Source organism: Nicotiana tabacum, chromosome 20 (assembly GCF_000715075.1).
Source record: "Nicotiana tabacum cultivar K326 chromosome 20, ASM71507v2, whole genome shotgun sequence".
In the NCBI taxonomy this organism is placed as follows: domain Eukaryota; kingdom Viridiplantae; phylum Streptophyta; class Magnoliopsida; order Solanales; family Solanaceae; genus Nicotiana; species Nicotiana tabacum.
Genome location: NC_134099.1, coordinates 63,616,944 through 63,689,032, shown reverse-complemented (window position 1 = coordinate 63,689,032; position 72,089 = coordinate 63,616,944). Strand labels below are relative to the sequence as shown.

Genomic DNA, 72,089 nt, shown 5'->3' with positions numbered 1-72,089 from the left:
AATCTCCCCACGGTGGTGGCCTTGCTCCAATCAACCCCAAACTTTCACCATATACTCCTCACACTCTTCTCATCTCTAATACATCATTATCTTCTCCGAGAAATCCACCAAACTCGTCATTTTATAGATCTAGGTTTTGCTAAAAAGGGTCAAACCTGTATACAGCGAAATCGGAGGAGCCAATTTCTCGTTGTTAAGGCATTTCGGAAGGTCACCTCAGAGGCTCGAGGCTACGGACCGAGTACTCTCCCTCGAGGGTCGTCGACACTCGAACTCAGGATAACGACGACCTCGATAATGGTAGAAATGGGAAGCTCCCTAGGCGCACGGCTAGGACTGACAGAGCCTAGTGGACTACTCTAAGACCTGAATCAGGATGTCATCTAGCTGTCACATCTCCGTATCTTTGTAATTAATGCTTGTTGTACTATGATGGGATTTCCATCATATATAAAAGGGATCCTTCCCACTTTGTAAGGGGTTGTTGCTTCAATTTCTTCACACGAAATATACAAGAAACATTCCATTTTCCTCTCTAACATATTCTATGGATATTACTGCTTTCATTTATCATATTCATATTTGTTCATCATTTATTGCTTATCATTGGCCATAAAGAGCCTCCTTTAATTTTATTATAACTATTAGTCACATTTCAACTACCTTCGACAGCTCGTAGTCGAGCTCCAGGATCGACCTCGAGGCCCCGAATCGACGAGCTTGAGGCCCCGATAATTGGCCTAACTGCTTAACAACTAGCATAAAAATAGATCACGTATTTTTAGAGTCCCATAAACAAATTTAATTGTTATTACCATTTTCACGTTAAACAAAACCTTTTGTCGACGAGCCGGAAAACAATTCTTAACATCTCTCCACCTTATTTCGATGGCTCGACAAGTATGGTTATATGTAGTACTGGTTGTATTGAGAATTTTTAGCCAGTACTCATATAATAATACTCTTCGGCCACCGAATTCCATGGCGCCAGGTTAAATTGCTAGAACTTGTTGCCTTCGAGTCATCAAATTAAATTCCAGGTTATAGGTTCATCAATTTGGTGAGCTTTTATGTTAATTTCCATTTTTTTCTTTTCCTTGCATCACTAGTTTAATTAGTCGTTTGGCTTTTGTCTATTTAGTTAATTGATCATGCCCAACTATGCCTCCTAAAAGGTCTAGCGCTCGTAACAAATATAATCCAGTTTACAAGTCTAGAGTCGAATCCCACAGAAAACTAAGGCTTAGCTACAATTGCTCAATACTGCAAAGAAATACAAGTTCAAACAATTTCCTAGTTATTAAGATTTGATTTTTATTTCTACTAATTAACTAACAAATATTATAAAGTAGTAAAATTATCAACTAACAATGATAAAATTTAAGACAAGACTAAGGAGGTCTAGAGTTATGATTCCCCAATTGTTGGAATCTTTCTCCCTACGTTTTCTTTGCCAGAGTTCGTTGTTCCTTATGGGTCTCATTTGAGTTGTTGCTTGTTGGTGCATTGGTGGCATCATATGAGATTGTTGACGGTGTTTGAGTGGCTTATTGCCCGGGCAGCTTGTACTAGGTGAGACGAGGTTGCTGGACTTGGAATTGGTGCAATCAGACTTGTATAATGTACGTTAGAGGGAAAATGTCACTAATTAGAGTAGAATAAGACAGTGATTCTTTCAAGCAGAGATACTCTCAGAGTGGTTGATGTCGTAGGTGATTATGAGTTTCTACACATCTCTTTCGTCGTGGCAGTATTGTGAGAGTTTGAATAGGGCTTATATGCGTTATGAGGTGTAATATCGAATTCGTGAAATTGCAGCTATTATGGTTGGAGCATATAATTATACGACTTATGTGGTGCATGGTGTGATTTCAGCATGAGGGCATGATCATGTTTTGGTAAAGCGTGTAGAGATTGATGCGGCATTTGTAAGTTAGAATCAGACCTGGTAGAGAATTCCATATGTTGGAATTTGGTTCTAAGGCTTGAGGGCTAAGGTGGCTGGAAGGATCTTCAGTTTGGCTCGGGATAATGTGCTCATATGGGTTGTGGTGTCACGGTAGGTACATGAGGTATTAAACAACGATTTTGGGAAACTCCGGAGCAGTTCTTGGCACGTTCAATGACGAACGTATGATTAGGTAGGGGAGAATATAAGGACTCGATCGATCGTTTTGAGCTCTAGCATATCGATTGGTAGTTTGAGGCCTTGAGTAGCTTCACTTCATGTTTTACGAATTGTACGTGTGGTTGGAATTAAATTTCGAGAAGTTCAGAGTTGATTCGGATGGAAAATTCTCTATTCCGAAGCTTTAAGTTGGAAGATTTGACCAAGGTTTGACTTTTGAGTAAATGACCTTGGAATCAATATTTTAAGGTTCCAATAGGTTCGTACTATGATTTCGGACATGGGCGTATGTTCGGGTTGAGTATCGGATGGTCCGGGAGCATTTTGCCGCTTATTATGGAAAGTTGACATTTTAAAGGTTTTAGAATTTTCTAATTTTAGTTTGAAGTGGATTTTGATGTTATTGATGTCTGTTTGAAGTTCCAAGCCTTGGAATAGGATCGTATCATAATGTGTGACTTGCATATAAAGTTTGGTGTCATTCCGGAATGTTTAAGTGTAGTTCGGACGTGTTCGACAAAGTTTGAAAGTTGAAAAAAGGATCTTGATCGTCGATTCGTATTTTGGATGTTGTTTGGGATAATTTGAGGCCTCGAGCAAGTTTTTGTCATATTTTGGGACTAGATGGTATGATTGGACGGGTCCCGAGGGCCTCGAATGAGTTTCAGGTGGGCTACGGGCCATTTCGTCATGTTTGGACTGTTGTTTCTGGTGTATGGTGCTTCCTTCTTCGCGATCAGGAAGAAGGATCGTTCGCGAAGATCTTTTGGGCATTAGGCAGTTTGTACTTCGCATTCGCGAAGCTTTGGGCGGCAATGTATCGCGATCGCAAGGGAAATGTCGTGCTCGCGTAGAAGCTTAGGCGGCAAGGGCAAGATGTGATTTATTATACGTGTTCCCGAGGATTTGGTCGTGTTCGCGTAGGACTGGTGATTTGACCACCGTGTTCACAACTGGTGTGTCACGTTTGCGAATATCGTTTTGGTAGCTGGTCGAGGTTGGTCTGCGCGATTGGGAGGGCTTGTACGCGATCGCGAAGAAGGGAGTTGCTGGGTGGACTTGCTTTATTTTGGGTTTTAGTTCATTTCTTCCACTTCTCACATGGTTTGGGCGATTTCAAGAGGGGATTTCATCACCTATGACAAGGTAAGTAATTCTCACATATTGTAAGTTAATTACATGGATTCTATAAGGATTTAAACATGGAAATTGTTAGAAATCGTGACATTTTTGAAGAAACCTAAAATTTGGTATTTTTGAATTTTGGCCATGAATTGGACATGGAATTTGGAATAAATCATATATTTGAGTTCGTGGCGTTATGGGTAAAGTTTATCTTCGAAATTTTTTGAAATTCGGACACGTGTGCCCGAGAGTTGACTTATTGACTTTTCGAGCGGAGTTGAGAATTGTTATAAATTGATTAATTATGGGTGTTGGAGTATATTTTTATTGGGTTGCATGTTGTTTGACTAGTTTCGGATTGATGGGCATCGGTTTGAGGTGTTAAAGAGGCGTTGGAGCTGTTATGGAACTTCGGAGCAAGGTAAGTCTCATGTCTAACTTTCTGAGGGAGAAATTACCCCATAGGTATATTAAATTGTATTATGCTACTAGTTGTGATTGTTATGTATGCACGAGGTGACGAGAGTCCGTACGTAGCTAAAAGCATGTTTATGTCCGGGTACGGGTAGACTTAGGACTTATCATGTAATCTTTGACTTACTTGAACTCAATTGCTAGCTTAATTACTTGAAATATAATTGGAATTAATTGGGAATATCTTAGGCTGAGCTTTATCACTTGAGTTGTTTGACGAGATATTTGATAGACGGTAAAAATCATGTTTACTTTATGCTAGTCATGTTTACTTTATGCTCCTGCACTTGTGTTGCAAACACATAGCTCATAGTTTGATAAGTTTCTTCCTTTCATGTGGATCGGGACGAACGTCTCGGCAATATATTGAGATGCATCTCTAGTTCATGCCAGTCGACCTTTGGCAGTGTACACACCACTCTAGATCGGACCATACGACCTCGGCATAATCGTGCGTGATACCGCTAACAATCCGGATATTCACGAGATTCCCCTTTATTTGAGGCATGGCATTTATATGGTATCCCTTATTCGTTTGTGATTGCATTTGATAATTCTGATTTGTTGAGATAGCTTAAGATATTTGAGAGATTTATATCGTCAAAGAAATGTTGGAGGATTACGCTAGTTACCGTTTTATGTCATTATTACTGTTGTGATTCATATCTGTTTATGATTTTATCATACAGATTTATTGGACCACTAGTAAGTGTCGACGTCGACATCTCGTCAGTACTTCTCCGGAGATAGACTAGATACTTACTGGGTACGCATTGATTTACGTACTCATGCTACACTTCTGCACTAAATATGCAGGATCTGACAGATTCATTTGATGGTCATCTTGGCGTGTAGATGCAGCTACTGAGGAGTCTTTATGTTGAGCTGCATTTTAGGTTACGTATCGCAACCCACAGAGTCTTCATCGTATTATTTACTTTATCCTATTTAATTTACATTCCAGACAGATATTGTACTATTATTGTACTCCTTAATAATTGCTCGTGCACTTGTGACACTGAATTTTGGGATGTTCTAGAATTTGTTTATAGTTTGCTTAACATCAACACACTTTTACTTTATATTTTATTTAAATTTTATGTATTTACGATTTTTAATGCATTGTATGTCTATATCTAATAAGATTCATGATTTCAAAAATAATAAAATGAATATTTAAGTTGATAGTTTATTGTTGGCTTGCCTAACGACAATGTTGGGCGCCAATTATAACCTCTAGTGGGGTTTGGGTCGTGACAGAAGAGACCTGCTTTTGTAATAAATATGTAGCAGCGTAAAGCAAACCTTGTTCCATCATGATATTTGTTGATTCATGCTAAATCTTCTGAGGAGTACCAACTTTGTTACTCATCATGTACAAAGTACTTATGTAATAATTAAATGATCAAGTGATTATGAAAAACATTGCATACTGTCTTTTTAAGCCTTTGTTTTTTTGTGTTCTTGATAAACGAAGGAGTTCAATGATATGAAGGAAGATGCATAAGGTCTATTAGTCTTTTTCTAGGCATGAAAGTGAAGAGGCTCCATTTTCTATTTAACAAATAGTGTACCCTTGTATTTTTTGTGCTAAGAGAGATATAACATAATTGACCTTTTAATTTGCTTTAACTAACCATTTTTACTTCTTAACAGAAGAACCCAAATTAAGCAGATATAACAACATCACCAGCATTGAACCCAACACATATATGTGTGTGCTATTGGTGTTGTTAATATGTAATCTGAAGAGAAGAAGAAGTGTAGATTAGTGTTGTGTTGCTAGTTAAGGATCAAGCTTGTCGCTCGATGTATCGTAAGCTAGCTATTTCTAAGCTTAACATTGGCCCTATTGTTGTTGTTATATTGTATTGTTGGGAAGTTCTCGTATTGTTAAGGTACTAGATATATGGATTAAGGGTGGGCTGTTATTGTTGATGTTGTGACATTGAGGGAGATGAAAGAAACAGGGGAGATGCTGTCCGATTTGCCGTAGAACAAGCTTGTCGCATGGTAGCTAGTTGATGTGCTACTATTGTTGATAGTAGTGTTATTTTCATTGGTGTAGATTATATTGAAGAGGAGACTTTCCCGCCATCTTCATCGAAGGGTCGACTTAAAGGTATGTAAGACTTTCTCTTTCTTCTTCTAGCATGATTCCATAGTGACGTCACCCTTATAAGAGGTTCAAGTGGATGAGTCCTAGCAAATGTTCTATGTTGACGGGTTATGAGCCTCTAATAGTTCAAAAGTGAATATAGATAAGAAATAAGTTACTCGTAGTTGTAATCCATGGATAATTCCTAGATATAAGTAGACACCTCCGGGAACTTATGTTGAGTCTACAGCGAGAAGTATAGCCTTCGTTTAATGGTAAACTATAAGTGGCTCACGAGTAGAAATCACGTATAGAACCTATGGTCTTAATAAATGGCCGAAGTAGTTTTTATTGTTTAGTGAAGGTAGCTACGGAAGATCCCTAATGCTAGTAAGAGAGAGATGTAAATTAAGAGATGTGACAAGTTGTTTAACAAGAACCTCCCCGTAAATTTAAAGGCTATGAATGAGCAATATCATGATGATGTTACGTCCTGCAGTATTATATTACGATGATATTACGCCTTGCAGTATTACATTACGATGATGTTATGTTTCCCAGTATTATGTTACGACAATGTTGAACCCTGCAGTATTATATTACAGTGATATTACGCTTCGCAGTATTAAGTTACGACGATGTTGCACCCTGTAGTATTGTAAGTTGAATTGGTCGTAAGGTAATTGACATCAGTCCAAGTAAAGATTATATAGAGATTATAAGAATTATGCTATTTCACAAGTGATGAGTAAATTCGTGAAGGTGAAAGGGGAAGCAAGTCAAAGAAAATGAATTTTCGTCAATGTTGGGCATTTTTGGGGTAAAATACGGCTCGAGCTAAAATACCCGGTATTTATGGATTAGTGCCATAGAAGGTCCTACATAACCGTAAGGTGTATAAGGTATGTTAAAAGAGATTAGTATTTAAGTAAGTTAGGATAATGTTTAATTATACGGGTAATTGGTTAACTATCGGGTAACGGGGCATTACCTAATTACCAAATAAGAGGATAATGACTAATAATTCCCACCCCACCCCTCCAAAGACGTGGCAACTAGCCACAATCTAAGACAAGTGACTCTTTAGTCTTCTTGGATAGGTGGCAACTAGGTTAGTAAATCAAGAGACACATCATTTCTTATGTTCCTTATACAAATCCTTACAATCCAAAGAAAGTTAACCATTTTCAAAAGCTTTCAACAATCTGATACTTTGGAACTTTACAAGTCAAAATTATTAGCATTTTGCCATCCAAACAAAACGTTATCATTTCCTGGAAAACGTTGATTATCTTTCAAAGCTTAATTTTCAATTCTTGCAAAGAAAGACACCAACAGGATGTTAGAAACAAGACATTAGCAATGAGATTTCTTGCAATCAATTCTCCTACAAGAATATTATATAGATTTTTCTTACTCCAGGCATGTTAAGGTTATTCCTTCTTTCTTTTGCCATGATCTATATGACACAAACGAAACGTGCAAATGCACAAATTCCATAAATGACTCTATTCATAGAAGTATTAGAGATATCTATATTCTTGAATTTCGATGTGTCATAATATTTTATCATTTGTTCATGGGTCTCAGAAAAATATGAAAGTTGAAAAGAGTTTACTTTAGGATATTACTCAAAGGCAAAATGGTCTTATGACATTCCGAAAGATTTTATTAACGTACTTTTCATGCATTGCATTCATGTATATTGACCCATGACCAGATGGCGTTATATACGCGTATATATATATATATATATATATATATATATATATATATATATATATATGTATGTATGTATATATATATATATATATGTATGTATATGGGATATGGGAAAGGTTATGGCGTTATATACGCACCACCACCTGATCAGATGGTATATGTTGATGATTTTGTCCACAGTGGCCGATATGATATGATGGAATGCCCTCAGAGGTTGATGATGTTATGAGACATGTACCTATGCACGACATGACATTCATACGCATATGCATGATACTATAATTATTTCATGATTTACAAAGTTTTTAGATTTACAGGTGGAGTAATTTATTCTATATTTCCTCCATGTCTGTTATGTGCTTATTTATGTACCTTACATACCCAGTACATCATTCGTATTGACGTCTCTTTTGCCTGGGGACGCTGTGTTTCATGCCCGTAGGTCCAGATAGACAGGTCGAGAGCCCTCCAAGAAGGCTATCAGCTCAGCGGAAGATGTTGGTGCGCTCCATTTGCTTCAGAGTTGCGTGTTTGGATAGTATGATTTAGACGTGTATTGTTTGATATGGAGGGACTCTGTCCCAACCTTTATGACAATTATGTACTCTTAGAGGCTTGTAGACATATATCGTGTACGTGAAATATTTTACGGCCTTGTCGGCCTATGTTTTGAGTTTATAAAGGATCATGTTGGCCTATTAGGCCTATATGTCACATGTATATTATGATGTAATAAGAAAGATACATTATGTCGGTACTCAGTTGAGTAAGGTACCGGGTGTCCGTCGCGACCCATCGGTTTGGGTCGTGACAAATGTGGTATCAAAGCAGTTCTATCCTATGGAGTCTACAAGCCGTGTCTAGTAGAGTCTTGTTTATGGGTGTGTCGTGCACCACACTTATAAGCAGGAGGCTACAAGGCATTTATGATTGTCGCTCTTTCTTCTTACTCTAGATCGTATGGTAGAGTTCACTTATAAGAATTCAAATTTCAAAATTCTATTTTATTCGTAATAAGGCGATACCTACATCCGGAAAGAAGGTTGGAAAGAGAGATTGTTGTGGAAAAGTTGAGTCAGAGGAATTGGATTTTTTTATGATGCCTACGATAAGTAAATGTGAGGTCTTTAGCAAATCATGGGTGTACTGAAAGGTGTAAGCTTCCTGATAAGAAGCCTTAATGCAAGAATGCCTATCCATCTTTATGGTGAAAGACAATGAGAGATTAAGAAGATAAATACAAGTTTCAATAAGCAAAAGAAGCAAGATAAAGAAGGATACGAGGTTCCCAGTTAATGAAGGTTAACAATGTTTATAATTTAGGCAGAGGAACATAAGCTTTTTGAGTTATATTCAACAATAACAAAGGTATGTACAATTGGTCACATCCATTTCAGTTATGCCCTATGGGGCTAACAGGTATAGTTAAGATAAAGACGGGATATCAAGATCCGGTTGGGGTTAGAGTAACCAAATGGTGAATGGATTATTTGTGTTAGTTGACATTTTCAAAGGATATTACAAATGTGCCAATAGATCTTCTTGTGAGACACCCAGATGGTGCACTCTAGAATATTACGATTAGATGTGAATACTAGCATTCAGAAGATAGGCACTAAAAGCCTGAATGGGATAAATATTACCTTAGTGTGACTCTCGTCCCTAGTAGAGCGAGGATGTTAAGAAACCCAAAGAGTCGATGAATGAAGCAAGGAGAGCTAAAAGCGAAAGAATGTCGTGTTGAAGTTTTCACAAGAAAATGGATATGCAGAAATATTATCAGAGTAATGAGAAGAGAGATAAGGAAGCATTATGAATAAGGTATGATACATGGATAATGACGGTAGGGAAAAAAAGAAGAAGAAATGACAGTATTACAGAGTCTAGTCAAGTGAATGAAGAGACGAGAGGTGACAGGCCTTAGGAAAACAAAAACATATAGGCCATGAAGTCATATCCTCATTTTAAGGAGTAAGTTCGTGATTCTAACGTAATTACCAATAGGAAAAGCTAGACCCCAGAATAATAGAGATCAATATGGGTTGGTGAATAAGACAAAGTATACATGAATTAGGGATTAAGTAATTTGATAATGATCGACATCATGAAAATTTCAGATTTCATGCCGGCAATGATAGAATGGACAACAGAAGAAGATTCATGAGAAATTCAGAGAATGATCATTTAGGAAGACGCTTCCCTAAAGCAAGCAATGTGAGAAAAGTTAAGCTTAAGTGACTGTATGTGCCTGTTACACTAAATGTACCCATCGCGAGTGAGGAACTTTGTTATCATTGGTACAAAAAGATTTCCGCTAGTGAGTAAGGGTCATCGATGATGTGAAAGGACGCCAAAGATGAAGAGGAAAAACATCTATAGGCAGGTTGTCATAGCTCCAAGTCGTAGTACTCCCCTAAAGGGGGGAATATGGAATGATAAAGGAAGAATGCGATAAAAATGAGAAAGGGATGAGATTACACTTATCTAAATGTTACAGATATGCTATGATTCCAGGACGTTATGTAAGCACAAAGTCAAAAAAAAGGAGGAAGTAAGGGTTCCTGGTCGGAATGTTATTGATAAATAAGAAGCCAACACGTGAGGTAAGTCAAGATAAGGAAATAACCCAAGAAAGATTATGCAGAATATGGATATGAGAATGGGCCGATGAGTAATTAGTAGTTGATTCAGGAAGAGCCTAGTCATGACTAGATAAGAAGTTACGGACAAATCAGCAGATCATGCAAGATGAATGTAGTAAACCCCTACATGGAGAATTCATCCTCATAGTAATGTCATTATAATACTTGAGATATATTCAAATAGGAGTTGGGGTAGTTAAACGTATCGTATGAGTGTTACGGGGATAAAAGAAAGTGTCACCGAGAAGGCAATCAAAATGTCAGTTCAGAAGCAACCCTACAAGCACAAGGACACGGAGGTAAGCAACTATGGATAATTATAGGCAAGGAAGGACATCAAAAGGTCCGTAATAAGCTCACAGCTTTACAAGGGTCAAGGGTTCTCCCTAAGTACAACAACGAAAGACTAGCTGAGGAAATAAGGAAGAAGGCTTCAACTTAAGCACAACGACCTAAAGAGGAAATGGTCGTGTAACAACAGTCTCACAACAACATTGTAAGCACTCCAAAGGAAAGTGGCACCTACCGTGGCTAATGAATGGGAAGTAAAATTAAAAGTAATATTCGATATCATATGAGTTGCACTGAAACTCTAGCATGTGTGGGGACTAGGATAAGCTAAGGATGGACGCAATAAGGGGCAGAAAAACCAGAAAAAGTAATAGCTTATGTTGAAAGAAAGCTAAGATGGAACAAAAGAAATTATTCGATCAATGATCCATAGTTGGTTACGTTATGAATGCACTTAAGGGTTCGGAGTTTTATACATGCAGCATATACAACCGTAGAAGAATTTGGTATATGTTAAAAGAAAGAATTGAGCCCAAGTAATAAACTAAGGATTAAATTATTAAAGGATTGTATCACGCATATTCCTCAGTGCCCATGAAAGACTAAACAGAATAACTAATACCATGAACCACAGATCGAAAGATAGCTTAAGCCGACGTAAAGGCCGATCTGAAGAAGGAGGAAACTAAAGAGATACATCAACGAAGTAAATCAGGAATCTGATTATTGGACCCTAAAAATTTTAGAACTCGTGAGTGAGAACATTGCAAAACCACTCTTACTATCAAAGGTACAAGAGAGATAATGCAGTAGCCATATTCTATAACAGCTCTACAATAAAGCCAGTTAGAAGTGTCCCAACCGCACAAGAAGTTAGTGTGAAGCACTCACGAGATTGTGTAAAAAGTTGCATGTATTATAAAAAGTTCAAGACGTGGATGTGAATTGTACCTATGTGGAGGGGAGGTCATGAAAGAAATAGAAGATATGATGCGAGATCTTAAGGCAAAGGTAAACAATGTACGAGATACTCAACTTCAGAAGGTTGTGAATAGTCCATACTTTGAATAGAAGGCCAGAAACACGGGGATTCAATATCCAGGAATGATAGCGGCATCTTCAGTGGCATATATTATAGCCTATGGCGAGAGGTCTAGTTAAGAAAGTAAAAGAAGAGTTAGAGACAATGTGTTGTCTCGTTTGATGTTCCGGAATAACATTAGGAAATCTGTGGTGCAAGCAAGTTGAAGGAAGGTTGCGAGTGGTATAAAAGAATATGTGTAGGTCACAAGCTAGAGTATGGTAAAGCGATAAAGTTTTGGGAAGGCAAAAGTAAGGATAAGAAAGGGCGAGTGAGAAGGTGACGAGAATGGATAAGTCCTCGGGATTTAACCATGAAAACAAGCGAGCTAATGGTTTCTCTAAGTCATAGAAAGCTCAGTATAGCCAGAATGAACACAAAAGAGTCTAAGACTAGTAGCATTTAGAAGAGATGAAATGATGCCCTAGTAGTGGAATAAGGGTGTAATTGTGATAGATAAAGGATGACGTTCGGGCCTTCGATTGAGTAATGACTTGAAGAGGATTGCATGAATTGTAAGGGGCTAAAATACCCATATAAGGTGAGTCACAGTGGGATGCTATAAAATGCGGTTATGGAAGTATAATATCACCCCTAGGTTCAACCTAATTACTCCTGATGTCCTTGATGAGAAACGAGCCCTAGCAGCGGTGTTACATAAAAGATTAAGTAGTGGTAGATGATGAGTCAGCATTTAGGGTGAATCAACAATAAATAGATAAAAGTCCAACAGTATGGGGTGAGGTTATACCATCAATTTTAAGGATAAGCAACGAGAGTAACCTGAAGTTGGTTGCAGACCTTAGTAACGAGAAATCGAGGTAAGAATTATGGTATAGTATAACCCATGTAGATGTAGTAAAGTCATACGAATAGATAAAAAGATCTATGAAATAAGATATGGCTATATTCGCAACTTCTACAAAGTATCGAGCAAAGAACTCCGGTACACCTATAGCTGCCCAGAGAGGCATCCTATTAAGCTTTGTATATGTTTACAAACTAAGGACTAGAGATTGATTAAAAGCTAAGAGGAAAAAGGAAAGATGAATCGCACAAGCGCACTCACAAAGCCAGGGTCATACAGGCTGCATGACAGAAGGTAGCAGCAGTTGCGAGATTAGAAAGATTTGGACCACAAGTCATGATATGAGCAACAAGACCAAAGGGGAGAATACCCTAGACTTTGGAATTATTACAGAGTAACTACTTAAATGGCAAGGAGAATATTAAGGTATTCACAAGAGCTATAAGTTTTGAAAATGATAAGAGCATCAGTCAACATTCAAAGACGAATGTTCCAAAGGGGGGAATGATGTTACACCCCGCAATATTATGATGGTGTTACGTCCTGCAGTATTATATTACGATGATATTACGCCTTGCAGTATTACATTACGATGATTTTATGCTTCGCAGTATTAAGTTACGACAATGTTGAACCCTGCAGTATTATATTACAGTGATATTACGCTTCGCAGTATTAAGCTACGACGATGTTGCACCCTGTAGTATTGTACGTTGAATTAGTCGTAAGGTAATTGACATCGGTCCAAGTAAAGATTATTTAGAGATTATAAGAATTATGCTATTTCACAAGTGATGAGTAAATTCGTGAAGGTGAAAGGGGAAGCAAGTCAAAGAAAATGAATTTTCGTCAAAGTTGGGCATTTTTGGGTTAAAATACGGCCCGAGCTAAAATACCCGGTATTTATGGATTAGCGCCATAGAAGGTCCTACATAACCGTAAGGTGTATAAGGTATGTTAAAAGAGATTAGTATTTTAAGTAAGTTGAGATAATGTTTAATTATACGGGTAATTGGTTAATTACCGGGTAATGGGGCATTACCTAATTACCAAATAAGAGGATAATGACTAATAATTCCCACCCCACCCCTCCAAAAATATGGCAACTAACCACAATCTAAGACAAGTGACTCTTTAGTCTTCTTGGATAGGTGGCAACTAGGTTAGTAAATCAAGAGACACATCATTTCTTATGTTCCTTATACAAATCCTTACAATTCAAAGAAAGTTAACTATTTTCAAAAGCTTTCAACAATCTGATCCTTTGGAAATTTACAAGTCAAAATTATTAGCATTTTGCCATCCAAACCAAACGTTAGCATTTCCTGGAAAACGTTGGTTATTTTCAAGCTTTCAAAGTTTAATTTTCAATTCTTGCAAAGAAAGACACCAACATGATGTTAGAAACAAGACATTAGCAATGAGATTTCTTGCAATCAATTCTCCTACAAGAATATTATACGAATTCTTTCCTACTCCAGGCATGTTAAGGTTATCCCTTCTTTCTTTTGGCATGATCTATACGACACAAACGAAACGTGCAAATGCACAAATTCCATAAATGACTCTATTCATAGAAGTATTAGAGATATATATGTTCTTGAATTTCCATGTGTCAAATATTTTATCATCTATTCATGGGTCTCAAAAAAATACGAAAGTTGAAAAGAGTTTACTTTATGATATTACTCAAAGGCAAAATGGTCTTATGACGTTCCGAAAGATTTTATTAACGTACTTTTCATGCATTGCATTCATGTACATTGACTCATGACCAGATGGCATTATATACTCGTATATATGTATGTATATATATGTATATGGGATATGGGAAAGGTTATGGCGTTATATACGCACCACCACCTGATCAGCTGGTATACGTTGATGATTTTGCCCACAGTGGTCAAGATGATATGATGGGATGCCCTCAGAGGCTGATGATGTTATGAGACATGTACCTATGCACAGCATGACATTCATACGCATATGCATGATACTATAATTATTTCATGATTTACAAAGTTTTCAGATTTACAGGTGGAGTCATTTACTCTATATTTCCTCCATGTTTGTTATGTGCTTATTTATGTACCTTACATACTCAGTACATTATTCGTACTAACGTCCCTTTTGCCTGGGGACATTGCGTTTCATGCCCGTAGGTCCAGATAGACAGGTCGAGAGCCCTCCAAGTAGGCTATCAGCTCAACAGAAGATGTTGGTGCACTCCATTTGCTTCGGAGTTGCGTGTTTGGTTAGTATGATTTAGACGTGTATTGTTTGGTATGGCAGGACTCTGTCCCGACCTTTATAATAATTATGTACTCTTAGAGGCTTGTAGACATATGTCGTGTACGTGAAAGATTGTACGGCCTTGTCGGCCTATGTTTTGAGTTTATAAAGGGTCATGTTGGCCTATTAGGCCCGTATGCCACGTGTATATGATGATGTAATAAGAAAAATACGTTATGTTGGTACTTGGTTGAGTAAGGTACCGGGTACCCGTCGCGGCCCATCAGTTTGGGTCGTAACACATACGTTAATAGAAGTAGAGATTGAGTTAACGAATGCGATGAGTCGCTTGAAACAATATGAAATACGATCCCTATAATGTACCAAATTAATTTGTAAAGGTAAGTTATACGAATCTCAAAAGCCTTTTGCTAGTATGTCACGACGAATATATAAATCTGAGAGTATGAGTTTCCTTAAAGCTAATGTGTAGGGAGTACTAGTTGCCGAATACGAACTAAGAGTTACCGAAAGTACTAGAATAAGTTATACATTATAGACACGAGTAACTAGCTTGAAAGATATTGACTGTTGCATGTTGTAATGTTATTTATGCATAAGTACATTCCCTATGGACGATCTATGAATGCGTAGGGGGGTAATAAAGGTTAACCTATGGACTGTCTATGAAATGCATAGGTAAGATAAAGGTTGGCTATGGACGGTCACATGTGTACGTATAGTCCGACCCGAATATTTTGAGTCGTACGAACGGTCTGCTTTGTTATGCTACGTGCCACCAGATAGTAATGTTGTAGTGTGCCTTACGGACGGTCTACCTTGCTACGCGTAAGAGCCGCTTTGTGTTCTAATAATAAGTAAAAACGACGATGCAACAAGAGATCACCGAGCAACGGTTGATAGAAATAGTTCAGAATCTTATGATAAGTTGAGTTGTTCAATCAGATTGAAGGACCAAATGGTCCAAGTGATAGTGATCTAGTAAGTCGATCTAGAGTACGTGGTAAGCTCACTCTTCTTGACTATTTCTGTGTTCATTAATGCTTTTGAGTTTTCAGAATTTATTTATATGTATTACTTTCTGCCTTACATACTTGGTACATCTAATTGTACTAACGTCCTATTGCTGGGGCGCTACACTTCATGCCTACAAGTGCAAGTTTTTTAATCATGACGAGCCCTCAAAGTAGATAGGATTGATATTCACTAGGAAATCGGTGAGACTCCATCTCTTCCGGAGTATAGTCAAGTCTAGAGGTCATGATATCAGATTTTGTTATAGACTTACGGGTAGGTCGGGGCCCTGTCCCAACTCTCAACGATATTTTGATGTCATATACTCTTAGAGGCTTTGTAGACACAGGTTCAATATGTACAGTATAATATTGGACTTGTCGGTTCTATTTTATGTTTTCTTTCTGGGTTGTCCAGTATTGATACTCATAGTGACCTCCTCGGCCCGAACATGTATTGATGTTTTGAGTATGATGGCTAGTTGATACAACGGTTGGCCGCCTACGATATATTACGAGTTGCGGCCATGATAGGTTATAGTATGATAGAGTTTGGCCATGTTGGCCTACGTATGTTCTGGGTTACATCCAGCATTCAAGAGTTGCAGAGTGGTTCGCTCGGGCCAGTACGGCACCGGATGCCAGCCACGCCTCAACTAGATTGGGGTGTGACAGCAGCACTGAATGATCAGCATGGTGAAGAGAGTATATACTTTGGAAACTACTATTGCTATGTTGTAAAACCTGGAGTTTTTGCTGGAGCAGCTATCTTGTACCTTGCTAGTGTTGCTCTTGGAATTGTCTATTATCTTTCCCAGAACCCCGTAAAAAGCAGTAACGATCCATGGCATCCACCAGCACCAAGATAAGGTGGCATTGCAATGGGACACCCCCAGTTTCATCCGCAGACGAGTTAGGAACCAGTTTTTGTGCATGAAGATACTTACATGAGAAGGCTGTCTACTTGATCGCCCCTAAACCTTGCAAGAACAAAGAGACAGATGTTTAGAGCACATACAGTTTCTGTTAGCAGCATTTGTTCTATTTGCCAACTCTAACATAAAATTTCTTGTTTGTTATTTTTTCTTTTTTTCTTTTTCTTTTTTAATTGCTTCAGTAGTGATGGCACAATTTGTTAAAAATATGACGGTCTATAGCACGTATCTTAAGGTGTCGAGTGTATCATCTTTTGTCCACTCTTGTATCTTATAACATAACACCTCTTTTCTTTCTTTTTTACTTTGTGAATTCTGTTTTACATATCCTCAAACCCAACTTGTGTGAACTTACTGGGTTTTTTGTTGTTGTTTTACATGGGTTTATGCTAGGGGAAGAGCAAGCTGAAGCTGTCAATACTGGCTTCCCTTTATTTGAAGTTTACCTGAATCAGTTTCCTGGACAGTGTAACTTTCAAGAAAGTTAGTTGATTTGTACAGACATGAACTACAATTAAGATGGATGTAAAATAATATTCTTAATGGTCAAACTGGGACATTTTACAGAAACAGCCCAATTAGGCATATTAAGAGAGATTTAAGAGAATCCTTTCGTAAATAGAGAGTTGGACCAAGGATTCATATTACCACGAGCCAAAAAACATAATTCTGAATCCATTTGGACGTACATCAATGTTCCACCAACAAACAAAATGATCTATGCACAACCGGCCGATACCTGCATACATTACACTATTCTCAATGGCTGTAAACTACTAAGCCAATTAAAATCTGTTGAATCCTCTATGGATCTACAACGCCCAAGCTGGAACTATAACCCGTACACTGGATATATTCCCTACATTAGGATCTAAATACTCTACATCCAGTCAATCGTTCCCTTGGAAGATGAGCCAATGTTCCAAGAAAGAGCGGTTCTCTACTGTGAGAATTTTGAGAATAAATATTTTTAAAAAATCAAAAACTAGGATCAGCTGGACAGGATCGTTCATGATAACAAACTCCATGAATGCAAACCACCTATTGGGTATTAATGGAGTCAAATTAGCTTCTGCGCAAACTCTCCATATCATGAATCCACCATTTCGTCTTGTATCTCATTCGGTGCGATAAGCCCTGGAATGGAAAGCATCCTTTGTCTCTCCGTCTCTCTCTGTGCAGCAACTTCCTCAGCATAAAGGTCCTTGTTGTCCTGCAGATCAAGTCGACATATTGAAGAAACTAGAACATCAGAAATCCGGAAACTAAAAACAGAAGACCAAAAAGGAAAAGAGATAAAAGTAGAGGTCTGAAACAAAACAGCTAGAGATTTAATAGCTTCACTGCTATTAAGTCAATATGGAATAGCTTGACAACCTTATTCCATCCCTCGAGGTCGAGGAACCAATACATGTCCCACAATTTTGCAACCCCAAAAAGGAGAAGGAATATGACTACACAAACCAGATCAAGTAACAAATGTGGTTTTCGCAGTTAACATTAATTGCTAGAGATTGAAAACAACACACACCAGCAACAACAACATACCCAGTAAAATCCCACTGTGTGTGAAAACAACACACACCAGCCAAACACAAATTTCAATCACTAGATTAATGGCTTATATGTATTTAGTAATGACTTTACTGGAAGAGGATAGCAAAATGGAAGACAACCCCACTACACAAAACCCCGCCAGAAACTATGGGTGATTGGAAACTTAAAGGTCTCCATGAAATAATAACCTGAGCAGAGAATTCTTTGGACTGAACAAGGAAATCTCTTATGTGATTCTTGAATGTGGGCAGGTCATTCGTTGATTCAAATAGCCCACTCACAAATTGGGTAACCTGAAAAGGAACAGAAGTTCTAAAATTTAGGGAATAATGTACACCACAAAATATATGAGAAACATCATCTAAAAGGTTTTGCTCACCTCGGCCGATGTCATGTTCGGAAATGATGAGCTAAGAAGTTTAATGGTGTATTCACGGACAAATGTCGCATTATTTGGATAAGGAAAAGGCACTGTTGATGCATCCCATAGAGGCTCAGTCAACCTGCCAGACTCAACCTGTAACCAGAATAACACTAATGTGACGTACATGCTAATGCAACTGGGCAGAGCACTTTGTCAGGCAGATACATACCAGGCAAAATAAATGCTGTAGCACCAATACATGCAGTTTAAACCCAGGTTTATGAAATGTGTCCGTCAGCACAGCGAAAATCTCTTGCTCAATTGTCAAATAGTAAGTCCTGTAAAACTGGTTAGCGAACTCGGATACCTGCCAAGAGATAGAAAATGGTTACACCACCCAGTCACATAGAACAAAAATCATTATAGATGGGCCAATAATCAGCAAGCACCTGAAAATTCTTGAGCATCTCCAATAAAAGGTTAAGCCCAGTTTCAGCAATGTTCCTCTCAGTGTGCCGGAAGGCCCATACAATAGAGTCCATAACAAGCTTTACTTGCTGATCATCAATCAGGAAAAAACATCAAAATCCAGCATAAGCTCATATTAACTTAGAGAAAGAAATGACAGCCATATCAATGTATTTCTGAAAAGTGCTTTGAATATACAAAAAAGGTGCTTTGAATACACTACACCAAGAATGAGCCATGGGATCACATACCTCACTTGATAGTCGTATTAAAGCAGGAAAACAATGTGTAGCAATTGCCTGAAGTAACGAAAAGAACTTGAGCCGATGTTCTGGATAATCCTCAAAGTTCTTCGTGATCATCTGCTGTCCAGTAAACGAATGATCAAACTGATAATTCCCTAATAGTTATTACAAAAATCACATTATCTATAAAGCAACTAGACAGCCTTGTGCTGGTGGGGCACATTATATCCTCACAACTTACCATTTAGTTCAAGGGACACAACTAACTTTAACTAAGAAAATCATGATGATATGACCAGTTAAATACTCCCAAAAAAGGGGGAAAAAAAGAAAAAAAAAGAGAGATCAGCTCTTCTTAGGTGTATGTGAACTCTATGAGCCAGTAATATTTGGACTATGGGAATGAGCGGAGTTGCAATACGCCAAAAATAATCAGTTGGTAGACATGTCTGTCATCTATGCATATATCTCTGCAGAAAAACTTCAATGGCTCCGTGTTAGTCATATATCCTCAATATAATCAACCGATGAAGCAGCAGTTGAGTACAGAAGCAAGCAATTGACAAACAAGAAAAGATTGTGAATATGAGCAGAATCACTCCAATTAATGCACATGGAGGTATCAATAAAATAAAATCATACATCTGTAAGCTCTCTCATTGTTCCGCAACAAAAATCAGCCAACAGAAAGCTCCTATAGCTTCAAATAGCACTTTGTAGCTTAATGTAATGCTTCAGTACTCCTCGATGTAAAGACAAACACTACATACAAATTTACCGCACAATTCACTAACCTCCAGAGTACACTGGAATACAGCTTCAAATATCCGAGGCACATCCTCTATCATAGCACCCTTGTACCTACACAAGGAAAAAAATAGAGAAGCAAATTTAGCATAGTTTGCCATTACTGACAAATATAGCATAAAGCAGTAACTCATGGACATCACTTCTGTTCAGTGCGACTTAAAAAGTTGCAGGTAATTCATATGGGAGCAAACTATCACATTTAACATTTGGAGTGGGAAGGTTCATTCTAATAAAGGCAGATTCAATTTTCTATTGTTAATCTTTCTGCCCTGCAGAGTGCCAGTTGGAAGGGGAATGAATAGCTTACTTGTTTATAATTGTAGCAAAAAGAGAGAGAACTTCAGATTCCCTGGCATCAGGAACATTTCTCGTGTAGTCACCTAAAACTGGATCCATCATGGGCGGCACAAATTGCTTTCCAATATGTGGTTGATCTTCAGCCTTGTCCAGAAATGTCTCCACAAGCTTTAACGTTTCCCTCTTTACTGAGCTGTCTCTCATCAAAACCCAAGTGAGATGCATGACAAAAAGTTGGATAAAAAAGGAGCAAACTAAATAACTAGACCATACCGCAAAAGTTTCACAATGGATGTCCTAGACGCATAGGGCCCTCCTTGTGCAATGCTTGTTGATATCAGCTCGCTGTACATTCTGCAGTTATAAAAGCTCGCCATTAAAAACCAACGAATAAAACCTCACTAAGTGAAGCAGCAACATGTACATTGAAACACCAAATTAGGGCCCACATCATATAACATAGAATAACCCAACAAGATAAAGGAAGAGGGACACAACCAATGATGTACCTGTAAACATTGAGCATGTCCAGAAATATGAGAGTAATTTGAGGCAAGAAATATGTCCCAAGGGAGCTAGCAGCACTGGTATTTGTCTGCACAGGAAAGAGAAAAAAACACAGAAGCAAATGCTCAGAATAAGAGATTTTCAAACAGAAGTTTAGTTCTTACCAAAATCGTTAAATATGAAATAGAAAATGTGAAGATCAATTTTTAAAATAATATTAACCAATCCAACAACTATAAAAGCAACTACAATTTTTTTATTTTTTAAAGATAAAGATTTTATTAATAAATGTGCCAAGGAGGTACACAAAAGTACAAAACAAACACCCCCTACAAAATTTGGACTCAGAAGAATACTGCTTGCTTTGAGAACAAAAAGAATCATATTTCCAGAATCAAGAACCTTTGTTTGCACAAATTTTGGAGAGAAAAAAAGTAACATGAAAGTACTAAAAAAGGCCAGCATTAGTAATCACAATGTAGAGCTTATATTGTGTTCAATACAGTCCATTAGATTCTCATAGTGCCTAATGTGTCAAAAGGCACTACATTTTTGTGACTACCACATAACCAAGGTAGAACTCGAACGAGATGTTAAATTGAAACTGGCATGAGGATCACTTGATACATAGATGTTGGAGAATGAATTGGAGGTCTTTATGCATCGTTCACTGGAAATACAGTACCGGTCATTGTGCAGAACATATAACATGGAAGGAGAAAATGGACGTTCTTCATACACAACTTTTACAATTCAAATCCCCAACTGAATGCTGAGAAAGGGGAATATCAGTTTTAAGAAAATGCAATCAGCAAAACGCGCCACTATGGCAACTGAAACATATTGAGAAGGAACCACAGATTTTAACTTCTATAAGAAACATACCTGCAATATATTTAACACTGCCCTAATAACATCTTGATCTTTCAGGTAATCAACATTTTGCCGCGCCTGTCCTATAATTTCGGCCCATTTCTAGCCCAGAGAAAAGGTATTCATAAGTCATAAAAAAGTGTAAGCTCCAAGAATATTTAAAGTACAGCCATAAATATACCACATTGTTAACACACAAAAAACACAGCATTTGAAGCCAAGTTTCAATCTGAATTATATAGTGTGGGTCTTGCCTGATTCGGAAGATCCATTAACCTCTGCAAATACTCATCTCTTTTTTGGGGATCTGATTCTGCTTGAATCATCTGACCAACCTAAACAAATGACAGTGATACACCCGATCATTACAAAATAAGCGATTTTATATGAACAAGGGAACAAACGAGCAAAAGTTTATCACGAGAACTTAATTTCTAGAATGAAGTCCTTACGGATTCGTAAAAGGTATGAATCTGATGAGGCGCCAAATCTACAATTGTTGTCGGAAGAGTAGTTAAGAGTTCAGAAACAAATGGCTCATTTTCTCCAACCTGAAAACAAGGAAAGAAAACATTATAATATCTATTCCTCAGATTCTAAGAAAAATGATAGATGAGACAATATTCTTACCTGAACAATAACAAATTTGCGCTTGCACTTCTGGACTATTTTCAAAAATGTATCACATGCCATATCCTATAAAATAAGAGAGAGTCAATATCCAAAATACCAGAAATGATGCTATCTCAGTAAACCATAGGTAAAATTAAAAAGCACATGAAAAGAAATAGTTGGTTTCAATCCTGTGTTAGACCACATGGTGATATAGAAACCAACCATGCAAGCCACCCTCCCCTCCACCATAAACAGGACAGACACACAGATCAGTGCCTGACACATTCCATCACTTAATTAATAACCAAATTCTAATTGGGGCATCAAATTCCTGATACCATCTCTGTATTATTGCATTAGATGCTTCAGGATTACCCCTTAAAAATGAAAACTAAAATACAGGCACTACCACAACAATCATTGTGAACCAACCACTCAACCATTGTGCAATTTAAAGCATTACAAAAGACTTGAGAGTCTAAGAACAACAAAAAGACTACAACTAGCAAATGAGGGAATCCTTAAGTTATCAAATTTTCTAGTATAGAATAGAAGAGAAGATTCCAGCAAGGAGTCACAAAGAAGTAGAAAAGCAACTGAATTGATTCAAAAGAAGCCAAACAAAACCTGCACTCCAGGATGTGATTCATGCATGAATTCAAACAGTTTGTTCACAACCGTCTTCAAAAACTTCCAGTGAGCCCTCAAAAATCTTGGATATTGCCCAACAACATACCTGGCAATGGACCAATGAAGGTCATGAACCATGCACCATATAACAGAAACAATTCAGGCTACTGATAGGCCACAAACACTATCAAAATTAAGGATAAACCACATTGTGAGCAAAAGTTACATTTTAACTGCTAAGTAACCACATAAAGCAAGTGACAATTGGAACTTTATTCTTACATTATATTACTAGCAATTACAGCTTTGTTGTCTTTTCCTTTGGTGATTTCACAGAGATTTAGCAAATCACGTATCACCATCACAAGAAACCTGTTCTCCTGCCAATAGATAACTCAACAGAAGTAGTGAAGAAGAGAAATCTTAGTATAGGAAAATCTACGACATAAAAAGGCGAATCCTATCAATCAATCAAATGAAAGATGCCAAATAAGAGTCAATAAAGGTATTGAAGGGCAACCAAACCAATAAACCAAAGTCTACACGTGCTATACTGCTATTACAGCTTTTTCAGCCAAATCGTTGCCTATAATGTGCACAGACTGATATTATTTGGAAAAGCATTTCAAATGGACGCTAAAACTGAACATTTATAATCATTACTAGTTACAAGCCTCAAACATTTCAAAAGAACACTAAAACCGAAGGTTTGCACTCATTACTAGTTACAACCTTCTGTTACGAAGAAAAGGAAAGATGATAAGAGCTCCTATCATTAAATAAGGTTGAGAATTCAAAGGCCAATCAGACATTCTCATTCTAACTGAATTAACTTAACTCTTGTACAACCACAAAAAAAACAAACTAACAAAAGAGATAAAAGAGAGTTTAGGGGTTCAGATGAAGAAAAAGTAAAATTATAACCCAAATCGTCGCATATGATAAAAAAGAGGTTGCTTGTCCAAAAGTGAAAACAGAAATCCACCAATGAGAATCATATGATTGATGTCTGAAACCAGTGAAACTCATATAAGACTCGAAGTGAAAAACTAAAAAATGTACCTGCTCATCCATCATAGACCCAGATATGGATCCTATTGCCCAGCACAATGTATTTAAATTGTTCCATGACCAGTCCTCACCATTGAGTTGTTTGCTAAGTTTCTTCAACATCTGATGCAATACAAACATATTAGAACTTTATGAATCCAGAAGCACAGAGCACATTTACATCACACGACAAGACAAAATTTCATGAAACCCTAACCTACAAAAAACAGCAATAATAATAGGCATAAGAGAACATTATGAATCCCAAAACAGAACAGATCTATAATTAACATCTCAGAAAAGCCACTAATTTGGTGGACAATTTGGAAGGAGAGGAATGCAAGGTGTTTTGAAGATATAAGTAGCCCTGTACAGGAGATCAAAATGAATTGCATTCTTCTTTTTAGTTTTTGGTGTAAAGCAGAATATAAAGATGACCAGGATTCGGTGCATTAAGCTCCGGCTATGCGCGGGGTCCGGGGAAGGGCCGGACCACAAGGGTCTATCTTACGCAGCCTTACCCTGCATTTCTGCAAGAGACTGTTTCCACGCTTGAACCCGATACCTCCTGGTCACATGGCAGCAACTTTACCAGTTACGCCAAGGCTCCCCTTCTCAAAAACTATAACTAAATTGCAAAAATAAGAAAACAAATTACAGATAAGTTATTGGAACAAATCAGACCTCTTTTCCAACACAAAGTAGTCGGTAAACAATGATGCGTTCATTTGCTGAGTAATTTTACTCATCATTGGATAATACCATTCATCTATAGGTCATTTGGTTGGCCACATAAAAGAATCACATCATAGAATTTCATATAACTAATAAATTATTGGATTTGTGATGTAAACTTTCCATATAATACAACAATTGATTTCTGGTCAATTGCATAATTACAGCACATTTGGTTTACAGTATTAAACCGCACATTACTAGGGCCCGTTTGCTTTTATTAAGATGTCTGAACCTGAATATATCCTTGACTATAAAGACATTGTATCTAGATCTAAACATTGGACAATTAAAACTGCTTGTTTTCTCAAAATCTAAATGTGTCTATTTTTTAGAAACTAATAAATGTAGAATTTAAATAAGTTAATAATGAATATTATATCCACAAAATGCTAGAGAAACTATAAATTTACGCGGTGTTGTATAAATTGTTTCTTTGATGAATCACACTCTAAAAGCTGGGTAATCGGCCATGATGGTCGTAAGGTGATGGTTGGCGGCGGTCATAGTTGGTGGAGATGGTTAGGAGCTGTGGTTGTGCAATGGTGGATAGAGGTGATAGATGTATCGTCGTGGCTAATGGTGGTTGAATAATGGCAGGTTGTAGAGGTGGCTGGTGGTGGAAGAGGTTAGCGAGGGTGGTTGTGTGGTGGTGGCTAACAGTGGCGATAGTTGGTGGTAATAAATAGAGTAGTAAAAGATTACATCAACAAGAATGTTTAAGTATACATCTTAATAATTTTAAGACTGTACAAGATATGAATAGTTTGAACCTTCACAAGCTAATTAGTGATTGTGGAAGGATAAAAATAAATGCACTTAATAGGCTGAGATTTGAATAATTCAGATTCTGACCCCCGTTAAGTGAACAAATGGGCTTACTACTTATGTGGGAGCCTGTTTAATATTTAATGCAAGACGGAATATTGGAACAAGAATACCAGTATTAGCAATAAATGCCCTTTAAGTATGCAATCCCTACATAACACAATCTCAATATCATTACTCACTATAGAAAAAAACCTACATTATTATTGGTCGTACCACAATCAGCACATTGTTTGCCCGCGTATAAATAATATCCCTACATAACTAGCCCTTAAACAAAACGAACTGTAGCAGTTGGTTCACATACTAGTCAGTGGGGATCATAATGCAAGTATCATTTATGCAATGATTAATAATAAAGAATTTGTTTTTATAAAGTAATGATGACGAAATTGTTTTGCGGTGATTAATAATGAACAGATTGTTATACATAAATAACTTATTTTAAAAGGGCATTTTTGTTTGTAAATAGCTTAATCCTAGCATCGCTAATACACATATACTTATTTCACATTCTATCGTGCACAGAATAATACATAGATTATTTAATATTGTAAACCAAACGGTGCATTAAAGTTATGCGGCGATTATTTTTCCTTATACGGCAAACCAACACTGTATCCTTATGAAGATGTTTATACTGAAATTAATTATTCCAATACATCAACCAAATGACGCTAGGAGTTTTAGGGTAGCTATTGAACCCTCCACAATGAACAATTAATAGCACTCAACTGAAAATTAACCTTTCTCAAATTACAATTGATTATGCTTTTAGAAAAATTTCAGCATGCCAAAGACAACTTTAATACTTCAAAAAAGATAGCTCTAAGGGAAGCACACCTGCTTTTCGGTATCTTCGTGATCAAGATGTGACAAATAGATCAATGTTTCCCTCATGATCTGCAGCATTAGACATTTGTTATGAATGAGAAACAAATGGAGAATACGCAACCCAAAGAACATGTATTAGCTCTGTACACTTTAGTCAATTAATGCTATACACCTCCTCAAAACCGGCCCAGAAAAAATAACAGGTACAGAAACACAATTTCCAGAAGAAATTTTCAATTTCACTAATTTATCAGCAAAAAAAAAAGAATTTGATACAAATTAGAATGCGGAAATTAAAGAAACGAGGATAAAAGAATAGAAATTGAGAATAGACCAACAGTAGCAATTAAGAAACAATTGATAAAGACCAACCACTAATTAGCAAAACAAAGTGAACCTAATCTTGAGGACAACTTCAAGTGGAAGAAATCCACTTGAAAAACACCCTTGCAAGATGTGTTCAACAACAGCCATCACCATTTCACTCTCTCAAAGAGAACACATTATCAAACAAAAACTAGTCTCCCTAAAAATGAAAGCCTTAAGAGCTATTTATACTAGGAGGGTATTTAGCTAACAAGAGACCTAAATACCCCTAAGCTAAAGACCTAGGAATCTAAGTAGTCACTTGTTACAAATATAGCCTCCAACTACATGTAGTCTTCAATTGATGGCCAAATTACATGTAGCCGCCCAATTGTGGGAGCAGCCATCAATTGACATCTAAAGCGCATGAAGGCTATCTTGGCTCGTATTAGATTTTCAATTATCATAATCCATACAATTTATAGAACCACATTTACAAATAGTTTAATCCGACGCATGCAACATCCTATGCGAGTTAACAGATTATTCTAAAAAGAGATAGAAGACCTTGTATTGCACAAGGACATCATTGTCCTTCATTGTTTCACGGACAATGTTCCCATTTTCATCTTCAACAATGAGAACTTCTTCAGGTTTTGCCATCCGAGAGATCATAAGTAATCTCAACTTAGACATTGGACCAGCATAAAGTTGTCTCCTCTGCATAAGTTGTGCACCAAGTCCATCATCCATACCAGGAAGCATGGGCATCTGCTTATTCAACACAAAAACTAGCACATCAGCAGCTTTATAGAAACCGACATGCAACTAAGAGAAATACACAACTAACAAGTAATAATCCATATAGGCAATAGCAACCTATCCTTAGCAAAAAGTTTTAAGGGATCCTTCTTTCTTACTGTGCCAAAAAAGGGTTTTGAAGTATACTTAAAACGGCATAAAAGTTTTCCAACATAATACCAAGCTGTCAATAATAGCAAGCAAATCACCCACTTATATTTTTTTGTATAGACGCCATATGTTTTCCAAAAAGGAGGAAGTTGGATGAATAAGACTTGATCTGGGTAGGACTATCTTGATGATGACCAACAAACAGACACATTAACAAGCCCATCCGGTGGGAAATTCTAATCCTATGAGATAAGGGCATTTAACTGTAACAACCCGACCGGTCATTTTGAACTTTTGCACTTTGATCGCCAGTTCCCGGGCATTACTTGCCACGTGTAACGTATTATGACTGATGTAGATCGTTGGTTTTGGTTTTCAGAAAAAATAGAATGAATTTGAAGGAACAGTCTCAGTTGAAAGCTTTGAATTTGAAAGGTTTGACTAAGAGTTGACTTATTTGTATATGAGCTCGGATAGGAAATTTTATGATTTGGATAGCTTCGTTGGGTGATTTATGACTTAGAAGCGCGATCGGAATGCATTTTGGAAGTCCGTGGAAGGATTTGGCTTGAATTGGCAAAGTTCATATTTTGGCGAATTCCGGTTGATAGGTGAGATTTTGATCCGAGGGTCGGAATGGAATTCCGAGAGTTGTTGTAGCTTCGTTATGTCATTTGTGAAGTGTGTGCAAAATTTCAGGTCATTTAGATGTCGTTTGGTCGGCTTTTTAATCGAATTCGGATTTCGGAAGTTTTGGAATTCTTAGGCTTGAATCCGAGGGTGATTTGATGTTTTGATGTTGTTTTGAGCGTTTCGAAGGTTGGAACAAGTTTGAATTATGTTATGGGGTGTGTTGGCATGTTTGGTCGGGGTCCCATGAGGCTCGGATATGTTTTGGAAGAGTTTTTGGAAGATTTTGCCGTTTTGAGCATAAGCATGTAATGATCCAAAGGTCCATTTTTAGTTCTAGAGATCGAAATTTGATTTCGAGACTTCCGAAATTTTGATAATGAATTATAGGACTTATCTGGAAAGTCTGGTCTAATTTCATCAAGTCACGATTGGGTTTTTGACACGAAACATGAGTTAATTGTTTAACAAGCGAAATGGGTATTGAACTGAGCAAATGAGCTCCGAATTGAGTTTCGACTGAAGCGCTATGTTCGTATTATTATTTGTGACTCATAGGAACAAGAATCATCGAATTCCGAGTTCGTATGATGGAGTTAGAGCCTTTTTAGTGAAAAGAAAAGCTGTTGCAATTTTCTGGGCAGTTTCTGCATTTTTCGCACGTGTGAACAGTAACAGCACCTGCGTGAACAGTATCCGTGTACAGTACCATGTACAGTAAACATGAATAGAATCCGTGTATAGTACATATGAACAGTACCTCGTGAATAGTATAGTGAACAGTATCGCGTGAACAGTACCCAAACGCGTGAACAGTGCCCCGACATTTTCTGGGCAGATTCTTAAGGTCTGAAAATGCGACTCGTCCCATTTTCCATTTTTATCAAATTGGAGCTCGGGGAGAGGCGATTTTCGGGAGATTTTCAGAGAAAACAACGGGGTAAGTGTTCTTAACTTAATTTTGGTTAGATTACCCGAATCTATTACTATTTTTGGCATTTAATTGGTGATTTTAGTTGGGAAAATCTTGAAAACCCTCTTGGTTTAATTTGAAGATTTAAGGGTCGAGTTGATGTCGGATTTTAGTAAAATTGGTATGGTTGGACTCGTGGTTGGATGAGGTTTCATATTCCGTAATTTTTGTCGGGTTCCGAGACGTGGGCCCCACGGGCGAATTTTGAGTGCAATTTCGGATTTTTAATGGAAAGTGTAGAATTTCATATGGAATTAATTCCTATAATTTTTATTAACTGAATCGAATTATTGTGGCTAGATTCGAGGCATTCGGAGGTCGATTTGAGAGACGAAGGTATCGCGAGCTAGAGGATTAGCCGGTTCGAGGTAAGTAATGATGGTAAATACTGTCCTGAGGGTTTGAAACCCCAGATTATACGTCGTTGTGTTACTTTGAGGTGACTTGCACGCTGGATGACGAGCGTGGGGTAGAGCACCGCTGGGGATTGTGACCTAGTCCATCCTGAACGAATATTTTAATGCGTATTTGATAGTTAATTGTTTGACATTATTATATTTTTGGGCTGTATGCCATGTTTGGGGCCTTGTGCCGACTTGTTGAGACCCTTAGGGGCATTTTTACTATCTTTCCTCACTCTATTTGTTTGAAAGCATATTCTCAGTCATGTTTTACCTGTTTACTGCTCAAATCTGGCTTTATCACTATATTCTTAAAATGTGGAAATTGTTTTGGGCTGAGTTCCCTGTTTTACTGAGATAGACCGAGGGTCTGATTGTGAGATTGATGACTGAGATAGACTGAGAGTCTGATGGTGAGGTTAATGACTGAGAGAGGCCGAGGGCCTAGTTGTGAGGATTATATATCTATGGATCGGGTTGCACGCCGCAGCAATGTGTGTATGTATGGATCGGGTTGCACGCCGAAACAATGTATATATATATATATGTATATGGATCGGGCTGCACGCCGCAGCGATACTTATATGGATCGGGCTGCGCGCCGCAGCAATATAGCGCTTGGGTTGTAGGAGCCCCTCCGGAGTCTGCACCCCCCCAGTGAGCGCAGTCGACTATTTATATGGATCGGGCTATGCGCCGCAGCGATGCATGGATCGGGCTGCACACTGTAGCGGTTACTTTGATTTCAGTTATTGTGAGAGATATACGGATCGGGCTGCACGCTGCAGCGGTTACTATATGGTACCAATTGAGAGTGAATGCTGAGTGCGAGTACTGATTGGAAAGAGTTGAGTCACTAGTGACAGAGAGGCTAGCCCGAGGGACGATAGATATATACATGCATATGAGTGATGTTTTTGCCTGAGAGGCTTGTTTATGGACTTATTGATTTCACTGCTCTTTAAAGTGAATTTCTATCGAATATGTTGATTTATCGACTGTTTTCACTCATCTTTATATTGAGCCTCTGTCGGAAAGTTGAACAAATGTTTTAAAACAACTTTTATTTAAATTGGGGTTTATGAGATGTTCAGAAATTAATCACTGATTTGGCATTGGTTATTTCCACTGAGATTTTTAAGTTATGAAGTGTTTATGATTACTGTTTTGCCCGAGGGGCTGTTTTACAAACTATGTTTTGCCCGAGGGGCCGATTATGGTTTTAATCTCTATTATTATCTTAAATGGTATTGAACCCCTACCGAAACTGCTGGAAAGTATTTCAAAATGATTTTTACTAAAAGCTGGATTTTAAAAGGGAAGATTGACTCGTATTATGATTTGAAGGCCTGTTGTGTTTATTGAGCCTATGTGAATGTGGATTCATTGTTTCCTACTGCTCAGCCTTTATTTACTCTTATTACTTACTGGGTTGGAGTACTCACATTACTCCCTGCACCTCGTGTGCAGATTCAGGTATATCGGAACCCGGTAGCGGGTGTTGATAGCTCAGCCGCGGAGTCATCAGAGTTAGCAAGGTGGCTGCATAACGTTCGCAGCACCGCTTCCTTCCCCTCATTGTTGTTACTGTATTTAGTACATTTTTAGACTTTTGTTGTATTCAAACCTTGATAGTTGCTCATGACTAGTGACACCCCGATGTCGGGCTGGTATTTTATTCCGCACTGTTATTCTATTATGAAACATTGTTTAATTTAAAGACTTAAAAATGACTCTTAACGCTTAAAGGGTTAAGGTGAGTGTTGTGTCGGCTGGCCTTGTCTTCACAAGAGGCGCCATCACGACCGGGCCGGTTTGGGGTCGTGACAAGTTGGTATCAGAGCCTAGGTTACATAGGTCTCACAAATCATGAGCAGGTTTAGTAGAGTCTCGCGGATCGGTACGGAGACGTCTGTATTTATCCTCGAGAGGCTGTAGAACCTTTAGGAAAACTTCACATTCTTGAATTCTTATCGTGCGTCCTTTGATTCAGCTTGAAATGTAACTCTTTGAATTCCTTCCACGCGTTCGTATGCGCGCATGAGCGCTCAGTATCAGATGTGCCTTGATGGTGTGTGATTCTCCGATCGAGGGGTGAGATGTGATCTTTGTGAGTTTGATGTTGGGCCAGTCTGGAGGACTTGAGGCCGAATATTTGCCTATGGCTTGAGCACCGAGGTGCTGATTGTGTGAGCAAGTATTTTTGAACTTATATGTTCGGTAGTGTCCCTATTAGTGGGAGTGATGGCTGGATAACTATGTGATGAGTATGTTAGTACTGCGAGATGTATCCATCTTGATTTGAGGTATAGCCCCGAGTTATGGGTGTGCAAAGAGTCTTTTCATGTGTCCTAGTTGGGAGTGAAGTAAATTTCATGTTGCGGTATGAGTTCAGACTCAGGAAGACTAAGTGACTGCGTAATGGTTATGACGGTGGAAGGTATACATAAATGTTAGTTTAAGGCGAAGAAGGTGGGTTATCTCATGCGAAGTGTTCTGAGGTTGTACGATCCTTATGTGTCTGTTAGATTTGCGAGTGAAGGATATGTGTTGCAACTTAAATTGGGTCGCTTAGTGAGTGGGTGTAACTGTTGCGAGAGTGGAATGCGAGATTTGCAGAAGAGTTAAAATTCTAGATGATCTGTGTTTTCACAAGCTTATAAAAGATTTGAGTTTAATCTCATTATGGTATCATGGCATCAATAGAGTATAATCGTTATGAGTTATTGAGCGTGTGTTGATCTATGGCTTCGAGCCAAGTGGGGAGTCCGCTATTGAATAGTTGATTGCACGGTTATGTGCTCTAATGGTTCCAGTTTGAGGCGTATTTGTGAATCAGTTATGGCTCGAGTAAAGGAAATTTCAATAAAGGTTATGTTATGCTTTATGGGTGTACGAGAATCGGGGAATGACTTGAGTTGTGGTTGGTAAGAAATGCTCGGTGCATAGGGCAGGAAGTTGCTTGGTTATATTGAAATGAGGTCACATTCTGCAGTGTCGGAGTGCAAATGAAGCAGGTTGTTCGGTTTGTTTAATCAATCTAACTGCGGTTTGAGTAGAGTGGATACCTCTAGAGAATGGTCCTATTGTGTTCCAAATTTTACATGCAATAATTGGAGGTTTTCAAGTTATACTTATGGATAGAAACTGAATTTTCCTTGGAAGACGTCAAGACTTGTGGTGTTTTCTATATTAATTGTGGGATTCTATGTTCTCGTCTTAGGAGGTAACGGATTTAGATCCGCAGGAAGTTCTTCAGAGCGAAGTATTTCGAATGTGGTGCTTTTGGGAATATTTAAGAGAGTATTCAACGGCTTATGAGTCTTAGACAGTATGGTTTTATGCTTGGGTCTCGTGTGGTAATCCTGGGTTGAGAAATTGTGGTGCTACAGCAAGAGAGAATATCAAGTTGAAAATGAATCAGAAGGAAATTTAGATAGATGGAATAGTTTGATAGTAGACCGAATCGGTATGGTAAGGATATGATTAGTTTCGTGCGTGTGTTCGAGGTAATGAGTTCTTTCAGGTATTTTGCGGCGATGCTCTTAGGTTTTGATGACTTGCTTAGCTTGATCGAGTTAGAAGGATTCAGTCCTGACATGTCTGATTTGTGCAAAGAGAACTCGGAAAGTTCTTGATGGTTTTACCGCGGTTTGGGAATTTATATTTTCTGTGGACATGGGATGTATAGTGATTTTCCTTCTAGGTGGGACCAATGGAAGGTTCGTGACTAGTGAATATGTAGTTGATTGTGGCTCGGAAAGGGATTTTAAAGTTCTAATATTTATCATAGGATGGCATATTATATGTGGTATGTTGTGTAGGGCGGGGATTGGCATATGTAAGGTCGCAATTCAATTTTGAAAGGAAGGTAGCGGGTATTGATAGTTCAGCCGCGGAGTCATCACAGTTAGCAAGGTGGCTGCATGACGTTCGCAGCACCACTTCCTTCCCCTCATTGTTGTTACTGTATTTAGTACATTTTTAGACTTTTGTTGTATTCAGACCTTGATAGTTGCTCATGACTAGTGACACCCCGATGTCGGACTGGTATTTTATTCCGCACTGTTATTCTAGGATTTTATTATGAAACATTGTTTAATTTAAAGACTTAAAATGACTCTTAATGCTTAAAGGGTTAAGGTGAGTGTTGTGTCGGTTGGCCTTTTCTTCACGAGAGGCGCCATCACGACCGGGCCGGTTTGGGGTCGTGACATTAACCAAATTCATCCAAGTAAATGCATTTTGCTGGTGACCTAAGGTGTTCCTACCAAAGCACAACAAATGATATCCACTTATGTTCTAGATAATTAGGGTACATAACCTACGAGGCTAAATAGCCCTGAAGCACGTGTGTGTGCTCCATGAAGGCAAAAGGGATTCAAGTAACTTGTCATACCTGAAGCCCCATCAAACTTGCAGTCATAGCAGATTTGTCTAGATTATGATGTGCTTCAAATAATTCAAGAACCAAGGAATTCCAGTAATCCAAGCAAACCTGTGCAACCACAGCTTAACAATGAGACACTTATTTAGAGATATCTTATCAAGAACCAAAAGTAGATATAATACCTTGAAAACCTCAGTGTCATCCACATATGAGATGTTAATTAGATACTCAAGCCCCAGTAGGAGGGCATTTACATTTTCTTGTGACGTTTCTAGCACCCGTATGTGAGACTGCACGTGAAGCAGCTCATTAGAGAATATGCTTACTAATACGTCTCAAGTCAAACTGGTAAAATCAAGGCTACTATGCACCAAATCAAAAGGTGAAGAAACTTACCTTAAAGAATGATGTGAAAAACAGCGCCAAATTCTGAATAAATGCCTGGTTAAAAAGGAAAGAGAGATGAGGTTACGTGTTAATATCACAAGCTAAGTGACCAATCATTTGTTGCAACTAACAAACCTGCTCTTCATTGCTTCCATTTGCATATGCCTCAGGAATATTCGTATTGGGAGGAAGAATAGTCTACATGGGAAGAAAAATAAACATATATGAGCACTATTATCAGAGACAAATGGCTCATACAATAAGGTATGGTGGAAAAAAACTCTACAAACTACTAACAACAAGGACGGCAGAAAAATCAAGGTCATCCACACGCTAGGATGGTTATGTTCCACGAAACAGAATCTTTACACAGTTTTGCCAACTCTAAGATCAAAATTAATGTAACTTTTGACACGTTAAATAGATCTGATTCAGATAAACTGACTGAAATGCAAGCTCAGACTCATCATAGCAACTACTCATGGACAAAGGGGACACAAGCAAGCGTACAGAGAAGATCGGTGTGAGAAAGTGAAGACAGCTCCAATTCAAATAACAAGTGAATGATAGCTTGTAGCCTTTGTGCTACCGCAGTACCACCTTTGACCTACACATAACTATAATAAATATTTCTCCTACTCAATTATCCTACCTCCCTCAAGATCCTCAACATTGTCCACTCTTCTAAACTGAAGTTTCTACTTTACACCATACAAGCTGAATGTTATTCTTCAAACTTATTTACCAAAGGAGGGAGCATGGTACTCAGAAGAGGATGCAAATACCATGTGAAAGGAAATGTCAGGTTGCATTAATAATGAATTTTTAGATGTGTCTTTAGGCCCAAGACATCAACAGTAAGAAATATAGGTGGGGAATGAGGAGATGCCAAGAGTTATTAACGCCAAAAAGGAGAGTGTTATAAGAAATTACTAAAGGCAGAAGGCGGAAAGAAGCCAAACGAGTGGAGGAAGAGTATCTTAATTCCAATAGATAAGAACAAAAGAAGATATTCAAAATTTTGTGAACTATCATGGAAAGAACTGATCGACATCAAGAAAGTATGGTAAAACATAAACTTGAGGATGTTATAGGGATGACAGAGAACCGGGTTGATTTACAACGAATGCACCAGTTTGGCTCAGAATGTTGACACAAGTTTGCAGTGAGAGGAAAGAGCAGTTACACATCATATTCACTGATCCGGGAAAAAATGTACAACAAGGTACCAAGAAAGTTCTTATAGTGCCATGGTGGAAGTTGGAGAAGAAAAAAAAGCATATCAAGAATATAAAGCTCATAACAAATATGTACGAAGACGTCATCACGTGTAAAAATAGTAGTAGGAGATACGTAGGACTTTTCCATAGCTACGAGTTTACACTATGTATTTGCAATGAGCCCAGTACTTATTTATCCTAGTTATGGATGCGCTAGTGGATAGTATATATGATGAGAGCCTGTATTGTATGCTATTGAAAACAATATTGTGTTAATTGATGAAATCTGCGAAAGTGTTAATCAAAAGCTTGAACTATGGAGCACCACTCTAGAAAGTAGGAGTTTTAGGATAAGTAGAAGTAAGACAGAATATACATGTTGCATGTTCCGCCAACATAAGAACCGGGATATTGAGGTAAGATTAGATGAGATTCGCTGCCTAAATGCAAATAAATTCAGAACCTTGCTTTACCTATCAAAAAATTCAGATCTAGGTTTTATACTCCAGGAGAATGGTATGATGGATGAAGATGTAACACATATAATTAAAATAGGATGGATGATATAGAGGAATGTTGTGGAAAGTGATGTAAGGAATCCTACAAAAGTGGAAAGCAAGTTCCATAGAACGATTGTAAGACCACCAATGTTATATGGGCGTATAGGGTTTCTAAGGAACAATTTATTCACAAAATGACGGTTGCAAATGCTAAAATTGATAAATCCTTACAAGATTAGACAAGATTAGGAATGATCTAATCTGATACTCCCTCCATTTTAATTTATGTGAACATATTTCCTTTTTAGTCTGTGCCAAAAAGAATGACCCATTTTCTTAGTTGGAAATAATTTACCTTTATGCAATGATTTATAGTCACACAAAATATATATACGTCATTTTACACCACAAGTTCAAAAGTCTTCTCTCTTTTCTTAAATTTCGTGCCCAATCAAATAGGTTCACATAAGTTGAAACGGAGGGAGTATAAGGAAAAAAATAGCATACACCTACAAAATGAGATGAGGTAAAAGAACAGGGCAGACCTAAAATCACATTATAGGAAGTTGTTGCAAAAGATCTTTAGAACCCGTTTGGACATAGATTCCCAAATATTTTTTGAAAAAACTTATTTGGATGAAGTTTGAATTGAAATTGAAAATGTGTTTGGATATAAATTTTGGGACAAGTTTTGACATGTTAAAAAGTCCCAAATGATCATGATTTGGCCCAAAAAGAGGTCTTAAGCTATATTTGGGATTTGAAATTTTGGTTTTCAAAATCTCTCAAAAACTAGATTAATTCTATAAACAAACACAGATTTGGAAAAAAAAAATTAAAAAAACTTCCAAAACTTATGGCCAAACGCCTACTTAATCTCTAGCAATCCATGTAGATGTAACAAAAATATTATCAATGGAAACAAAAGAACCATTTAGGAAATCAAACTAGTCGGAATTAACGCTTAGTCATGATACAAAACTTACATTATGCTTAGTGTTGCTAGGAGTATTTAGTTTGTCCAATGATTTGGATGTCATAGGAAATTCAGAGTCTCTAGTGATTCAAAACCTCAAATTATTTAATATTTCCATGAAATGAATCAAAATAGAGTGAAATAGAGAGTGTGGACTCACATGTTGACGCCGACAAGCTTGGGAATGAAATGCAGTTGTCGGCGTTGCTTCAGATTGACATCCATCATCACTTAAAATTTTAACTTGTAGAATAGTATCGATTCAAGTAAAAAAATATACAAATGTTTCTACAAAAATTATTAGAAGACACAAAGATAAACTTCACCTTCGGGAACTATCAGTGAAATTGAACTATAAAATATGGGCAAAAAGAAAATACTAGAGCAAAATGCTGCTTTACTAAGCAAGAAAGGCAAGAAGCAAGGGCGCAACAGTTGCACGAGAGTCATTGCTTGTAGCAGTAGCGTGTATGATTGCTTAGACAAATAGGAAGTGAAAGACATATTTTCTCTTGCATAATCACACAAAAATAACAACACTTCAATGCTTAAAAACACTTTGGAAAATTCTCCTACAGAACTTGGGCCCAAAAAAAAACATGATTTCTTGTAAACTATACTTAAGCAGGACAAATATAATAAAAGCTTTATCTTTTCTTTTTTTTTTGACAAGTTAGAAAGAATAATCGTAGCTTTGGACAAAAACCACATAACCATGTAACCACCATTTGCTTAAACAATTGTGTAGAGCTATCTATGTATTCCTATCAAGTCAGACGAAAAACAAGGGAGAAAGAATACTGAACGCATGGCTGCACATCATAGATTTCCTTCATTAATGCTACAGACAGACTTAGATCAATTAAAAACCATACAAGCAAATTCTACACTCCTTTTCACTCACCTGCAACTGCACCATGAATATATTGTACATTTTGACATACTGGACGTTATAAAAATCCCCAAAATTGAGGACAGCAACCTGTTAGATATACAAACTAGCCAATAAGTGTCCTGAATCACTTCACATCAAGCATCAGAAAAAGGAACTTTTCTGGAGATCCCCATGATATACCTCTGTTAAGCACTGAAGAGTGGGATTCCGATAAGCTGGCATAGGGAAAAATTTAAGCAGTGTTTCCAGCTGTAAAAACAAACAGGACAGACTTCAATCTTTTTTCTCAAAGACATTCACATTACAACAGGTAACATATATAGTGACAAGCTTCAATCAATAAGATAAAGAATACGTAGCAATGGAATACAAACCAATGGTGATTCAAATATATAGCCCACAGGAATCCATGAAAGGAAAGCATGCAATGTTGCAAGAGTAGCCCTGATAAGCTCGGTTCTTTGGGATGCTGATAGCACATACATGCATAACTCATGGATGAGTTGAAACTCGCTGGGATCAGAAGAAAGAATCTATCAGTAAAATTTGTCCCAAAAATAACAATCTTGGTATCAAAGAATATAGGCATTTTGTATTAAGCATATATAAAATAGAACTTTAATCCTAGTTAATAGCAAGATAATAGTTATATTAAACGATCAAGCAACTGAAATGATTAAAAATTGTATCAATCCTTTGAACGAGTCTAAAATTCATTCAACAGTGTGCACCATCTTTCAATTCCTCATTACTATTGTTATTAGAATCCAAGTGGTCTCAAAACCAACCAATTGCAAGGCATGGTAAGAAAAGGAAAGTCAGGTTCCAATGGCATCCGATTACAAAGAACACAAAACTAAAAAGGAGATCTAAACGGAAGAAGAGACAATGCATGTCAAAAAATTAGACCACATACCAAGCACAAGTCCAGTTTCAAGAATCAGATACTACATATTCATTGAAAAGATCCAGCGTGATTATGCTTAGTTCAGAAAGGAGAAAAAGGAGAGGAGAGAAAATTTTCTTCTATCTTTTGGTGGCAAAATGGAAAGAGAATGAAAAATATAGAGGACAAGACATCTCTTTCTTGGAATCACGAGGTTGTTCCCAAAATGAGGAAAACTCTTATTCCCCATCTCACTTTCTATCCCAACCAAACCAAGGAAAGACTCCACCTCCTCTTCCATTTTTCCTTTTCTTATTTTCTCTTCTTTTCTCTTTTATTCCCTAGATTCCAGAATTAAAACAAAACCAGCGCTGAAGAAATGTTCTCCTCTAACATATAATTCACAACAACAACAACAACAACGACCCAGTATAATCCCACAAGTGGGGTCTGAGGAGGGTAATATGTACGCAGACCTTACCCCTACCCCGAAGGGTAGAGAGGCTGTTTCCAGGAGACCCTCGGCTCAAAAAAGCAACATGAGCCGATATATTAATACCATAAAAATGCATAATAAAATAACAGCAATATAAGATATATGAAATACAGAATACGAAATACGAAATAGATGGCTGGTATAGTAAAACTAGCAGGTAAAGCCCTGCATCAACAGACGACCAATGACATTCTTAGTCTAACTCCTAACTGGCTAGTCTCACTCTATTGTGCTGTAGAAATATTCACAACTTTCCCCTACCCTACAACTTTCCCCTATATATTCACTCTAACATATAATTCCTATGCTACAAAACATAAGCATGTGCAACCAGGTATTCCAAGTTACACCCCGTATCCACAATCTTATAATACAATACAATCAGCAAAATATTAAAATGAAAAATGTGCTAGATTGAAATAAACAAACGAGCTTTAAAATTGGATAGAAAAACTAAGGATTACACCAGGAAGTACCTATTCAAAGATTGTTTAAGCTCTTTAATTTTCTGTTGAGTCATTTCGCCCCTCGAGAAATCAAATACCTCCTCACTAAGAAGCTGAAGAATAAAATTTTCTGTCATCAGTGTGTACTTGATTGTTAAGTTTCACCGGAAGGAAGAAAAGAGGTGCGCAAAGACCTTCAATATGGCCATGCAATTTTCACATATAGTCTCACTTGTCTTTGCGGCTGCAACTAAATCTGGAACAAAGCTTCGCCATCTGGCTGGCCACTCATGCTTCAAAATCTGCAGATGCAAATATTCAAGAATAAAACCCCTTCTTTAAACCATTTAAAATCATGTGTAGCTTGAGTGACAGTCACTCTCAGTATTTGCAATGTTAAAACTACCTGAACCAAAGTTATATTTAGCTTGCTAACATATAGCTTTTCCCGCCTAAGTGATGCTTCATCACTAGAAAGCTGAGATCAAGACGAAAATAAACATACATGAAATAGTTAAAAGAATCAGAAGAAATGAGAAAATCCAACTCAACGTCCCCAATATGACAATCAATTGTGTAGTTATACCTTTACAATAACTTCAGAAATGTAATTTTTCATCCCATCTCTTTGTTCAACAGGTAATGCATTCCATCTATACTTTATAACACCTTCTAGAACCTGCAGGTATGAAGCCAATACAGTAATCCACTAATCCCGTCAAACAGTGACCAAAAACAATTAATTTTAAATTTGGGCAAATACGGAGAACATGTCGCCATATTGTGTTTTAGTGATGTCAATAAAATATCCATCTTCTCAAGACAATATTAAAGCATCCTTTAGTAATTTCTTCCTCTACTTTGATTCAATTTTAAACTTATTGACATCCGAAGAATTCACAATTTGGCTCCTGTAAATTGTCCACTCCAACCTACGCACTTAAGGCTAGATGTCTTTTATGGTTATATAGTTGGCAGAACTTAGCTCCTGCAAATTGTCCTATTAATCTTTTGGACTTCGTCGGCTCCTTAGCTTTAGCCTAGTTTTTGTCTGTAGAGCTGACTATGTCTTTATGTATCTCTCTTTTGTACTTCTTGCATCTTCTTGATGCCTTTAATGCAATTCTTTTACTTCATCAAAAAAAAAAAATCCGAAGAATTCACAATTTGGGTTGTCTCACAGCCTACCTTTACCTTCACAATCAAAGAATGAACTCCAACCTTAGCTCTCATCTTAAATCATGCCAACTTAAACCAAGACAAGCAACAAATAGAAGGAGTATCAAATATCAATTAAAAGAACACAACGAAACATCAAACTTTTGGATCGCTTCTAATACTCTCACTGTCCAACGACTTAAAATGCTAATGTCATTTGGCTTTTGTTCAAAACAACAATACATACTACACCAAGAAAAGTGATATAGTGCAAAATTGAATCTTTACATAACTATACCAAGAAAAGCAATACTCTTCATCAATGCTAAATTGAATATTTCCCTTTTATTAGATGTGATCAAATGTCAACTTCATTATAACTCTTTTCTATTCTTAAAACAATCAAAAGGTAAATTTATACTCACATGTCATTTTTAAAAGAAACACACTGTTAAAATCAGCATAACAGTTGAGACATACTCTATAAAATATGAACATCCAATTTGGATCAAAGATTAGTACTCAGTTACAACTTTTCAAACATTTGTATACATTCTTACTAATATCAATTTCATGCTTATAACTTGGGCGAGCATGTTTAATATATTAGGTTTCGTTAATATAGTACAAATGTTTGAAAAGTTGTAACTGAGGAGCCCATAAACACAGATGCAAGTAAAACTTATATATCCGAAATACGAATAGAATTACTTCCAAAAACTGACCTGCAAAGCAAAAAACTTGGTGTTCAGGCTTTGCGTGCTCGACAAAATGTGAACCACTTGAAGCCACATATCTGGGATATTTTGCAAGTCCCGCAAAATATGGTCTGCTGCAGCTCTCTACACAGCAAAATAGATAGAAGTGGGCGACAGAAGAGTAAAAAATGGAGAACAAGAACAGCTTTAAAGCTAATTCTAGTTGTCCTAAAAAATTTGTGTGATAATTAAATGGTACAAGGAATCAATTAACAAGCTACGCCTACACATATGATCTTTTTGGCCAATGCATCTTTTGTTGTTCATTCTTTTTCAAGAATCTATGAAGTGCCTTTTATTCAAACAAATATTAACTTTTTTATCAAAACGTATACTCCCTCTATTTCAATTTAGATGATACACTTTCCTTAATAGTCCATTCCAAAAAGAATGACACGTTTCTATATTTAGAAACAATTTAGCTTTAAACTTTTCATTCTACCCACTTTACCTTAATGAGAAGCTTTTATAGCCACACAAATATTATGGTCCCAGTAAGATTTTGCCCCTTAAGCATTTATCAACACATGTTTCAAAAGTCTTCTTTTTTTCCTTTAAACTTTGTGTCAAGTCAAACTACATCATCTAAATTGAAATGGAGCGAGTATTAATTTATACTCTATATTGATATGGGAGTATGTATCCTTGCAATTTCTAATCAGTGTTATCAAAGGCGTATGTAAGCCCTAAAGCGAGACTCAAAACATGTTGAGCGCTTCGCCTTGCTTAGCAGGCGCTTCAGTGTTGTCATCAAGGCTCTAAGATATATTTTTCCTTGCCAATGAGCGTAATCCTGAAGAGGGACACTAAGCAATTGATACTTTCACTTTATCATAAATTTTCTTCAATTTCTTTGTCCATATACTTGGTATTCATGCCTATAGATATTAGTCTTGGACTACACATACATATTTGTTATTTTTTTCCATTTGTACCTTTTTTCATTAAAGCCCGCACTTTATTTGTGCTTTGCACTTAAAGCCCCAACAGACCTTAGAGCTTTTTTGCGTTTTTCGCTTTTGATAACACTGAGTTTCTTGACTTCCAATAATTACTAAAAGTTGTGCGTGTGCATGTAAATGGTTGCTAAAAGAAAGTGGATATAATATTCACTATAGTACAAGGACGGAAACTTAGGTCAATTACCATAATTGTTATTCTAGTCAACTCACTCAGCCTAGGTACTAATATTGCAAGCCAAAAAATTTCCATACTCAGCCTTCTAGCTAGACCATTCAGAGTCATATATGTTCCTATCCCCTTCATCCCATTCTGCTTCTTAACCGCTACCATCTAAGATCACAAGTCTACTTAAGACAAGAAAATTTACCATGATATCAACTGATGTGTAGAAACAATAAGCTTCCTATGACATTCAAATCAAACAGGAAACATATTAAAACTTGAAAATTGACTAAGCATATCAATATAACGCCAAATGTCACCTTTCACTGGGTCCGACTACAACCCCCTAAACAAAAATAGCCCAAATCTGTGATGCACGAGAAGTAGACTTGTTTGGTCACATAATCACACAGGTTTTTAGAGCAGCTGAGCCACTAATGAGCGAAATGCAATTCATGCTAGGGAATGTAAACAGTTATTTTTGCGAACCTCACCTAATACAGATAAAATAAATTATCCTCCAAATTTCAAACAAAGGTAGAGAGGTTATTTCCGAAAGACCCTTGGCTCAAGAGGACAAAACCAAAACTCAGTTGGTGTCATTATACACCAACTGAGTAACTAATGCATACCCTAGAATTACCAAACCTAATTCTATACTTCTGAAAGAAGGTCCAGAACTAAATACTACAGATCTCAACCCTTCTTCTCTTTTAACTCTCCAAAATGGAGAATCAATTGCTGATATGTTCTTCCTTCTACTGTGGTGTCTCTGAGTTCATACACACATGCGCGCGCGCACACACACACACACACACATATATATATATATAAAGCTTCAGGCTGAAAGAAGTTAAGGATCATGGCAACACCTCATCAGAACCACATTCACACTAAGCTTCTATTCTTCATTGCACGTATGTGGACTACAATACCTCACCCGACTCTCCACAAACTTTAGTGGCCTTTTGCTTCTTCAGTTTTTCTATTCCCCCCTACATCTTTTTCTTTTTTTTTGGCGGGGGGGCAAGGGAGAGGAAGGTCAATAAGAAGCTTCTGAAACTCGCAATTCTCAGGATGGTACAAACATTAGAGAATAACTTTTGAAACAAAAGAATAATTATAAAACAACTCCAGAAAAAAGAGAAAAAAAACACATGCCCATGAATTGCAGGGGTGAAAAAGGGGGGATACAGAGAGATAAACAGCTCCAAAAGAATACAAAACTCCTTGGCCCTCAATCGGAAACAAAATGCAGAGCTAGCAGCGCAAAACAGAAAAATCAGTAAGAATTTCTCAAAAAGAGTAAAATGACTTCATTCACCTATGGGAAGAAATCATTTTAATTTATAAATATCCCAAACTCCTACTCCACATCACTTTCTTCAACTGAGACACTTGAGACATTTTTGTCAACCCTCAAATAATCAATAATATCAGTGGAACACTATCCTTGTACCCTCAAAACACTATCATTATACTCTATTGGCCAGCTTGTGCTAGCCTCGGCTATTCCATTGAATATCTAGTTATCTACTACCTCACACCAGAACGGGTACTGGGTAGCTCTGCCAACAAGGTTTAGGCGACAGGAACAAATCATCTAATGTTTTTTGCCTCCGTTGAGATTGGAACATGAGACCTCATGGTTCTCCTCCTACTTTAGACCACTAGGCCACATCCTTGGGTGCTTAGTATACCCAATCTTTCACCTTGTACAATTACCATACATCACAAACTTTTGTATCCAACCACCAATCCGTAAAGCAAAACAATTTTCCACATACCAAACCATCCAAAAATTCTTCATTCCTCTCCGATGGTTCAATTAACATGTGGCTAACTGTACTGAAATAAACTCTAGTAGTCAAAAAAGTTTGGTAAGCAATTGGAAATTACAAATTGGAGAATTAAGCCACATTAGTGACACATAGCAAATGAAGTGGAGAATGAAGGCAATAAGAGAGTTAGCAGATGCATATGTTGTTACCTCTTCCTTAGATCCAGTTCCATAGAAAGCGGCAACAGTGGCATCAAGCAAGGCAACATCAATAGGCTGGCTCAAATCCCTAAGCTTCTCCGCCGCCATGGAGAGAGAGATTTCAAAGAGTGATAAACCCTAGAAATTTACAAGTCCAAAAGTTCAAAAACTCCCAGGAACAGTACGGATGGAACCCTAGAGTGAAGGAAGCATGTATTCTCTCTATTATATGTTTGAAGAACGAAGGAGGGTGGAAAAAAAAAAAGACAGCTTCAATTTGAAGCAGAAAGCGAGGGGGTACTTTGACGGGGGTGGGTGGGGAGGGGCTTTGAAAATTGTTTAAGCCCTTCCCTCCTCTTTTACTCCAAGCGGGTCTGTTAGTGGGAGGAGCGTTATATTTTTCGAGTTTAACATCTCGTTAGGATGGTTGTTAATAAATAGCATGAGCTTATATAATGGTATTAATGATACGAGTTTAGTATGTATGAATAAGTCCAAATTCATTGGGCTAGCCTCTTTGATTAGGCTACAAATGATGAGCTCGCTTTTAAATCCAAGATTTCATCTCCCTACGGACACAGTTTAGTGTCATGTGTCAAGTGATATGGCCCTACGCGTAAAGTGGGCCTTTAGAAAGATGACAAATTGGGCTTAAAAAGCGGGCACATTATTTAGTAAAAATTGTACAGGGCGCCCTATTTGGTCGCCCCCATTTAATCTATACCAATTTTTTTTAAAGTTTTAACTTGTACCCACTTTTTAAACAATTTCAGCTCTCTTTCTCCTCCTCCTTCTCCTCCTTCGTTTTCTTCTTCTTTTATAGTGATACGTATACCCCTCCTGAGAGAAGCCAAGAATATGTAAAAATGGAGCAACAAAGACAATGATCTTTACCAGTATGATCACATCCCATTGTTTGTTGTTCATCTCAACAAACTAGGGCAAGAACTGCCACCACCACCAACATCTATTTCCACTGTACTCTTCTGGTATTTATTATTGTAACTTCCTTTACAATCCAATTCGAACCCCAAATGATTGTTTCTTCCAATAGATTTGGAGAAAACAGATTCATTGAGAGGGGTAGTGATTATAGTGGCTTTAACACCACGTGAAGCTACGAGTTTGGCCATGTCTAACGTAGGAATCATGTGGCCACGAGCCATAAAAGGAAAGAAGAAGAAATGGAGTTGACCCATGTGTGATAAAAGTTGCAGTAGAAATAGAAAGAAAAAAGAGAGTATTTGGGGTTATAAAACTTCAGCTCTAGAAGTTCGTCAGTTACAAAACAAAAACATCAGTTCTAGAGTTGAAGTTCGCCAGTTACAAAACATAAACTTGCCAGTTACAAAAACAAAAACTTCAGCTCTAGAGCTGAAGTTCGCCAGTTACAAATCAAAACTTCAGCTCTAGAGCTGAAGTTCGCCAGTTACAAAACAAAAACTTCAGCTCTAAAGTTGAAGTTCGCCAGTTACAAAAACAAAAACTTGCTACTTTAGTCCCGTCTACTAGAATGCTGAAGTTTTGCGTAATTAACTTTGCTACTTCAGTCTCGTATGCTGAAGTTACGTGAAAAAGTGGGTACTGTTACACCTCCTTTTTACTACCCCCGGGAGGGGCATAAGGAATTTTTTCCAATTAAAGTGACAATCGAAACGGGATTTATTTTTATTTAAAATTCAGAGTCGCCACTTGGGATATTTTATGGTGTCCCAAGTCACCGGTTTAAAATCCCGAATCGAGGAAAAGATTGACTCTGTTTTACAGTCCGCGAACACAGAAATCCGGATAAGGAATTCTGTTAACCCGGGAGAAGGTGTTAGGCATTCCCGGGTTCCGTGGTTCTAGCACGGTCACTCAACTGTTGTTATTGGCTTATCATCTAATTTTAAAACATGTTTTAGCCTATGGTAGATCTTAATTTATTAACCGCTTTTAATTATTTTTAAGGAAGATTCAATGTTATCTAAAATACGTCTTTGGACCACGCCATATGAAATGCACCCACGACCTGCGACACATTTTATTTAACGTCGTTGAGATTTGGAGTTGGGTCACATGAAATGCACACCCGAGCTTAGGAAAGTAATTTTTAAAATAGCGCACCTAAAGCAACTACGCACTTTCAAATTTGCGAGGGCCATGGAAAATTCGCTAATGACATACCTCGATTTCTAAAGAGTCAAAGTTAATTACCCGAGAGTCATGGGCTATCTAGTTTGGTTTATGGCACACCAAGAGTCTAATTAAAAGAGCGTGACTAGTTGATTAAAAGACGTGGAGGATTTCTACTTATGTTATGCCAAAGCTTAAGCTACAATTTAATAATCAATGGGCTAGCAATTGACAACCTATATTTGATTGGGGAAAAGCCCTGGCTGGTCATAAGCCAAAGGCTAATTGTCCGTTACTACAGGCCGGCATGAGAAACAATTGGGCTCAACATGAAGCCCAGCTTGGCAATCAGATCGCTGAAGGGAAAAATAATCACAATTGGGCCAATGATGGCAGCCCAATACACGATTTAGCACTAACGTTTGAAGCAAATTATATCATTCAAGAAAATTTGGAGTTGAACAAATACTGGTAATCCTTGAATCAAACGCAAAGCACAGTTTAATGCTACATAGGTTCTAAAGTGAAGATACAATCCCTAGTTGCAGTAACAGACATTTACACAAATTATTCACCAATTAACAACAAAACTCAAAGGCCCCCAACTCGTATTAAATTCTGATTCAAATATAGCATATTTAAAACAGACCACACGACATCGAAACTTGCCCAAGAAAACTAAATATGAAGAGTTAATCCAAATTTAAAAATTTCAAGTCAAAACTTAGACTCAAATCCCATTCGAAAGTCTTTTTAAGATTCAAGGTTTACATGAGCAAAATGACAACTCTAAAACCCCTGTACTGTATTTCAAGCGATATAGGAGCAAATCTAAAATAATCAGTGGGAAATAAGCCTAAATCAAGCTTGCTAGACCAATAACATAAAGGGTCTGAACTTAGAATTTACCAAAGCTATGAAACATACATCCAAACCAGCCAGCCTTAACTAATTAAACTAGGAATCATAGTCCTTAATTAATACATATTCTACCAAGTCCAAAACACTCTTGAATCAGCTGTATTCACACAAGGTCTAAATCCAGCACTCAAAACCAAATGTATATCAGGAAATGGAGTATTCACAATAAGCTAGACTAAAACATGAATAAGAATATGGCAAAATCAAGCAGCAACCAACAACAGGGACTAATGCTTTTCATTCAACTTCAGCTCGATTTACAGATCTTTACACGAAACTCAATCAGGCTTCATTTCCAACCATAGTTTCAGAAGAGTACCTGGTGCAATTAGAGCAGAAGAAAGAATGAGAAGTTTAACAGTAGAAACAGATGCACTCCAGCAGAACGGCAACAGCAAATTCAGCTTCTTTAATCCATTTCAAACCCAGAATGAATCCACGATTACTTCCAACTTTTAAAAACCTGAAAAAAAACATACAAAGCTTTAATGTAACAGTGTATTGTGGTGTTTTTTTGTATTTTCTCCTGATTTTTCAGACCTTTTCAGTGTATAGTATTTTCTTTTAGCCGTCTCTGATTTCTCCAGGTCTGATCCCCTCCCTCTTGACTAGAAGTAAGGGCCTTTTATAGGGAAGTTTAGGGTAGCAGAAATGAGTTCAAACTTTGCTCATTAATCCTTTTTCAATTTTCATTTTTGTTATTGAGTCCTTAGTTTGAAAAGTTATTTGTTAAAACAGCCCCAAACTCACCTTCCTAGTAGCTTCCTAAATCAGTTACTGAAGATTCTCCTACTTAAAAACCTCGAATTACCCTTTAAGCTTAGGTTATTTATCCTCAAGACCCTGGGTCAAGTTGACCCAAGACTCAAGCCCAAACCTTGGGCCTGCCACTCGGACTGACCCTCTTCTTTGGGCTTCTGATTTTCAGAACCCAATTAACAAATCCAGAACCCAACAGAAAAATTCAATAATAGGGCAACCATGGTTATACGAACACTTGAAACCAAGGATTTCAACTAAAACAAAAATGGGAGGGGAATTTAAACGAAAACAAAATCAAACAAACTAAGACAAACCCTAACTGAAAGAAAGAAAAAAAAAATAAACTAAAATTAACAGGCGTGATGTGAAAAAATAGAAAAATCAGAGAAAGGAAGGAATCAAACGAATCTTGGAATGAAATTACAACAAAAAACCAAAGGACCTGAAATACCTGAAAGAGATAAATGGACGATGGGTTTGAACGGATTATTCGGCAGTTTCGATTTGAACCCAAAATGAGTGTTATTCGGGTTTTTCTTGTGAGAACAACTCGTCTAACACTTGTTTCAAGTCAAAAAATCTTCAAGGCTTGGAGAACAATCAAACCAGACCCTTAAATGATGAATCAGAGGCGAGGAAGGAATTAGGGTTCCGTCTTAAGATCTGAAATTAATGAAAAACAAAGAGGATTTCGGGAAAATTGATGGTGGTTTAGTGTTTGAGGGATTATAGGGAGAGTGTGATGTTAATTTGGGGTTGCTTGGAGTTCCCTCGCCGGTGGAAATGGTAGAAATTCCTTAGTGCAACACTAGTTCGATGAGAAAGATGGTGTTTGAGAGAGACAGAAGTCTAGGTTAAACTGAAGGTCTTCAGACATTTAATTAAAGTGGGGGAAGTATTCCCGGCCGTTGGATTCACTAAGATGAAAGGCCAGGATTTAATTAGTTAGATAACTCAAAACGGCGTAGTACCGGCCTTATACTACGTCGTTTGGACGGTCTGAAAGACCAACTGATTTGGACCGGGTGGGGATCGATTTTGGGACTGGATTGGGAAGGATTTGAATGGGTCTTTAATTAAAGTGACCCAATTTCACAAGACAAGCATTTTTCCAATTCTTTCTTTTATCTTTCCAATTTCTTTTCAATTTCAAATCTTTTTTTCTTTTTTGAATTAAAATAAAACCTAGATTAATTTTGAACCCAAATTATTCTACCAAATTAGTTTAATTACCAAAAAAGATATTTACAACAACTAATTAATTATCAAATTAAAAGAAACTACAAAATTTGAAGCTAAATGCAAAAATGAGTTATTTTTGTGATTTTTTCTATTTTGTCAAACAAATTAATTTACTAATTAATCTAAAATGTAAAATTAAGTCCTACATGCAAATGCAATGCTTTTTTTTGTATTTTCATGAATTAAACAAAATTAAACATGCGCAGACAAATGCAAACAATTAACAAAAAATGCTACAAAATATCACGAAATTGCAAACGATGGGAAAAATTTATTTTGTTTGAATTTATGGGAATAATTCATGTAAGGCAAAAATCATGTGCTCACAGCTGCCTCTCTTTGCTCGGAAACACGGAGAGTTTTCGTGCAAAGATAAAGTGAGCAGATACGAGCGATTTTTGCCCGTTTGAATACTCTGTGGGAAGCATTTTTGAAAGATTTGACCGCACTCTGCTTCCGAGGTTGCCTACATATCTTTGGCTATAAAGGAATCAAGTCAGTGTTTTTCGGGAAGTTTCGGTAGCTGAGACTACCAGGAAGCTGTGATTTCACTGTTGTTGTTGTTGCTGCTACTGCTTACTGAACTCCTTATTACATCAAGACAAAATGAAAGAAGCTAGACTAAACTACGACCTATGCATTACAAGAATCCTATCTATATCTTCAAACTTGATCTTGCAGTTTCTGTTGCTCTGTTGACTCGTACTCTCTAGGTGAAATTCCTTTGTTGCTGACTTGAATTGTAATCTGAGATGTTTTCCCTTTTTCTCCAAGCGGGCGCCTGATTGCCGAACTTGAACCATCTTCCTTCGAACATTGCTGTTTTCCCTTCGTTCTTCAGGTGGGCTCCTGATTACCAACATTTGAATTGTTGCTTCCCTTCGTTCTTCAGGTGGGCTCCTGATTACCAACACTTGAATTGTTGCTTCCCTTCATTCTTCAGGTGGGCTCTTGATTACCAACACTTGACTTGTTGCTTCCCTTCGTTCTTCAGGTGGGCTCCTAATTACCAACACTTGACTTGCTGCTTCCCTTCGTTCTTCAGGTGGGCTCCCTATTACCAACACCTGACTTGCTGCTTCCCTTCGTTCTTCAGGTTGGCTCCTAATTGTTGAACTTCCTTTGAACCTTATTGCTTCCCCCCGTTCTCCAGGTGGGCTCCTGATCGCTGAATTCCTTTGAACCTTGCTGCTTCCCTTCGTTCTCCAGGTAGGCTCCTGATTACCAACACTTGCGCTGCAAAACTTGAACTGCTTCCCTTCGTTCTTCAAGTGGGCTCCTGATTGCTGAACTCCTTTGAACCTTGCTATTTCCCTTTGTTCTCCATATGGGCTCCTGATTACCAAAACTTGCGCTACAAAACTTAAACTTATTCCCTTCGTTTTTCAGGTGGATTCCTGATTGCTGAACTCCTTTGAACCTTGCAGTTTCCCTTCGTTCTCCAAGTGGGCTCATGATTACCAATACTTAACTGCTTCTCCCTTCGTTCTTTAGGTGGGCTCCTGACTACCAATACTTGAATTGCTTCCTCTTGCGACTGCTTTTCCTTTGAATTATCTTTCCTTATTTCCCCAAATGGGTGCTTGATTGCTCGACCCTGAACTGCTTTCTATCCTTAAAACTCGTGTTGTTCGTGAGTGCCTGATTTTACCAAAATAGACAAAACAAAGAAAATTTCCTGCCCCAGTTTGGTAGTTGGGCACATATGTGAGTGTTAATTGAATCAGGTTACCAAATATCACCAAGAATTTGAAAGCTAGATCCCATTATCTAGGAGGGTCCTGAAAACTCCTAGTAAAATGATAGTTTTAAAGCTAAATTATATTTTCTAAAGGTATGACTTCCGCTAAATCTTGTTATCTATGAAGGTCTTAAAACTAAATCCCATTATCCAGGAGGGTCCTGAAAATCAAAATCAAATCTCATCTTAAGAGTGACAACTTTAAGGCTAAATTATATTTCCCTATGGCAAAACTTACGCTAAGTCTTGTTATCTAATGGAGGTCTTAAAGCTAAGTCCTATTATTCAAGATGGTCCTGAAAATTTTGAATTGAATCTTATCCTAAGAATGAAAACTTCAAAGCCAACTTGTATTTCTCTAGGGTAAGACTTATGCTAGATCTTGTTACTCATGAATGTTTTAAATTTTAAACTAGGTCCCATTGTCCAGGGAGGTCCTGAGAATTTATGGTCAAACCTGTCTAATACTTGCTTTTCCTTAGGGAGGGTTTCTCCGAAATAAGAGAAACTTTCTGCCCCTGTTTCAAATCAAAGAAAAATCTTGTCAGTTTAAAATGTGGTGGTTAGTTTGTGGCATTCTTGCTGAAGGTGGCCTCTCCGTTGCCGTGCTTTGCTTTGACTGGTTGCCCCGAACTGGCCCGAATTGTTTGACTTTCTGATTGACCCTCAACCGTAGGACCCTGGATGACCCAAATGCTCTATACCCAAACCGTTGTTTTACACTTCCGTCCCCTATATCAGAATTGCTGCTTCTCCCATGAAATTACTAAACCATTCCAACGTTAGAACTTTCACTGACACTTTATGTCCCACTTTATATCCTACTATCTCCGACATGCTTTGGCCACACTATGCTTTGTGCAATTTTGAAAGTTGGTAGTGAGCTTTGAAATACTTTCTTATTTGCTTAAACACAACTAACATTGAAAACATCTTATATAATAAACCCGAAAGAAATGAAATGCAATGACTTTGAGAGTTAGGAATAAGGAAGGAAAATCCAAAACATGAATGACTGTTTGAAGGGGAAAAAGAAAAGAGACTTATCTGAGTGGAGCAGCTGGTACCAATGATCACGACATGCATTTCGGATTAGTCAGGCCAGTCTGTTCAACCAATCGACTTTCAGTTGTCATACTTTATGCCCCAAGATCTTCAAAACCCAATTTCTTCACCAAATCACTGACCTTGTTCGGCCTGCGGTGCCCTGAAGGGTTTTTACCAACAAACCTCTCTCATTTGTTCATCTCTCAGCTCACTTTCGCCTTAAGGTGCCCGTGAGGGTTTTTACCAATAAGACTCTCTCATTTTTCATTTTCCTTCCTGGACTGGAGTGTTGCCCCTGATATGAATCACCTCTACTTGCTCGATTTGGCTTCTCTCGAAGACTGATCGAAAGGTCTTTCTTTAGACCGTAATGTGGGCTTTTGGATAGGGATAGAAAGAAAGGATATCAAAAGCCTCAAAACAACTCAACTGGGTTCAAAAATTAAAACTTTTCAAATCAGATTTCTTACAACAACCACAACTTATGCCCTAGTTTCTTTGTTTGGGGACTTTTTGAATTTATTTCGATGGGACCGAACCGTGAGGTTGCCTACATATCCTTAAAAGGAATCAGGTCGAATGTAGTTCATGTCATAGAAATTACTCTGTTGTGATTTTTCTCTTTTCTTTTTCTTTCTCTCTTTTCCCTTTCTTTTCTTTTCTACTTCTTCTTCTTCTTTTCTTTTCTTTTCTCTTTTTTTTCTTTCTTTCTTTTTTTTCGTTCTTTTCCATTCTTTTCTTTCTCTTTTCTCTTCTACTTTCTCTTTTTTTACTCACCTTTTGTGCTCGCGTTTCTGAACTTTGCTACTGATTCCAAAAGAGGGGTATGAAAGGAAATAAATAAGGCTCAAAGGGGTAACAACGGATAAAGTGTTTAGATAGCAGAACAAAATGTCTTCGTCATTCCAATTTTCAAAACATGCCAAGTACAAACAAATACAATTTAAACCAAAGAAAGTATACATAATATCTTTTGACTGCATCAGAATTGATAGCCATGTCTACACATTTACCTTGTACATCTGTTAAATACAATGCACCATTGGACAACACTCTTGTTACAATGAACGACCCCTGCCAATTTGGGGCAAACTTGCCTTTTGCTTCGGCCTGATGTGGCAGGATGCATTTCAATACTTGCTGATCCACTTCAAATTTCCGGGGACGTACCTTCTTGTTGTATGCTCTTGCTATTCTCTTTTGATACAACTGGCCATGACATACTGTTGCCAATCTTTTCTCATCGATCAAACTCAATTGCTCCAAGCGGGTTTTGACCCACTCATCATCATCAATTTCGGCTTCAGCACAATCCGGAGGGATGGGATTTCAACTTCCGCAGGTATCACCGCTTCTGTGCCATATACCAACAAATAAGGAGTCGCACATACTGAAGTGCGAATAGTAGTACGATAACCCAACAACGCAAAGGGCAACTTTTCATGCCATTGCCTAGAACCTTCCACCATTTTCCGAAGTATCTTCTTTATGTTCTTGTTGGCTGCCTCAACTGCTCCATTCGCTTTGGGGCAGTATGGGGTGGAATTGCGATGCGTAATCTTAAACTGTTGATAGACTTCTTTCATCAGATGGCTGTTAAGATTAGCACCATTATCTGTGATGATTACCTTTGGGATCCCAAACCGATAGATGATATTTGAATGAACAAAATCGACCACTGCTTTCTTGGTCACAGACTTGAAAGTTTTAGCTTTAACCCACTTGGTGAAATAATCAATGGCTACCAGAATGAACCTGTGCCCATTGGATGTTGTTGGCTCAATTGGTCCAATGACATCTATGCCCCAAGCAACAAAGGGTCATGGTGCAGACATTGTGTGCAATTCAGATGGTGGAGAATGAATCAAATCTCCGTGTACTTGGCATTGATGACATTTGCACACAAAACTGATACAATCTCGCTCCATGGTGAGCCAATAATAACCCGCTCGGAGAATTTTCTTTGCTAGAACATAGCCACTCATATGCGGTCCGCAGACTCCGGAATGTTTCGGTCATGATAGCCGTGACCTGTCTAGCATATATGCATCTTAACAATCCAAGATCTGGAGTTCTTTTGTACAAAACTCCTCCACTGAAGAAAAATCCAGTTGCCAAACAACTAATTATTTTCTTTTGATCACCTGTGGCTTGTACTGGATACACCACCATCCTGATATACTCCTTGATATCGTGGAACCACGGCTCATCATCAAGTTCTTCTTCCACCATGTTACAGTAAGCATGCTTATCGTGGACCTGAATATGCAGAGAGTCAACATAAGCTTTTTTCGGATGGTGCAACATTGATGTCAAAGTAGCTAAAGCATCAGCAACCTCATTATGGATCCTTGGAATATGCCTGGACTCTACTGATCAAAACCGTTGACAAAGTTCATGTAAACATTGTCGACATGGTATGAGCTTTAAATCCCGTGTTTCCCATTCTCCTTGAATCTGGTGCACTAGAAGGTCCAAGTCTCCCAAGACCAAGACTTTCTGGACACCCATGTCTACAGCTAACCTCAAACCCAAGATGCATGCCTCGTACTCAGCCATGTTGTTAGTACAGTAGAAACGAAGTTGAGCCGTAACAGGGTAGTGATGCCCTGTTTCAGAAATAAGTACAGCTCCTATCCCAACTCCTTTCATATTAGTCGCCCCATCAAAGAAAAGTTTCGAACCTGGCTTTTCAACTTGTTCCAACTCGTCAATGTGCATCACCTCTTCATTAGGGAAATAAGTCTTCAAAGGTTCATATTCTTCATCCACCGGGTTCTTAGCCAAATAGTCGGCCAATGCTTGTGCTTTCATCGCAGTCCGAGTCACATAGACGTTGACAAATTTTGTGAGCAAGATCTGCCATTTTATGAGCCTCCTTGTGGGCATAGGCTTCTGAAAGATATACTTTAACAGGTCTAAACAAGAAATGAGGTAAGTAGTGTAAGATGACAAACAGTGCTTCAACTTCTATGCTACCTAAGTTAGGGTGCAGCATGTCCTTTCAAGGTGAGTGTACTTAACCTCATAAGATGTGAACTTCTTGCGGAGATAATAGATGGCTTCCTCCTTCTTGCCGGTGATGTCATGCTGACCCAATACACAACAAAATGAATTGTCCAAGACCGTCAAATACAGAATCAATGGTCTCCTTGGTTCTGGTGGGACCAACACAGGTGGGTTTGACAAGTACCCCTTTATCTTATCAAATGCTTCTTGACACTCATCTGTCCACTTAACCGCAACGTCCTTCTTCAGCAGCTTGAAGATAGCCTCACAAGTTGTCGTGAGCTGAGCAATAAACCTGCTGATGTAGTTCAATCTCCCTAACAGACTCATCACCTCGGTCTTGTTCCTTGGAGGTGGCAATTCTTGGATAACTTTGATCTTTGATGGATCCAATTCAATACCCCGCCGGCCGACTATGAATCCCAACAGCTTCCCCGATGGAACACCGAATGCACACTTTGCAGGATTGAGCTTAAGATTTTACCTGCGGAGCCTCTGGAAAAACTTTCTCAGATCTTTGACGTGGTCAGACTGCTTCCTGGACTTTATGATCACATCGTCCACATAAACCTCGATCTCCTTGTGTATCATGTCGTGGAATATGGTTGTCATTGCCCTCATGTAAGTTGCCCCAACATTTTTCAAGCCAAAAGGCATGACCCGGTAACAATATGTTCCCATGGCGTGATGAATGCCGTCTTTTCTGCATCTTCCTCATCCATTAAGATCTGATGATAACCCTCATAGCAATCCACAAAAGACCCAATCTCATGCTTGGCACAATTATCAATCAAAATGTGGATATTTGGCAGTGGAAAGTTGTCTTTTGGACTAGCCTTGTTGAGATCATGGTAATCAACACACACTCTGGTCTTGCCATCTTTCTTTGGCACATGCACAACATTGGCTAACCAAGTGGGATACCGTGTGACTCGAATGACCTTTGCATCAAACTGCTTTGTGACCTCTTCTTTAATCTTCACACTCATGTCAATTTTGAACTTTCTCAACTTCTGCTTAACGGGAGGGAATGCCGGGTCAGTGGGCAATTTGTGAACCACCAAGTCAGTGCTTAGACCCGGCATGTCGTCATATGACCATGCAAAAATATCTTTGTATTCGAACAATGCTTTAATTATTTCTTTCTTGATTTGCGGTTCAAGATGGACACTTATCTTAGTTTCTCTGACATTATCTGGGTCTTCTAAATTGATTGCTTATGTATCATCCAGGTTAGGCTTGGGTTTTTCTTCAAAATGGCTTAATTCTTTACTAATCTCTTCAAAGGCCTTATCCTCATCATATTCTGATTCATCATCACACTCTATTTTTTGGATTATTATTTCAAAATGAGATTGACTTTTAAGACTGGGCCGAAGATTCCTCATACATGTCATGTCATTGAAATCAGCATAAAAAGAACTGTACAGGGATGAAAAGAAAAACAAAAATAAAACTATCAGGAATGATAGAAAAGGGAAATTGCATTTCATTGAAAATAAAGATAACAAGGTTTATACATCCAAACGGACGGAACATAGAATCTGAATTACAACCCTGGAATAATCCAGATAAACTGAAAGAAAATTAAAGCAAAACTACCAAAACTCCTTCCGGGTAGGAAGAAGAGTAGTCTCCCAATTGTTAAGCTTTGCACTCAGCCCAACAAACTGCACATCTGCTTTGCTAGAACCTTCTCTAACTTCCTCCATGTTCATATCGTCGAACAACCTCTCAAACCTTTCAATTAACTCTTCATCAATGTTAACCATAGAACTGGGAACTGCTGCCACTGGGCATTTCCTAGCACCAGGCTTGACAAACGACCTGGAGAGACGTGGGATTGGCTTTGGAAATGCCCACGCCCTTTGTTTCAACTTTCTAGCCCTTTTCACATCTGCGGCTGTGGGATTGAATCCCAGACCAAATGTACCCAAGTTTTTAGGGAGAGACACCGACAGTATGATACCCTGCAGAGATGCACCCAGACCCTTAACAGGAACAAAGCCATTTTTCAGCATTTCGAAGGCCACCATGACTGATGTGGCGGTTACCTTTGGAATTGGAACACATTTCCCTTCTGGAATTTTCTCGACCGACATTGTTTCAAAAACCTGATAGACCCAAGGCCCCTTTTCATCTTCAACCTCAATAAACGGGACAACGACATCATTGTGAGTGCACGAGTTATCCTCGTTGTGCACGACGATCTCTTGTCTATCCCATTCGAACTTGACCATCTGGTGCAGAGTGGACGGGACTGCTTTAGCGGCATGAATTCAAGGTCGACCTAACAGCAGATTGTAGGAGACGGCTACATCCAACACCTGGAATTCCATGGTGAATTCAACCGGTCCTATTGTCAACTCAAGCACTATATCACCAACTGAATATTTCCCTCCACCATCAAATCCCCGAATGTAGATACTATTCTTGTGAATCCTCTCATCATCCACTTTCAACTTGTTCAGAGTAGAGAGAGGGAAAATGTTTGCACTGGAACCATTGTCAACCAATACCCTGGTAACCACAGAATCTTTACATTTCACCGTAAGATAGAGGGATCTCTTGTGCTCAGTACCTTCCACAGACAACTCATCATCAGAGAAAGTGACCATGTTTACCTCAAATATCTTGGTGGAGATCTTTTCCAGATGGTTCACTAAGATTTTGTCGAGAACGTAATCCTCGTTCAGAATTTTCATCAAGGCCCGACAGTGCTCGTCTGAGTGGATTAACAATGACAAGAGGGAAATCTGAACATGCGTCTTTCTCAACTGTTCCACGATGGAATAGTCTTGTACCTTCATTTTTCTCAGAAACTCCTCCACCTCTTCTTCAATTACAACTTTCTTCACTAGAACTGGGTTATCTTTGGAGGTTTTAGCTTTTCTTAACTCTTCTGGGGCAAAGCATCTCCCGGAACGAGTTAACCCATGGGCCTCATTGACTTCTTCTTTCACTTCCTTTCCCTTGTAGGTCACTATCACCCGTTCATAGTTCCAAGGGATAGCCTTGCTGTTGACTATCGGCAACTAGGTTACAGGCTTGATGATGACAAGATCCATACAGGCACCCTCTATAATTATGACAGGCTTGTTTGCCACTCCTAGCACAACCACCTTTGACTTTTCTTGTTTTGCTGCAATATCACTTGGGGACCCTTTCTCGACTACCACAGATGGTTCACCATTTGTCCCGCTCAACTTGTTCACTGATCCCTCAATTGTTGGTTTTTTAACTGGATTGACCCCACTGGACCGAATCATCATGACGGTCTGTGAAGGCTTATTAGGATCCCCTCCCTTATGTACTATTTCGATCATGTTTGTTTTCTGATGGGTTAGTAGTGGGTTCTGGTTGATATTGGGTGCCTCTAGAGCTTGGACTTCAATCCGGTTTGTGTCAATGAGCTCTTGGATAGCACTTTTCAAGTGCCAGCACTTCTCCGTATCATACCCCGGAGTACCAGAACAACATTCACAGCTTACAGAGTAATCAAGGTTCTTTGGATGAGGGTTTGACAATTTCGACTCAATTGGCCTCAGCATATCCAATTGCCTCAACCTGCGGAACAAACTAGTATAGGACTCTCCCAACGAGGTGAAGGTTTTCTTCCGCTGCAACCTCTTATTTTTAAAAGCTTGATTGGGCCGGAAACATGGGCCCGCAGGGTTTCGGTAGGCTCGTGGGGGGTTTGTAAGCATTTTGTGGAGTTGGGTTGGTATTTTGTGGGGCTGGCGCACGTCATTGTACATGGGCAGGAGGTTGAGTATATGTTTGGGGGTGATGGACAGAAAAATGAGGGTCCAGTGATGGGAAGTAATACTGGGGTGGATTATACGGGGTTTGGGTGTAGGTTTGGTGATGGGGTCGAGGCTGAGTATAATGGTGTGACGGGCCCCTGAGTCAAAACCATGATCTTGAATCAATTGTTGCCACATCTTCTTTCTTCTTCTTTCCAATTACTCCCCCAGTACCGTTTTGAATAGCTTAGGTAGTGATCACGCCCAACTATACCTTATAAAAAGGACTTAGCAGTCGTTGCAAATATAATCCGGTTTACAAGTCCGGAGTTGAATCCCACAGAGAACTAAGGTTTAGCTACAACTATTCACTATTACCAAGAAGACAAGCTTGAACAATTCCTAACTTATAGATATTTAGATTTATGTGTTTAACTAATTAACTAACAAATTAAAATAGTAAATTAACAACTAAAGATACTAAGGGTTAGAGAAAAGATTAAGGAGGTCTAGAGTTATGATTTCCCCAATTGTTGGAATCCTTCCCGCTATGTCTTCTATAATTTCGCCTAAGTATTCTCTATCGATCATGAACGCTCTGCGTGTTATAATTATCTCCCGAGTAATTACGACAATTTACTAGACATACTCCCCTGAGTTACGCTAGCTGGCTTTAATAATAACTCACTTAGATCGCACCCAAGGTTTCGTTATCCCTAATCCCACCTTTAACCCTTGGTTATTGATTCCTCACATACGTCGGGAGTGATGTTGTTCAACAACTACCTAAATATGCACTCTCTCCCGAGTAATACATACTAAATAGGCATAGCTAATTGAGGATCCTATCAATTAACTACAACAAGAACGTAGTTGAACAAATAGAGATTATACTGCGGCTCAATTATATAAAAACATAACAAGAATTTATCCTACAAAAGGTTCCATCAAAACCCTAGATAACAAATTATCTATTCATAATAGTATGTAAAATTACAATACTAAAAGTCATAACCAACGATGAAAAATAGGAAGAGGAAGACTCGTAGAAGAATTCCCCGCCTTGATCCTATTGTGTCTCTGCCTCCTTAGGTCGAATCTATGTCAAAAGTATGTCCAACCTCCTCAAAATAGCGTTTTTACATGTATTTATACCAAGTAGGTTCGGGCCCAAACGAAAAAACCCTTTCCTGTGCGAACTAGGACTTCGCTCTATAAAAGTTGAACAGCCGCGCCGCAGGCTGCGCCGCACTATGCAGAGCGTTAGTGCATTTTATCAGCAGCCTCAACTTTTCGCATCAGGCAACATTTTACACTATTGCACCGCACCTTACGGCGCCCCATGTGGCGCGGCAGTGTAATTTTCTCAGAGTGAGCTTATTTCGTCCTCTTTTAACATCCGGACTTGGTACACGACCTCCAAACTCGATCCTGGCTTAATGTATTGGGCTTTTACTTAGACTTCAAAGCTCCAAATTGATCAATTTAGCTCCAAATTAACTTTTGAGCTCATGATCACTTCCTGTAAGGCATAAAACACGTACTAAGTGCAATTTACTATCATTTGAACTCAAACGCACATAAAAAATGCAGTCATTGGCATGTAATACTACGGCTAAAACATTGGTTTCTAGCCTAATATCAACATCCCACACTTAAACCATTGCTCGTCCTCGAGCAATCAAACTACACTTTATATAGACACGACCTTTTTAAACAATTCTCCTAACTCATCACACCAAGAATATTTAAAATAGACTAAGCACAAAAGCATAACATCTTCACCTCAAGATTTGACTCACAAGTACCACGCATTATTTGTAACTCACCCACTTACTCTAACGTAGAGATCACTGACATTACCTTTCCTTCATGAATCAAGTGCCCTCACACAACAAAATAGAGTAGTTCCACACAATAAAATCTAAGAGCACTTAGGAACTCAAGATAGAAAGAATTCACTCACTCTCAGAAATAACATTCATATGCCACAAAAGATGCACCATAGGCTTGCCCGTAGTGTATTACTCTACTAATCGAGCTCATTCAGTCTAGGATCAAGTAGGACTTTATTTGGTTGTAATGTAGGCTGAGGGACGGGCAGGATACATTTAGATATAAGAGTGGCTACACCTCCCTAAGCACTTTAATACATACATTTAACATTTAAAACCCCACTTAGGTCAAACCAAAACTCCACCTTCACATCAATGTATATTAACTCCATACTTCTTTAAGCACAATTACATCAAAAGCCACCACCACAAGGAATATTCTTCACAACAATACAACTATTTTTTTTCTTTTCTTTCTTTTTCAATTCAAGTGGCTCTTACTTTTTTAAAACAGTGCACCTTTCTTCTTATTTCATTAGTTCCACTCAAAAGCCAAACCAACCACTCCATACTTTAACTTTTATAAAGTTCATAAAAATTCAAGTGCTCATGAGAGGTGAAAAGGTTCAAATATATGATTAATTCAAACAAATGGGTAAGGCTTGTAATGTGGTTGCCAAAGAAACAAGATTACAAGCTCAAAGAGGTTAACTACGATACATAACAATTAGGCGGGTAAAATATACATATCTGGCTCAACAAAGAAACGCCTATATCACTTCCAAGACTGAACAAAACTACTATTTTGCTTTGCAAACACACAGGGCAAGTTCTAGACATCAAATGCAATGCACTGAATAACATAAAACCTTATACACACATGGCACATAACTCACTCAGGATTACATTCATCAAGACACTCTAGTCAAAGCAGTTAAACAAAGCTAAAATCATATAATTTAAGGTACTTATACAAGAGTCAAAAATCGAGCCTAAGCGTCACAACCAAAGTACTCACTATTCTCAAGGCATAACAAAGTCAAGAGATATTGCTTTATTTCAAAACACAATAAAATGGCTCCTACTCCAAAAAAAAAACTAACTACACCCGGTTCAAATAAAACCCTTGGAAAAGAACTGCGACACAAAGAAAAATCAAGGGGGAATTACTATACTACCTACAAAGAAAATCTTTTTATCCTTTTTTCTTTAGACTTATATCCCTCAAGAAAATTATCTAGGATATCCATCGTCGGGAAAAGTCCAATCTTTACTATGTAAAAAAAATATTCAATTAAACTAACATAACTAAAATAGCATAGAAAGTCACATAGACAATCTTCTCACCCCACACTTAAAATTGTGCATTGTCCCCAATGCACACCATACAAACTCTCTGGTAGGCCAAAGGCCGAAGCACTAGCAGCTCATGTGGTACTCAGACTTCTCTCGAGCTTGGTCCTTCGTGCGGGTACCTCACACTTAGTTCCAACCATCTAATTTTCTATTGAATCCTTCCAATAACTTTGCTTTCCATGCTCCTAGAAAATAAAAAAATTGACACTACAAAAATAATACAATTAAAAAAAAAAACAAAGCAGTAAAGATGGGTTGCCTCCCAATAAGTGCTTGATTTAACGTTGCGATACGATGTGAATCACTTTTTGCCTCCACTTTGAACTTATGAATTGGAACCCAAGTTTTGATTCTGCTCTATGATCATGCTCATGGGGTGGTGGAACGAATCTGACTGGCCTAATAAAATAATGTAGTATTCTGCATTTCTTGGCCTTTGGATGAGATGTGTATTTCCGACTTTCTGGCAAGAAGCATTCCAGAATGTAGGCACCTTGTTCCTCATTCCTTGACTCCTCAAGTGGCTCAAACGACTCTATTTCCATATCATCATCCAAACACAATGTGGGAAAATGCTTGGAGTGTGGACCAATGCGCTCAACTACAAGAACATTGGGACTGTCTATATTCTTAACACTAATGACAATAGAGTCAACTAAATATGTATCCTCAATATCCTTGGTTGACTCTAGTATCTCTTCTACAACATCAGCATCCTCAAAATCTAGTTCGATTGATTGTTGGTGTTCTACTCTGGCCTTCTCCTCTAGCTCCTCAATTCTTGTATCTAATTCATGCTCTTCTTGGATACTATTCACAATATTGGCTTGTTGAGCATTAAAATCTTCAACCAATTGACTCATGTGAATGTTCAAATTGTGAATAGTTTCCTCCTGCCTTTCTATCTGCAGTTGTAATTTACTTTGTTATTCCAAAAATGCATTTTAATATATCGTCAATCTTCTTTAGGCCAGCTTCCCTGGGTTCTTTGTTCCTATTAACTTCACCAGAAAAAGAAGAACCATCAAAGTAAGGGGTTGAGGGAAGGTAAGAAATATAAGCACAACCGTGAAAGTGACCATCTTGACCACCACACATATCACACACATTCCACATATAAGATTGAGTTGGTGCACAAAACTCGCTCTCGGGAATATTTTGATAATTTTGCCCTGGGTGGTTTCCTTCACAATACGCATAAGGAGGATTAAAAGTAGAGTTACCAACATCAAAATTCGCATAATTCAATGATGCCATGTTTCTCAAATAAACAAATAAAACTAAAAAACTAAAATAAAAACTCAAATACTAAAAAATAAAATAAAAGTTCAAACTTGAAACCTAGCAATATGTACACCTACAACTACACCGTTAGTTCCCCGGCAACGGCGCCAAAATTTGATCACGCCCAACTATGCCTTATAAAAAGGACTAAGCGGTCGTTGCAAATATAATCCGGTTTACAAGTCCGGAGTCGAATCCCACAAAGAACTAAGGTTTAGCTACATCTGTTCACTATTACCAAGAAGAAGCTTGAACAATTCCTAACTTATAGATATTTAGATTTTTAAGCTTAACTAATTAACTAACAAATTAAAATTGTAAATTAACAACTAAAGATACTAAGGATTAGAGCAAAAGTTTAAGGAGGTCTAGAGTTATGATTTTCCCAATTGTCGGAATCCTTCTCGTTATGTCTTCTATAATTTTGCCTAAGTATTCTCTACCGATCATGAGCGCTCTGCGTGTTGTAATTTTCTCCCGAGTAATTACGACAATTTACTAGACATACTCTCCCGAGTTACGCTAGCTGGCTTTAATTACAGCTCACTTAGATGGCACCCAAGGTTTCGTTATCCCTAATCCCACCTTTAAACCCTTGGTTTACAAATATAATCTGGTTTACAAGTCCGGAGTCGAATCCCATAGAGAACTAAGGTTTAGCTACAACTGTTCACTGCTACCAAGAAGACAAGCTTGAACAATTCCTAACTTATAGATATTTAGATTTTTGTGTTTAACTAATTAACTAACAAATTAAAATAGTAAATTAACAACTAAAGATACTAAGGGTTAAAGAAAAGATTAAGGAGATCTAGAGTTATGATTTTCCCAATTGTCAAAATCCTTCCCGCTATATATTCTATAATTTCGCCTAAGTATTCTCTACCGATCATAAGCGCTCTGCATGTTGTAATTATCTCCCGAGTAATTATGACAATTTACTAGACATACTCTCCCGAATTACGCTAGCTGGCTTTAATTACAGCTCACTTAGATCGCACTCAATGTTTCGTTATCCCTAATCCCACCTTTAAACCCTTGGTTATTGATTCCTCACATACGTCAGGAGTGATGTTGTTCAACAACTACCTAAATATGTACTCTCTCCCAAGTAATACATACTGAATAGGCACAACTAATTGATGATCCTATCAATTAACTACAATAAGAACATAGTTGAACAAATAGAGATTATACTGCGGCTCAATTATATAAAAACATAACAAGAATTTATCCTACAAAAGGTTCCATCAAAACCCTAGATAACAAATTAGCTATTCATAATAGTATGTAAAATTACAATACTAAATGTCATAACCAACAATGAAAAATAGGAAGAGGAAGACTCGTAGAAGAATTTCCCGCCTTGCTCCTATTGTGTCTCTGCTTCCTTAGGTCGAATCTATGTCAAAAGTATGTCCAACCTCCTCAAAATAGTGTTTTACATGTATTTATACCAAGTAGGGTCGGGCCCAGACGAAAAAACCCTTTCCTTCTCGAACTAGGACTTCGCTCTGTAAAAGTTGAACAGCCGCGCCGCACTATGCGGCGCGTTAGTGCATTTTATTAGCAGCCTCAACTTTTCGCATCAGGAAGCATTTTACACTGCTGCGCCGTGCCTTTCAGCTCCCCATGTGGTGCGGCAGTGTAATTTTCTTAGAGTGAACTTATTTCGTCCTCTTTTAACATCCAGACTTGGTACACGACCTCCGAACACGATCCCGGCTTAATGTATTGGGCTTTTACTCAGACTTCAAAGCTCTAAATTGATCAATTTAGCTCGAAATTAACTTTTGAGCTCAGGATCACTTCCTGCAAGGCATAAAACACGTACTAAGTGCAATTCACTATCATTTGAACTCAAACGCACGTAAAATATGCAGTCATTGGCATGTAATACTACGGCTAAAACACGGGTTTCTAGCCTAACATCAGGTAGTTGCCTTAATAGCCGAGTAACTCAGGATTTTGTTTGACTTAAGCCCTTCTTATACCATGCCACCCATCTTCACTAGCTCGTTGAAGGACTTGCCTATGGCCAATACCAGATGGCCGTAGTAAGTGGGCTCCAAGGCCTGCAGAAAGTAATCCACCATTTCGCTCTCTTTCATTGGAGGGTCAACCCTTGCCGCTTGTTCTCTCCAACGAAAACCATATTCCTTGAAACTTTCACTAGGCTTCTTCTCAATCTTAGTTAGAGACAAACGATCTGGAACAATCTCAAGGTTGTATTGGAAATGACAAGTGAATGCTTGGGCCAAATCATCCCATGTATACCATCTGCTGTGATCCTGACCAGTGTACCACTCCAATGCCACACCGCTTAGACTCAGACTGAAGTAGGCCATCAACAACTCTTCTTTCCCGTTGGCTCCTCTCATTTTACTACAGAATCCCCTCAAATGGGCCACCAGGTCTCCTTGTCCGTAATACATATCAAATTTGGGCATCTTGAATCCTACTGGCAGTTGAACATCGGGAGATAGACACAGATCCTTGTACCACGCTCACCTGGCCTCCCAATCCCTGCATGTTTCTAAATGACTGCTCCAAGCTTTTAACCTTCTTGAACATCTCCTCATGTTCTGGATTTTTAGGTGGTTTCTCAATTTCAGCAGGGAGGTCGAAACGAGGAGTGTAGGAGTAAGGTTCTGGGTCCTTGAAAGTGGGCTCTGGGGGATAGTTATGGTTATCTTGGGTCTGGAATAAAGGCTCACCGGAAGATCAGTGGAGTGTAGCGGGTGGAGGTGCCACAAAAACAGGGGTGACTGGTGGAGGAGGGTATGGAACTAGTTTGGATGGTAGAGCTTGTGGTGTTTGGGAAGTGGTGCCGTGGTAATGGTGGTAAATGGGAAAGCTTGGAGATGAATCAACAGTGGGAGGTTCCTGGGATTGAGCCAACGGTGGGACGAAAGCAGGGTTGGCAGGGTGGGATGGTGGTGGATGCCCTTTCACCCATGCCTGGTACATCTCTGCCATCTGATGTTTTAGTTTATACACTTCCTCTTTTAGACTAACATCAGACTCTTCCCCTTCTCTCAACGGATCAATAACACTTGCATCCAGTTCTTGGTTAGCAATGATCAACTTGTTTTTAAATTTGGTGTTGCACGAGTGAGTTACAAGAATGCAAACAAACTAACCACCTGCATGTACTGTTTTTCAACAACAAACTTGTTAGTGATTAGAGCTTAACAGATAGGCAATCACACATTGGGGATGTAATGCACCTAAACAGTTAACCATTTTTATTATGCATTTGATCGATTGCTTGCGTCATCCCGGCTTTCCTTAATTTCCAATTTGCAACTTTTTTTTCTGCCTTTCTTTACTTGATTTCTCGTTGTTCCCTATTCTCTCATTTTCTCTCTTGTTTTGCCATTGTTTCCTTCCCACCGTTTCTTGTTTTCTCCCTCTTTTTTTTTCTTCTTGTTTTTTTGGTTATGATCGGATCCTATATGGATTGCCTAAGTATCATGACCGCGCATGAATCAGACCAAGCATAGTTCTGGGGGATAAGTGTATAAATAAATAACAAAACATTTTGGGGATTTTCAAATTTTCATAAAATAAAAACTTTTTGATTACAACGACTCATCCTACCGATTTTAATCATAAAAACTAACAGACTCAAAAAAAGGGGAACTAACAGACTCCAATAGAAAAATGAAAATACAGACTCGAAAACAGACTAACAGACTCCAACAGAAAGACGAAAATACAGACTCAAATAAAATCATGAATACATCAATGCCTCAACTGCTCCGGGGGCCCACAGGACATCAGTCAGTCTCACCACGGGCCTACACGCCAAATATCCTGGGAGATGATAGAGATCTTCCATTATCTGGTGGACGAAGGTCATTACGGTGGCGAAAAACATGAATTTGGTCATGTCCTCACACTCACTGCATTTCATTGTGATGTAGTCGGCGATCCTTCTGACCTTTTCTCTTATGATGCCCTTTTCTTGCAATAAACGCCCAATCTGCTGGGCCCTAGCTTCCAAAGCTTGTTCATCTGCATGATTTTGTTCTTGAACTTGTTGCAGATCTCTTTCTAACTGTGCCATTGCTACATAACAGTGTTCTCTTTCTGCTTTAAAGTCTTTTTCTTGCTTGATCATTTTGTTCTCAAGGACGGTGATCTTTTTTTTCCAACCCCACAACCTCATTGTCGTATTTCTCTTTTAACTGTTTAACCAAGCGCGCCCGTTCCTCCGCATTCTTAGCCAATTTTGTTCGGGCCCTCGCTAATTCACCCTCTGCCTTGTTCAGACCAAAACCATACTCACTCACCTTCTGTCTAAGGTTATATATAAGCTTTCCATCTTTTGCACTTCTGACGGGGTTTTTCTGTTGCTATTTTCATTTCCCGAATTTGGGCTCGAAGGGCGTCATTTTCTTTGGCTAGATTTTTCTTCTCACCCTCATCTGCGGCAGCTTGCAAACCATTCTCAAATTGAAGATCCTTGACTTGCTTTTCCAGCATGCTTATGGTAGCCCTATACTCATTTTCTTTGGCTAACCAATCCCATTGCACCTGCGCTCAATCGGTGAATTGTTGGACATGGGGCCTCTTTGCGGGCCGTTCGGGCTCTTGATGGACTCGAGATCTTTTACCGTACCAAGTTGTGTAACTAGGCTCCAACTCTCCTCTAGATAGGTCTCGTACCTGAGTCTTGGGATCTAAGAACCTACATTGATGCCAAATTTGATGCACCCTTTCTTCTGGGAAAGCAGCTTTCGGTTCCAATTCAATGACCTGCCGACTCAAATCCTCATCGTGTGGGATGGTCTAGTATCTGCCTAGCTGATATAGAACTCTATGCGGGGGATAAGGCTGGATGCTCTGGAGGCCTATCAGTAGAAGAAAACACACCTCAACCGACATATAAATGAGTTCACTGACCGTGAGCCACCCGAATGTCCATTCAATCTTGTTTGCAATCAGGGAGCTCAAGTGCACATACCATGCTTCCATACCATCTGGGAACTCACAACCCTCCACCCGTTGTTCATGTTTTTCAATGCATTCAAGACCGGTCATGCCACAGTTCATATACCCCCGAGTGGTGGCAAAGGTGTTCTTCCATCCATAGTTGTAAAAGCATATTGTATCCTTCAAAAAACCTTCCCCCTTCTCGGCAGAGGGTCATAGCTCGGTAAATTTCTACCAAGATCATTGGTACAATGGTGCCATTTGCCTTCTTAGTCATGAAGTCGGCTATCCCCACAAGCCCCAACTCTATGTTTCCATCTTTTCTGGGACAAATTAAAACACCCAGGAATGCCACTATAAAAGCTAATCCTCGCCGAGCCTCCCACTTATCTTTGTTTCCCTAGTGAATAAGACCGATATCTGGCATCTCAAAACCGCGGGGATTACCGTAATGTCGGTACAGGAAGTAGAAGGTACAAAATCCATTGGCCAAATTTCCGTCTTGAATTTCCCGATTGATGCTTAACAGATTCAAAAATTTGTGCGAAGTTACTGTTCTAGGTGCCACCGGGTATTGATTTCTAAGATTCCCATTAAAACCAGCGTAGCCTGCTATTTCCTCAAGCGTAGGAGTTAGCTCAAAATGAGCAAAGTGGAATACATTATGTGCTGGGTCCCAGAAAGGTATCAGGGCCTCAATTGTATCCTTCCTCGGTTTAATCTTCAGAAGCCCAACAAGACCACCCAAAGCTTTTATCACAACTTTTCTGCTGTCCTCCCCCAAATCATGCCACCACATATGTAGCTCTAATGGGATTTCCTCGCGGACTGAGAAAGGTTCATTTTGAATTGTGCTCATCTTGCACATTTATTTAAGGTGATTGATTAAAAAACTGTGATTTACTTTGACTCCAGAGAAAAACACTCATTTTCAAAAAAAATTAAAACAAAACACTCTTGCGAATACAACCCTTCAGCACCTCAAGATCATGATAAAAAAAAACAATTTTAGGGCTAGTTTTGTTAGTCAACTAAAATTTGAAAATGGACCCTAAGTAGCTATTCTTGCAAAAAGGCCTTCCGGCACCTTTTGGGGCATTTTTTGGCTATTTTGGACAAGAATAGCGCCACCTAATTATTCATGACAAAACAACAACATTTCATATATTTTTGGGTTATTTTTGCAAAAGTAGTTGGACCCGATGTGGGTTGCCTACGTATTCCACATCCGGTGAGAATCAAACTTGCGTAGTTCGGCAAATTTTGATGCAACAGAAAACATAAACTTTTGAAACAACTTTTTCTCTTTTTTTTAAGAAAATTCGGCAGAGTTTCGGGTTTTTTTGGACACTGGGTTTTTCACAGATGGGTAAATTCCTCTCTCTCACCTCAATTTGGTTTTTCTCAATTTTCCCTTATTCTAGAAGCCGGTCAACATGCAGTCCGAATCAAATAAATGCGCACGTAGCAAGCAAAATGCATTAGGATGGTCTTTTGATTTCAGGTGCACCTGTCCTAGACGGACCCAACCCCTGTGTTGAGTCCCCAAAGTCAAAATGCACATGATGCAAACAAGCGTTCCTACTAGGGATCCGGTATGAGGCTATGTTATGCTAGGTTTGAAAACCTGAGTTTACTGTTCTAGACCTGGCTTACCCGAGCAGACAACTCGAGCCGAGGGGGCAGCGTACCGGGAATATAGAAGCTTCACTGGCTTTGCAACTTGTTCGAACCTCATTCTAAAATTGGGATATGACTCTAACAGAAAAGAAGTCACACAAAGTGCACACTTCCCAGATGATTTAGAAGACTCAAATAGAGGAGGATTTTGCAACAATTTATATACAGTTCAACAATATCAAAGTGGTAAAAAGCAACATTTAGCATATTAGGCCCCAACATGTAAATAAAACTAGATAATAAATAAAGCCAACTATAACAAATATTCCAAGCTCGAATTCTTGAACCCTGAACCAGAGATTCTGGGTTCGATCCCCAGCAGAGTCGCCAGAGCTATCACACCTCCTTTTTACTACTACCGGGAGGGGCATAAGGGAGTTTTTTCCAATTAAAGTGACAATCGAAATGGGATTTATTTTCATTTAAAATTCAGAATCGCCACTTGGGATATTTTATAGTATCCCAAGTCACAGATTTAAAATCCCGAATCAAGAAAAAGATTGACTGTATTTTACAGTCCGCGAACACAGAAATCCAGGTAAGGAATTCTGTTAAGCCAGGAGAAGGTGTTAGGCATTCCCGGGTCCGTGATTCTAGCACGGTCGCTCAACTGTTATTATTGGCTTATTATCTAATTTTAAAACATGTTTTAGCCTATGGTAGATCTTAATTTATCAACCACTTTTAATTATTTTTAAGGAAGATTCAACATTATCTAAAACACGTCTTTGGACCACGCCACATGAAATGCACCTGCAGCCCGCGACACATTTTATTTAACGTCGTTGAGATTTGGAGTTGGGTCACATGAAATGCACACCTGAGCTTAGGAAAGTAATTTTTAAAATAGCGCGCCTAAAGCAACTACGCACTTTCAAATTTGCGAGGGCCATGGAAAATTCACTAATGGCACACCTCGATTTCTAAAGAGTCAAAGTTAATTACCCGATAGCCATGGGCTATCTAGTTTGGTTTATGGAGCACCTCGAGTTTAATTAAAAGACGTGGAGGATTTCTACTTATGTTATGCCAAAAGCTAAGCTAAAATTTAATAATCAATGGGCTAGCAATTGACAACCCATGTTTGATTGTGGAAAAGCCCAGGCTGGTCATAAGCCAAAGGCTGATTGTCCGTTACTGCAGGCCGGCATGAGAAACAACTGGTCTCAACATGAAGCCCAGCTTGGTAATCAGATCGCTGAAGGGAAAAACAATAGCAATTGGGCCAATAATGGCAGCCCAATACACGATTTAGCACTAACGTTTGAAGCAAATTATATCATTCAAGAAAATTTGGAGTTGAACAAATACTGGTAATCCTTGAATCAAATGCAAAGCACATTTTAATGCTACATAGGTTCTAAAATGAAGATACAATCCCTAGTTGCAGTAACAGACCTTTACATAAATTATTCACCAATTAACAACAAAACTCAAAGGCCCCCAACTCGTATTAAATTCTAATTCAAATATAGCACATTTAAAATAGACCACCCGACATCGAAACTTGATGAAGAAAACTAAATATAAAGAGTTAATCCAAATCTGAAAATTTCAAGTCAAAAATCAGACTCAAATCCCATTCGA

General features: G+C 38.3%; 1 protein-coding gene across 2 annotated transcripts; it reads right to left on the bottom strand.

Moving 5' to 3' along the window:
* Positions 1 to 17,180: 17,180 nt before the first annotated feature.
* Positions 17,181 to 45,248, bottom strand: LOC107816191 (protein EXPORTIN 1A). Of its 2 annotated transcripts, XM_075240690.1 has the most exons (34): positions 44,833 to 45,248; positions 41,685 to 41,801; positions 40,388 to 40,480; positions 40,208 to 40,279; positions 39,996 to 40,103; positions 39,832 to 39,914; positions 38,348 to 38,486; positions 38,154 to 38,222; positions 37,983 to 38,060; positions 37,239 to 37,285; positions 37,089 to 37,158; positions 34,518 to 34,580; positions 34,392 to 34,436; positions 34,178 to 34,285; positions 34,005 to 34,103; positions 27,257 to 27,460; positions 26,393 to 26,452; positions 23,999 to 24,109; positions 23,219 to 23,316; positions 22,934 to 23,042; positions 22,322 to 22,387; positions 22,144 to 22,242; positions 21,946 to 22,026; positions 21,704 to 21,793; positions 20,821 to 20,906; positions 20,585 to 20,665; positions 20,322 to 20,504; positions 19,999 to 20,065; positions 19,211 to 19,321; positions 18,941 to 19,048; positions 18,721 to 18,858; positions 18,507 to 18,644; positions 18,316 to 18,420; positions 17,181 to 17,783 (listed from the first exon to the last, which is right to left on the bottom strand). In XM_075240690.1, the coding sequence occupies exons 1-34, from the start codon at positions 44,929 to 44,931 to the stop codon at positions 17,661 to 17,663; spliced, it is 3,348 nt and encodes a 1,115-aa protein (XP_075096791.1). In that variant the 5' UTR covers positions 44,932 to 45,248; the 3' UTR covers positions 17,181 to 17,660. The 2 variants fall into 2 exon arrangements, with proteins under 2 accessions (XP_075096791.1, XP_075096792.1); XM_075240691.1 differs by lacking the exons at positions 37,089 to 37,158; positions 37,239 to 37,285.
* Between the last annotated feature and the right edge of the window lie 26,841 nt (positions 45,249 to 72,089).

Coding starts and splice junctions, on each gene's coding strand:
- LOC107816191 (XM_075240690.1), bottom strand. CDS start 44,931: ATGGCGGCGGAGAAGCTTAGGGATTTGAGCCAGCCTATTGATGTTGCC. Junction 38,223..38,347: donor ATATATTTGAATCACCATTG/GTTTGTATTCCA, acceptor TTGTTTTTACAG/CTGGAAACACTGCTTAAATT. Junction 27,461..34,004: donor CAAGTTTGATGGGGCTTCAG/GTATGACAAGTT, acceptor TTGAATAAGCAG/ATGCCCATGCTTCCTGGTAT.